This window comes from Salmo salar, chromosome ssa16 (genome assembly GCF_905237065.1).
Source record: "Salmo salar chromosome ssa16, Ssal_v3.1, whole genome shotgun sequence".
Classification (NCBI taxonomy): domain Eukaryota; kingdom Metazoa; phylum Chordata; class Actinopteri; order Salmoniformes; family Salmonidae; genus Salmo; species Salmo salar.
Window position 1 is genome coordinate 67,177,338 of NC_059457.1, and position 56,811 is coordinate 67,234,148.

At 46.1% G+C, this 56,811-nt stretch overlaps 2 protein-coding genes across 12 annotated transcripts; one reads left to right on the plus strand and one right to left on the minus strand.

The window, feature by feature from the left end:
• Nucleotides 1–387: 387 nt before the first annotated feature.
• Nucleotides 388–20,470, minus strand: LOC106574246 (alsin). Of its 8 annotated transcripts, XM_014149978.2 has the most exons (35): nt 20,186–20,470; nt 19,486–19,590; nt 19,091–19,239; nt 17,928–18,910; nt 17,302–17,653; nt 15,362–15,533; nt 15,030–15,126; nt 14,860–14,937; nt 13,673–13,870; nt 13,314–13,539; nt 12,929–13,118; nt 12,724–12,789; nt 11,255–11,417; nt 11,001–11,144; nt 10,610–10,738; nt 10,399–10,422; nt 9,286–9,356; nt 8,937–9,003; nt 8,553–8,743; nt 8,362–8,427; nt 8,172–8,270; nt 7,838–8,002; nt 7,555–7,666; nt 7,333–7,410; nt 7,067–7,200; nt 6,670–6,834; nt 6,421–6,544; nt 5,985–6,142; nt 5,758–5,874; nt 5,233–5,409; nt 4,928–4,973; nt 4,755–4,816; nt 4,487–4,636; nt 2,726–2,822; nt 388–2,539 (listed from the first exon to the last, which is right to left on the minus strand). In XM_014149978.2, exons 2-35 carry the CDS (start codon nt 19,503–19,505, stop codon nt 2,501–2,503), a joined length of 5,109 nt encoding a protein of 1,702 aa, XP_014005453.2. In that variant the 5' UTR covers nt 19,506–19,590; nt 20,186–20,470; the 3' UTR covers nt 388–2,500. The 8 variants fall into 8 exon arrangements, with proteins under 8 accessions (XP_014005453.2, XP_014005457.2, XP_014005455.2 ...); XM_014149982.2 differs by lacking the exon at nt 10,399–10,422 and having other exon boundaries at nt 11,013–11,144; nt 13,368–13,539; XM_014149980.2 differs by lacking the exon at nt 19,486–19,590 and having other exon boundaries at nt 13,368–13,539; nt 20,186–20,312.
• LOC106574248 (cyclin-dependent kinase 15) lies at nt 20,221–52,855 on the plus strand. Of its 4 annotated transcripts, none has more exons than XM_014149984.2 (14): nt 20,221–20,351; nt 25,579–25,769; nt 31,575–31,606; nt 35,528–35,668; nt 36,368–36,462; nt 38,372–38,451; nt 38,599–38,756; nt 38,908–39,031; nt 42,074–42,194; nt 43,596–43,689; nt 44,019–44,082; nt 48,344–48,392; nt 49,624–49,766; nt 51,939–52,855. In XM_014149984.2, the coding sequence occupies exons 2-14, from the start codon at nt 25,724–25,726 to the stop codon at nt 52,046–52,048; spliced, it is 1,257 nt and encodes a 418-aa protein (XP_014005459.2). In that variant the 5' UTR covers nt 20,221–20,351; nt 25,579–25,723; the 3' UTR covers nt 52,049–52,855. The 4 variants fall into 4 exon arrangements, with proteins under 4 accessions (XP_014005459.2, XP_014005460.2, XP_045553568.1 ...); XM_014149985.2 differs by lacking the exon at nt 20,221–20,351 and adding an exon at nt 20,358–20,534; XM_045697612.1 differs by lacking the exons at nt 20,221–20,351; nt 25,579–25,769; nt 31,575–31,606 and adding an exon at nt 31,849–33,271.
• Nucleotides 52,856–56,811: the final 3,956 nt, after the last annotated feature.

Genomic DNA, 56,811 nt, shown 5'->3' on the forward strand with positions numbered 1-56,811 from the left:
AAACATTCTATCTGATTGAATCTAAGACTGTCACACAGTCAACTCCTTACTGTGGACTTATCTACCAATGTTTCATCAAACATCAGAAACTGGTTGTTAATGGTGATTTATGAAGTCATTTATTAATCTAAGATTATCTTGCTGCACTGTAAAAAAGGTTTTGGCTTTAGAAAGTTATTTTGTATTGTCATTAATTCACCCTTTGCCTCTTTAGCTTTTTAGAAATGGGAGAAAGCTTAAAGGATTGTCAGCAGCACTACAAATATTTACAAAACAGTCACCTTTGGCCTCTAATCTGACTGTTACAATGAAAGTTTCTAACCCATTAAACCAAACTAACAGGGAACATAGGGTTTACTTTTTAAGGCAAACTTGGACAGCGGCAAATTTCATTTAAAGGGAACTTTGTCAGCTCGCTTTATTGCCATTTCGTTACATTAAGATGTACATTAGACAAAAATGTTGACATCATTCCCCTAAAAAAGACAAAACGTGACATACAGATAGCTCTGTCCAATTGAACACACCTTAACCTGGAAGTACAAGCAGTCACATCTTCCTTCATAGATCATAATGTATGTTATTCAAACACTTGAGATATTTCCTGTCATGCAGCACCTCATGTCATGTGTTTCAGATGTAAACAAATATACAGGTAAATAACCAGTCCTTGCCAAAGGAATTATGAGGGAAAATGGAAGTAAATCTTGGAATGACCATACAAATTACAAACAAGCTGAATAAAGACTTAACCAAATACCAGGTTACAATCAAATTATGTTTAAAATAGCAATTCTTATGTACTGCATGTCCCATCAAACACTCAATTAATAGTTGTAACAAACTATATTCCCCAGATTAATAACTCTGCCCAGATTTGAGATATAAAAAAAAGATTTTTAAAGAACATTGTGCCAATTTGCAACAGGGAAAATTGCTTTTGGTAGACTTCAATGTCACTGTATAACCATCACAATGCCACTACAACATGATCAGCCCCCAACTAGTTGAACAGAGACAGTTTCTTCAGGGTAGTGATTGCCTTGCAGGTAGTAACAAATACTGCATAATACTGTCATAAGTCTGTCTGCATGAAAGGAGCACACCAAACAAATACATTAACAATATTGCTTCCTGGTAATAGCTTCCATCTGATTTGAGGAACCCCAAACATGAATATTACATGAGCTATGTTGCAGGAAGAGATTTATAACAAAAAAGAAACCGTCTTCTACTGTGTGTTACCCATCAAAATGTCAACATTTCATGTAGGTGGCTGAGTGTTCATTAGAATTACAGCTCTGGTGTAGAATAAAGTGACCTGGAAAAAAAAAACATCTTGTAGCATTATAAATACCGTGCAAACAGAGTGGTTATAAATACAAATAACGCAGTAGGAATGGAAATGTTTTAAAAGGCTAGCAGATGAGGTGCACATTAGCTGGCTGTCATTTAACTGCATTACGTGAGAAACAGAGCGTCACCCAACTTCACATCTTCAAAAATCACCTGAATACAGAGCTGTATAGTTCAGATTTTTCCCCAGAATAATGAACACAACAATAACACCAAAACTGTACCGAGTGTGCATTTTACATTTCAACTACAAAACAACTTGAACTGGTGTTGCTCTGAGTGAGTGCTGGCTAGCGCTCCGTACACAGACGCCGATGGCACGGAGGTCAAATCCTTTTCGTGTTTTAAGTGGAATCAACGTGACGTATTGCGTTGGTCCATTAAATAACATGTGCTTTTGAGGGCTGAGGTCCGATGGAAGCAACAGGTGGCCATGTGGCGCGTACTTGTTGCCACCTCATACTGTACATACAGGATGGTGTCTCGTTATTAGACAGGCTCCAAGTTCAGGGTGAGTCTCACTTGGATTTAAACGTTTCAGTTCCTCTTCATAGACTTCCATTTCACTACCAGAGCTGGGCGACAAACGAGGCGGTTATCATCTCTGCCACTACTATAGGGTGAATAGGAAATAGCCAGTCATATTCACAACAGTCCACGATCAAGCTAAAACTCCACCGGCTCGGCGGAGATCACAGTAAGCCCCTACTCCAGACGGCTCAAGAAGCAGGTTCCTTCATTCAGGGGCTAAGGAGTCACAAAGCCTATGGACAGATGAACTGGCCAAACTGCCAAAACAGTTTTACAACACCTTGGGTTTACAGAGGTCAACCTGATCAATCAAGTAGGTGTATGAGCCTGATGACATGGTCACCAAAAGGCAGTGGTTAGAGCGGGGAGCTGTGTAGTGTGTGTGTGTGTTTACGTATGTGTGTGTAAGCGCATGCGTCAGTGTATGTGTGTATGTAAGGGGATCCTGCTACGGGGGAACAGTCAGCAGCCTGTCTGTCAGTCATCCTGACCCTCCTGTGACGACCCTGACACAGCATCACTCAAAACCTCTACAATCCTTGCCCTCTAATTGGCTGACTGCCACTTTACATAGAGCTGCTGCAGTATACAGTACAGAGATTGTTTGTGGTTCTTATGTGGTCTTCTCATGCTGGATCTGATAGTAACACGCCTGACAGACAGAGGGAAATAAAATGAATATATTATACAGATAGTTACAGATTCATTTATTCCCTATGAAGCAGTGTGTTTAAGCGTGCATCAGTCACAATATGTTATGAGTATCTAAATAAGTTGAGTTTGAGTGCATGCATTTGGATGGTATCTGCCATAGAATGTATGCTGTGTGTGTATATACCTTGAGTGTGGTGAACATGATGCCGTGTTCTCCGTGCTGTACACAGGGGTCCATCAGGTCCTCTATCAGACTCACCTCTGACCCCAGGTTCCTGATCCTGAAGAGAAACACAGCCTTGGTTAACCAGACACACACAACCAGTCAAAAGTCTGAACACCTACTCATTCAAGGGTTTTTCTTTATTTGTACTATTTTCTACATTGTAGAATAATAGTGAAGACATCAAAACTATGAAATAACACATATGGAATCATGTAGTAACCAACAAAGTGTTAAACAAATCAAAACATATTTTATATGAGATTCTTCAAAGTAGCCAACCTTTGCCTTGACAGCTTTGCACACTCTTGGCATTCTCTCAACCAGCTTCACCTAGAATGCTTTTCCAACAGTCTTGAAGGACTTCTCACATAAGCTAAGCACTTGTTGGCTGCTTTTCCTTCACTCTGCCCTCCAATTCATCCCAAACCATCTCAATTGGGTTGAGGTTGGGTGATTGTGGAGGCCAGGTCATCTGATGCAGCACTCCATCACTGTCCTTCTTGGTCAAATACCCCACACAGTCTGGAGCTGTGTTTTGGGTCATCGTCCTGTTGAAAAACAAATGATAATCCCACTAAGCCCCAACCAGATGGGATGGCTTATCGCTGCAGAATGCTGTGGTAGCCATGCTGCTTAAGTGTGCCTTGAATTCTAAATCATTCACAGACAATGTCACCTGCAAAGCACCCCGACACCTCCTCCTCCATGCTTCATGGTGGGAACCACATATGTGGAGATCATCCGTTCACCTACTCTGCGTCTCACAAAGACACGACGGTTGGAACCAAATCTCAAATTTGGACTCAGACCAAAGGACAGATTTCCACCGGTCTAATGTCCATTGCTTGTGTTTCTTGGCACAAGCAAGTGTCTTCTTATTGGTATCCTTTAGTAGTGGTTTCTTCTTCAGCAATTCGACCACGAAGGCCTGATTCACACAGTCTCCTCTGAAAAGTTGATATGTGTGTTACTTGAACTCTGTGAAGCATTTATTTGGGCTGAAATATCTGAGGCTGGTAACTCTAATGAACTTGTCCTCTGCAGCAGAAGTAACTCTGGGTCTTCCATTCCTGTGACGGTCCTCATGAGAGCCAATTTCCTCATAGCGTTTGATGGTTTTTGCAACTGCACTTGAAATGTTCGGGATTGACTGACCTTCATGTATTAAAATAATGATGGACTGTCGTTTCTATTTGCTTATTTGAGCTGTTCTTGCCATAATATGGACTTGGTATTGTACCAAATAGGGCTATCTTGTGTACACCAACCCTACCTTGTCACAGCACAACGGATTGGCTCAAACACACTAAGAAGAAAGGATATTCCACAAATGAACTTTTAACAAGGTACATCTGTTAACTGAAATGCATTCCAGGTGACTACCTCATGAAGCTGGTTGAGAGAATGCCAAGCGTGTACAAAACTGTCATCAAGGCGAAGGGTGGCTACTTTGAAGAATCTCAAATATATTTTGATTTGTTTAACACTTTTTTGGTTACTACATGATTCCATGTGTACTATTTCATAGTTTTGATGTCTTCACTATTATTCTACAATGTAGAAAATAGTAAAAATAAAGAAAAACCCTGGAATGAGTAGGTGTCCAAACTTTTGACTGGTACTGTAAATAGATTTGTAGTTCTGATTCTAATAGGATAAAAATCAGATTTCTGCGCATCTCTCAGGAACATAGAGACGTGTGTGTTCTCATCGGCTCACCGGGCACGCAGCACCACGTAGAGGAACACAGGAAACAGGTCGTCCATGGACCACAGGAAGTTATCCTCCAGAGATGACATCACTTCCTTTGTGATCTCCTCGAATGTCAGCTGGATCACCTGCAGCTTGTCGGATGGGGTGAACGTTGTGCTGAAAAAAATAAAATAAAATAAAAATAAATAATTAATACACATCAACCACAATATCATAAAAGTGCATGAGACTCATTCATTCATGACGATATAATACTGCTCTGGATAAAGCGTACCTGATCTGCTGTAAGGTCTCCGTTGCCGAGGCAAAACAGGCGTCTTTTGTACTGGACACAACCTAGAAAGAGGAGAGAGACTGTCAGTAAGGACAATCTAACATGTACTTGATGTAATGTTGTAGTTCACCCACAGGAGGGCAGTGTGATTCAGAATGTGCTTAGTGTCATACCTCGGTCTTCTCCCCCAACACTGGAACTGAAACCGGCCAAAACTTACTGAAATCAAAAAGAGATGAATTTTTCATGCTATAACTACAGTATTTTCCAGGTCAGGAGCGTCAAGTTACATGATCGGGAAAAAATAAATAAAAACTTGGGTCCTTTTCATTTAGCCTCGTAAGACTATCCTGACCTCGCAAGCTTACATTCTGTTTCGCTACACGGATTCAACAGAATGTACGATTGCGAGATCAGAAGGGTCGCAAGAGGCTACTATTCATTCCCAACCTCATTGGTCAGTCCGAGAGAGACTCACTGTTGCACGCCGAGGAAGGCGAGCAGGGCCACGTCTGGCTGTTTGTTGAGGCGGAGGACACACTCCCAGTACACGTCGTCCTCCCTCTCCTTCTCCAGGGCGTACAGGGTGAAGAGAGGGGGGTAGAGACGAGGCAGCAACACCGGCAGGAGCAGAGCGGAGCTACTCACCACACGCCTGGGGAAACCACACATTCAGGGGCTTAAATACTTCATTTTTCTTCTGGAAGGAAACAGTATTTAAAGAACAGTGACATATGCTCTTTTACATAAGACATACTGTAACGTAATCAACTATAGTTTTGTACATAATCCTCCATAGGTAGCTCCCATTGGACCCTCCACTGCAAAACAGATCCATGATATAGACGTGCTCTCAATCAAATAAACAGAACTACATAGAGATGACTTCTAGATAAATATGTAGGCTAAGACAATGGATTCAGTATACGACTGCTGCGTAGCCACACCACTGAAGACTCTCCACTGGCTCCAACCAGGGAGGGTGGATATGCTATGGTCGTACCCAGGTTTGGGGGATTCTAGCTGGGTGTCTGTGCAGTTGGAGTCCTTCTTATCCTGGGGGTCAGAGGATGGTTCAGGGATCGCTCCACCCTCCTCAGGCAGATCTGGAAACAGGAACCTGAACGACACAAAAACATCACACATACAGTACATGGCTTAAACAGGCTAGCCTAGGGTCAAACTGAATGGAAAAATAGTATCTAACCGTTTTAGGCAATATACACACACCTGACGAGCTGGAAGATGCGGGCCAGGTAGGACATGATCTCGTTGACAGCCTGCAGCAGGAGGCGGCGGTTGGCCCCCACCCCCACGTAGGTCATCCTGTAGACAGCCACCAGGGTCTCCATCAGCCTGCCCAGGGGGTGCAGGGGCGTGTCACACGCCTGGGGGGGGGGGGGCACAAAATGGAGGACTGTGAAGGTTAATGTGTGAGTTTCAGGATTTCATATTTTGTGGTGTTAAGTCAGAGGTTAGAACTAAAGAGTAAATCAGTTTGAACAAGGACACCTCAGGACCACAGTTCAGACATCTCTTCATGATTATTAGAAAAACAACTTAACTCATACTGAAGAATATTGCTTGTCAGACACGTTGGTGCGTGGGTCCATTGGCTGAGAGGGACTAGGAGGATTAGTAAGTCACCTGGGGGTCGTTGGCTCACCTTGATGAGGTAACGCCGGATACTGTCATACTTCTCCATGGTAACAGGACCAACATGCTGCTGAGGGATGAACTCCAGACTCTCCAGAGTTCTGTTTTGAGTCCGACTCAGGTTCATCTCCGGGCTGCAACACACATCAATATCACTTAGACTACTGTACTCTGTGTCTGTGTGTGTGTGTGTGTGTGAGAGAGAGAAATAGTGAGTGTGAGGTGGAAGTACTGTGTGTGTGGTCTCTGTTCTCTCTACCTGTCTCTGTGCTGTCTCCTGCTGGTGGTCAGGGCTACAGCGATGTTCTCCCAGGCTCGCTGGTTCTCTCCCTGGCCAGGTGCCTCACAGCCCAGCCTCATCCAACACTCCTCAAACACTACCCTCCACTTCTCCTCCGGACGCACTGCCAGGCGCCCCAGCTTACTGAAGACGCACATACAAGGAATTAATACACTATTTCTATGTTCACATACACTTTCACTGGGTTCATTTCAAAAACTTTTTTTCAAGGCATAGATGCAAAAACATGTCCTGCGGACAGACAGCCTTGCAATTTATTTGTACATATAATATATATATTTTTAAACACTCAAGATCAAAATCTTTGAATATGCTAATCCTCCACCATACTAAAACCAATAGCACAGAGACGTACACAGCGCGGCCCTTGTCCCCGTCTGAGTCGTAGAGGTTGGGCTTGAAGAAGGATCCGGTGACCTTCAGGCCGGAGCCCCACTCCCCGGTGAAGGAGCCCTCAAAGTAGTCCCCATTAGGCATGGTCAGCACACCCTGAGAGATAGGGACAGCAATGTGCTGTATTATACATGTGTCTGCATAAATGTATGTGGCTAAGCGAAAATGTCTACGAGTGCAAGCTGTGTGTGAGAGAGAGTGTTCAGGCGTCGCTCTTCTTTCACTGACCTTTCCGTTGAGAGTCCAGTCCTCCGAGAACTCTCCTTCATATGTGGTGTTGTCCTCAGACAGCAGGACCCCTGTGCCCTGAGACAGCGATAAAAAAATAAAAAAAAAAATAAAAATAAATAAATGGAGAGGTGATTATCTTCCTCTCCTCTAACACCTTGGCACTAACGTGCTAACGTTCAGCTAGCGTCAGGAGGAAGAACCCCACTGCCCAGGACTCACTTGCATCTTGTTGTTGTTGAAGGCTCCCTCGTAGTACAGGCCAAACTGGGTTACTATGACGCCCGTGCCCTGCCGCTGGTCATCCTGCCACATGCCCATGTACTTCTCTCCTCTGACGGAACAACACAGGTCACCACGTAACATCAGCACTTCAGATACACCAATACCCTTTCCACACTATCAATCCAACCCCAACCGTACTGAGCTAGCTGGATGCGTAACCAGGCCAGCTCGGTAGTTTAGTGCGGTAGTATGAAAATGGTGGGCTGGAGCGGTTCGCTACCTGGTGATGTCATCAAACACGCCGTAGCCCGTCTTCTTGTCGTGCACCCATTGGCCGATGAAGACGCTGGGGGAGGAGGAGTTCAGCGTGCCGCTGCGCAGCATCCCGTGACCGTGGCGCATGTTGTCCTGGAACGAGCCCTCGTACAACTCACCTGTAGCATACCTGCATAGACGACAGTCACATTGGTAGGATACACAGCGGAAACCCTACAGCCGATGTACACAGACATGCCTGCAAACTCCAGGTCACGCTTTTAAAATAAGGATGATTTTTAACCTTAAGGGACTTTGTTAAATAACGTTGAACTCCTCACAAAGCCAAACAGACTCACTTGTATGTTCCGATGCCGTGCATCTTCCCTTCTTTCCAGTGGCCTTGATAGTGGTCGTTCAGGTTCAACGTCTTGCTGGGCATAACGTAATCTCCAAAACTATGGCCCATAAACAAACAGCAGAACAATGACAAATGCCTTTATTTCTCACTATGATGATTGGCACATTGATCGATTTACACTGACTGACCCATCCTCCAGTCCGTTCTTGAACGTCCCCGTGTAAATTCTCCCATCAAGCCACTTCACCACACCCCTGGAAACAAGGACACATACACAACAAGTCAGCGCTTTCCTACAACCCCTCAATTGATTGTGACTGTACGGAAGTGGAACCAGAAGCACCAGGTCCTGATTCCCTCCTTCCCCAGCCAGACCCACCTCCCATTGGGCTTGCCGGCCAGCCAGCGGCCCTCGTAGGTGGCCTCCTTCAGACGGCTGTCCTTGTAGAAGGTGTAGGAGGCGGTCCGGGAGATGGGAGGCTCCGCCCTCTGCCCTGCCCCTGAGCCTGACTGCCCCGCCCCACTCATGGCCTGGTCCACCGCCTGGTTGATGGAGCGAAGCCACTTGGCCTGGAGAACACAGGTCAGTTAATAGCCATATTGAAGTGAATTTAATTGAACTGAATGGGTCGTTACACTACCTGTCACCACACGCTCCAAAAACAGAACCCAACTAGGCAGCTTTACAAGAACCTACAAAGACACAACCACTACATACTTGTAACCTGAACAGGTGAGTAGTGAAGCCTGGCTATTGGCCTACCTTCTCCATGGAAGAACAGGCCAACAGGGTGAACGTCTCCTCAGGTGAGACCACCTTCAGTCCATGCCTGGATGGAACACAGCACAGCTGAGGCAGCGTTTCACAAACTCGGTCCTGGGGACCCCAAGGGGTGCAGGTTTTGGTTTTTGCCCTATCACTACACAGCTGATTCAAATTATCAAAGCTTGATGATTAATTGAATCAGCTGTGTAGTGCTTGGGGGGGGGAAAATAAAAAAACGGGAATCCTTTGGGATCCCCAGGACCGAGTTTGGGAAACCCTGAGCTAAGGGGTCAATAACACACCAGTTAAACACTGATTGGGCAGATAGGGTGATTGACAGACTCACAGGCCAGTGTTCTCCTCCGGGATGGGCTCGACCCACAGTGTGGCCAATGGGAAGACGTGGTGGGTGGAGAACTGCAGGAGAGGGAGGGAAGAGAGAGAGAGACATCAGTATGCCGATACACTCAGCTACAGATAGAGTACACTGGTTCAACAGTCAGGGAAGTAGTCAGGGCACGGGCGCTAACACAGTCACATGACCTAGGAGATGCCAATATGCATGGCACACGGAGAGGCGAGGGCGACAGGGCACGAGGCAGGCCGACAGACACAGCACACAAGGTGGAACCGACGGGGACTAAAAACGCTCACTACGTCATCAAAACACAAGAAAACGTTCTCCTGGGATTAAACATAAATCAAAAAGGAACAGAAACTGTTTGAGAGAAGTGAACCTGAGACGGCTGATCCTCACGTGTTGTGTCACATGGTTTCAGAGTAATGATAACTAAGGCTCCAAATAGCAAAAACTAACAAAAAATGGGCCAGAAGGCATCTTAGATAGATAACCAAGACGCACACATTGGGAAGACCCAATAACGTCAGTCTTAACTTCAGATTTGTGTTTATATTGACGTCTGTAAGCAGAGTCAACGTGTTGCTAGGACTACAACCAGGTCATAAAAGTAGGCAATATACTACAGAGAGCCTTAGTTATTAAAAGGTATGAGTTCAGCTTTAAGAACACACAGTATCCTGGAGGCTAGCATCAGAGGGCAGGGGGCACTGGGCTCGGCTGAGGAGAAGCTGCTCACTGTAGAGTGGTGTACAGAACCCGCTACGAGGCTCCTAACGTTCAGGGGCAGCTGTATTAGTTAAAGCCTGAGGGAGAAGGCAGAGAAGGTAAATAACCACCATTGTTTACTGTGAGCTTCAAGAAATCAAGGCTTATTCCAGCCAGGTGTTAGTACACCATAGGTGCATGAAGAAGGTCAGAAAAACAGTCTGTCTGTGTGGGTGTTATTTCAAGCTGTGAAGCCGGTGTTTGTGGTTTAGGACAGGCAGAAGGTGCCTAAAGAGCTGCTACATCAAACCTATGTCCTAAGCCAAGCCCTGGCCACACGGGGACACTGCATTGACTAGGGGGTCAGTACACTGGCTGCTGCTGCATACTTACAAGGCTTTTATAGGGTACCACGCCCTGATAGGACAAAGACAAACACACAACTTGATAGGAGTCAGTCAACACACCAGATATATTCATATCAAATGCTCTGAGGGTGTTAAAAAACGAATAAAAAAATTAAAAAAGTGAATGAAAGAAAGAACGAAGGACATTGGCACCTTTGTAAGAGCCAGCTGTAAGAGCTGTGAGAAGCTGTGTTTACCTGAGCGTGGACGAGTGCATCATTGAAGAGGATGAACCAGTTGACAGAGAACCTTCCAGAGTTCTGTAGCGTCAGGGCCTTGTTACTGCTCTCACAGATCAGCCTCCGGCGGGGCTGACGCAGGGAATCCTAGTACAGGATCACCAGGTCAAATGGGATAAGAGGTTGGTAAAACTGGAGATTTTGGCCTGAATAAAAGCTCTTATACCCATTTCACACTATGGAGCCAAACCAAGCTGTACTGTGCTGGCTTGATTATAAATCCACCATAATTGCTGGAACCATGCTTGAAAGGACAATGTGAAAAGAAAATATCTGAGCGAGCACAGTATGTTGGCATTGGCTCAGTAGTGTGAATCTGGCACTGATTACTGTGGTCAAACCGACTGACCAGGCCACTGACCGTCATCTTGCCAGGGAAGCTCTTCCAGAAGTGGTACGTGTACTCTGCCTCCTTCCTCCTCCTCTTCAGATGAAGAGCCAGGGCCTCAAACTTAGAGCAGCCATCCTGCAGCTTCTGGTAGTCCACTGAGCTCTAGAGAGAGAGAGAGAGACACACAAGAAAGTGAGAGTATGTATGAAGGTGTGTGAGCGTGCGCGCGTGTGTGTGTGTGTGCACGCCCCGGTCCTCGTTCCTCCACGTACCACCTCGAAGCAGGTTCCCAGTTTGAGCAGCAGCCTGCCATACTCATGAAGGTGTCTCATGGGCAGGTAGAAGAGAGTCACCAACAGGTCACTCAGAGGAATGTTCTCCTCGCTGGACTCTGCCAGCCGCTGCAACAGCTCTGGACACTTCCCAAAGAATTCTCTGAGCAGAGGAACAGAAGATGGTGGAGGGGATGGAGGGAGGAGAGGATGGCGAACAGAGGAGAGATGGAAAAGGAAATAAGAGATTTCCTGTTTTAATTCACCGTTCACCTTACCAGTTAAAAGTATGAGATGGGTAATTCAGTCGCTCTTGGTTGAAGCCTTGATGAAGAAACACATTAGTTTATGATTAAGCAATATGGCACCTCGGGGGTTTGTGGTATATGGCCAATATACCACGGCTAAGGGCTGTTCTTATGCATGACGCAACACGGAGTCCCTGGATACAGCCCTTAGCCGTGGTATATTGGCCATATACCACAAACCCCCGAGGTGCCTTATTGCTATTATAAACTGGTTATCAATGTAATTACAACCGTATAAAAAAAATGTTTTGTCATATCCGTGGTATTGTCAGCAAATCAGCATTAAGGACTCAAACCACCCGTTTCATAATTAAAAACAATCCATAAGAATTAATCCTTTGACTTTTCCCTTTCCAATTAAAGCTGCATGAGCTTCCTGAGTCTCTTCTTGAGTCTCGAGGCATCAAACAGCTGTCCTCTGACACAGGCCTAGGTCAATGTTAAGGATAATGAGCACACAGGCCTAGGTCAATGTTAAGGATAATGAGCACACAGGCCTAGGTCAATGTTAAGGATAATGAGCACACACGCCTAGGTCAATGTTAAGGATAATGAGCTCACAGGCCTAGGTCAATGTTAAGGATAATGAGCTCACAGGCCTAGGTCAATGTTAAGGATAATGAGCTCACAGGCCTAGGTCAATGTTAAGGATAATGAGCACACAGGCCTAGGTCAATGTTAAGGATAATGAGCACACAGGCCTAGGTCAATGTTAAGGATAATGAGCTCACAGGCCTAGGTCAATGTTAAGGATAATGAGCTCACAGGCCTAGGTCAATGTTAAGGATAATGAGCTCACAGGCCTAGGTCAATGTTAAGGATAATGAGCACACAGGCCTAGGTCAATGTTAAGGATAATGAGCACACAGGCCTAGGTCAATGTTAAGGATAATGAGCTCACAGGCCTAGGTCAATGTTAAGGATAATGAGCTCACAGGCCTAGGTCAATGTTAAGGATAATGAGCTCACAGGCCTAGGTCAATGTTAAGGATAATGAACACACAGGCCTAGGTCAATGTTAAGGATAATGAGCTCACAGGCCTAGGTCAATGTTAAGGATAATGAACATATAGTATAACGGGCACGCAAATGGTAAGGATAATAAGCTAGGGCTGCTAGATGTCCTTGTGTGTGTGTGTGTGTGTGTGTGTGTATACTCACAGCGAGGGCTTGGCCAGAGCCTGGAAGCCCCCCATCACCAGGAAGTTACCCACAGAGCAGCAGTACCTGGCAGGGTGCGATGAGGAGGGGGAAGGAACGGAAAGAGAGGAGAGGTCATTATACACACAGAACTGCATGTAAACAACCTATTAAAAACCAGTGGGAGTGTCAGACATTGTGCGTTTGTGTACACAACTGTACATACTCATTGTACGTGTCCAGGAAGATGCTGGCATGCTCCAGCATAACCAGGTTTTTAAACTCCCGGCGGCGGCGCAGGTTGGCGGTGAGGGAGGCAGAGTGCTGGCCAGTCAGGTGACAGAGGCGGCTATAACACCTCGCCAGGCTCCGTAGCAGCACTGTGGACGCCGGGCCTAGAGCCGTACTCAACGACTCTGAGGGATAGACGGAGAACACGCCACACACACACACACACACACGTTAACAAAGACTATGTGAAAGAACACACACATCCAACAGAAACCAACCTAATACTTACTAACTTACTCTAGTCCAGCACACGGTTAACCAAAAGTTACAGGTCTGTACAGATAATAACAAAAAAAATCATCCTTCTCCCTCTCCCTAACCTCTGACCCACGGCCTCTGTCCAGCGGAGCTGTAGCAGCAGCGGTAGTTCTCACCCAGGTCCAACAGAGGGCGCAGTATGTGGTTCTTCACAGAGCTCAGCTTGCAGTAGAACTTCCTCTCGGCACTAGCCAGCTCGTGGAGGCTGGCGATGAAACCCATGACGTTGCGGTCGGCTAGCGCCACGCAGCTCTGGCCCCCCGCAAACACGCCGCTCACGTAGCCCAACTAAAACACGGATACACAAACACCACCGTCAGGCCAAACGTCAGTTGAAATCACGAAGCAGATGCAGACTACACTAAAAACGGAACACAGCAAGAGTTCACTACAGTGTATGTGTGTGTGACCCACTACTCACGTTCATGCAGAAGGGGAGCAGCACTGGTTGCTGGGTGTAGCTGTACCCCTCTGTCTGGTCCTGGGGTGCGTCCTGCACCCCCTCTCTGACCTGCTGTCCGCTATAGTAAAGGATGGGCTGGTAGCAGTCCCCATCGGCCAGGAGGAGGGTGTGCTGCGCCCCCGCACCCACGTCCCATACACGGATCCCCTCAGACAGCTACCGGGTCACACCAGGGACAAACAGAGCAGATCAGATCACTGTACATACAGCCTTTTGTGTTGCGCTAGGCTTCTACAACTCTGTGGCCTTGTGGTTAGAGTGTCCACCCCGAGATTGGAAGGTTGGGAGCTCGATCCCCGGCCGAGTCATACCAAAGACTGTAAAAATGGGACCTGACGCGTCTCTGTTTGCCAATCAGCATTAAGGAGATAGATTGGAGGGAAGGCCCTGCGATAGACTAGTGTCCTGTCCAGGGGGTGTATTTGTACATCAAGCTGCCTCATGCTACAGATAAAGGAGATATGAACAGCTGCATCTCGCACACGCCAAGGCTACTCACGCTTATACAAACAGTCCTGCACAAATGCAATAGCTATATATATGTCCTATGATTTGCAATCACTAAGCAGTGGAGGGTGCTTTCCATTGAGACTTAGCCCCACACCAGGGTGTCGCCTGTGTTTTATGTTAAGGTAGTCTTATTGTTTCCATCAGGAGACTTGTGGCGAGCAGAATCAACAACCTCCGCGTCATTCAAGACCGTTGCTTCGTGAGAAGGTGTTCAAGTTCACAGTTAGTTAAATTAAAATCTGAAAAGACCCCAGGGCCTTGCCTTGGCTCCAAGTCAGAGCAGGGCCGCTGGAGCCATGGCCCAGTGAGACGCGGGAGCCGGCGAGCGTAGATGGAAACAGAAAAGTCTCAGCCTTTCGGGGTAAAACACTGGGATAAATCCCCAGTGGAAATGTGGCGTTATTGTTCTATGACGGAGAGTGCTTTAATTGCTGTTGCAGAGTTTATTCACATGGGTATGTATATAGGTTAGCAGTGTTTCTCCTAAGATTGTTTTCAGCAGCGGTGGCAAAGGTAGCCAAAGAACACCCTTCACATGCATTGCCCAGCGGTGGGGCGTCGCTGCTGAATGAATAAAGGAAGTAAAGACTACTGTATGGGCACCATTTTCCTCAAATAAAGAAACACACTCTTACCTTGGCAAGGCGAGGGATAGTAGTAGGAGACGCCATGTGTCCCAGCTGGCCAGAGCTGTTACTACCCCAGGAGAAGACCTTGAACACACACAAACACACAAATGTTCACACAGTTGGGAGGAATCCCTCAGACTCAGATTATCATGAGGAGTGATAATGTAGTTCCTGACCTGGGACTGTGCAGTCAGGGCCAGGGAATGATGTGCCCCAGCTGCCACAAGCACCACCTCCTTACTGCTCAGACACTTGATGCACAGTGGCTGCAACCTGCAGGTCAGAAACACCTCTCAGTCAACAACCAGGGCCAAAGCATTTCAGAGTAGGAGTGCTGATCTAGGATCAGGTCCAACCTGTCCATGTAATCTTATTTATCTCAAAGGCCAAAGAGATCCTAGATCAGATTCAGCGCTCATACTCTGATGCTTTACTGGTCTACACAACCGTCAATCATCATGGTTCTCATCCCCCAGCCCTCAGTGATTGGTGTAGAGTGGACACTGACCTGGGGAGGTTGTCCCCGTGGCCTAGCTGGCCCTCCTCGCCCCGCCCCCAGCTCCACACCTCGGTCTGCAGGGAGGGGAGCAGCTCCCCCGCCTCTGGGAGCCCTCCCACAGGGGTGAGGGGCACCGCTCGCACCCGGGGCCGGCTGGTCCTCCGCAGCAACCTGGGGGACACTACAGACGGAGACAGACCGATATGTTTCTTAAAATGGTAAATTTTCTACGCTTCCTCTCAAACCATGTTCAGTTACGGCGGTCAACTGCAGCTAATGTTACGGATGAGGTCCTCTCTGTTCCACGGGTGAGTGTAAACAACTGTAAAGAAATGCTCAGGATGACTGGTTTAGTCATGGAGTGATCATCTACTCTGGAAATACAAAACATTTCTAAAATAACCCAGAAACGCAGCCCTCACAGCATCCTCCAGACGACGAGGCATTGAGACCCGCCGGAGCCACTACCACAGTAAGCGTATGGGAGGGAGTGTTAATGAGGACAGACAGACCGAGACGTCACTGGGGAGGCGTGGGTTGGTTGCTCCCACAGGGGGAGCCATCTGCCAGCCCACAGGGGGAGCCACCTGCCAGCCCACAGGGGGAGCCACCTGCCAGCCCACAGGGGGAGCCATCTGCCAGCCCACAGGGGGAGCCATCTGCCAGCCCACAGGGGGAGCCACCTGCCAGCCCACAGGGGGAGCCATCTGCCAGCCCACAGGGGGAGCCATCTGCCAGCCCACAGGGGGAGCCATCTGCCAGCCCACAGGGGGAGCCACCTGCCAGCCCACAGGGGGAGCCACCTGCCAGCCCACAGGGGGAGCCACCTGCCAGCCCACAGGGGGAGCCACCTGCCAGCCCACAGGGGGAGCCACCTGCCAGCCCACAGGGGGAGCCACCTGCCAGCCCACAGGGGGAGCCACCTGCCAGCCCACAGGGGGAGCCACCTGCCAGCCCACAGGGGGAGCCACCTGCCAGCCCACAGGGGGAGCCACCTGCCAGCCCACAGGGGGAGCCACCTGCCAGCCCACAGGGGGAGCCACCTGCCAGCCCACAGGGGGAGCCACCAAGAGAGGGGAGCGGTGAGCTGTCTGTCCCCTTCTTGGCTGCAGCAGGGAGCTAATAATAATAATAATAATCATTTGGTGGGTGTTTTCATTTGTCCCGTTTCACAGGACATGTACAAGCGTGTATTATACCCATGTGTCATATTCGTTTCTTGCATATCCCAAATCCCCATAAGACACCCTCGGAGAGCTAGGGACAAATCCTACTGTTCAGCTGTCACCCTACCAAAGTGACAATAGAAGATTACTCCGTTACTGCAGGCCCTACCACTGTGACTGTTTCTCAAGAGATTATCAGGCCATCTTGTCCTCTCCACCCCCCCTCCCCCTCACTCTCGCACACAAAGATACATCTTTTTCACACTGACTTCCTCAGTTCTCCTTCCCTCACGGACTCTCGCTCCCTTCTTCTCGGTCTTATTCTCTCACCCTCCCCTCTCCTTCCTTCCCTCCCTTCTGGTTAAGTCCTCACATTAATATGGCCTCACATTCCTCTATGGCTGACAGCTTTAATCTCAGAACAAAAACCACCGTTCACTGACTGTAACCCACATAACGTTACACACACACACACACACACACACACACACACACACACACACACACACACACACACACACACACACACACACACACACACACACACACACACACACACACACACACACACACACACACACACACACACACACACACACACACACACACGGTGAGCCTTCACAGCAATCCCAAACATACTGTATAGTACTGTAGTTCAGATGGACGATATGTTCGCAGGCTGGATGAGTGGGGACACACACGCATACTTACACATCAGAGTATAGGAGGAAGATAAGGATAAGAGGCGATGAGCAGAGGATAAGAGACGAACAGCGTATCTACCCTGAGAGAGGAGTCCAGGCAGAGAGAGACGTCGACTCAGGCCCTCGGCTTCCTCCTCACGGATGTCCCCGGTGCTGCAGCTCTTCTTCCCCTGCATGGACTCCTCCAGACGCACCCGCTCCTCCGCAGGGCCCCCTGGCACCCCACCGGGTACTCCTGCTACACCCCCAACCCCAGGGTAGTAGTAGTTAATCATCTTCTTCAGGGACAGAGCCTCGTAGGTGGAGACCACTCTCTCGCCCACGGCGGAGGCACAGGATGAGACCAGGCTGTTGAGGGCAGAGCTGGTGGTCACTGGCATGACCCCGGGGATGAGGTCAGAGGTCAGAAGGTCAAGGCTATCTGCTGGGGGCTGAAACAAACACAGGGTCCATTAGGCAACACACAAAAGAAAACTGACAGAAACAGGAAGACTTCCTGGACCTATAAGAAAAGCACATTTTAGTTTTCCTTAGCGAAAATGTTTTACCTTTGCGTGCCTTAATGAACACGACCCAGGAAACACAGCGTGACAGCTCATTGTCACTTTTCAAAGACCTCAAACTACAAGAAATTCTGTTTGTCACCCACCAAATGTGCAAAAATGGGTAGCTTTAGGCTTAAAGCAACAACTCATTATTACTAACCTGAAAACTTGCTCCTGCTATGGTCATCTTGGCAGTCTCATCAGCCAAAGAGGTGTCAGACAGTTTGAGATATTCTTTCACTGCCTGATCATCAGGGTTGGGGGAATTCCGAGACCCTGCACCTCCAACAGCTTGATCGGAGTCTGTCCCAGCAGCAGCGATGTCAGAGTCTGTGGTGGTTAAGACTTCCCCATTCTGTGCCACTGCCCTCCCACTCTCATAGTCTGTATGTTCTGTTATGGAGGGGTGGGGACCTGGCGCTGATGCCGAGGTATGAGAAGAGAGGAGGGGCTCTGAAGGGGAGCTCTGAAGCCCTAGTGGAGGGGACCTTCCAGGCCCCAGCCTGGCCTCTCCCTCAGCCAGCAACTCCACCCCTAGGGGGCAGTAATGACTATCTGAGATAATGACGTGGTCCTCCTTGTCCGTCATGGTGTAGAGCAGCTGGTGGCACTGGCCACACTTGTCTGGCAGGGTGCGCCGGGACTCCTGAGGGGGTAGGCAACGCACCAAGGCAAGGCTGTGGAAGGCCCCACAGGCCACCTGAAGGACATGTCTGCCCACCAGGTGCTCCACCTTTTGGGGCTTCCAAACGGGGAAGATGGTGGTGACCAGGCCCAGCTGGCAGCCGCTGCCCCAGGCCCACACCTCGTGCTGGGCAGAGAGAGCAAGGGAGTGCTGCTCCCCGCAGGCCAGCTCCAGGACACGGATGGTATGGGGGGGGCTGGTGTCGAGGTCCAGGACAGCCACTGGAGTAGGGTTGGGGACTACAGTGAGGCTGGACAGGCCACACTGGCCGAAGGAGTTCTCCCCCCACATGTGGACCCCGCCGTCCTCGGTAAGCGCCCCGCTATGGAAGCTGCCCGCTGCCACGGCGACCACGCGCTGGCCACTGAGAGCGCTCTCTAGGACAGGCTTCAGGGGGCCCGCCTCCGACACCTGGCTCTGTTTCCATGGGAACTCACCGAAGCTATACACCTGCCCGCCTAAATACATCACAACATTCCAGTCATTAGACAAAAGGATCTGTTAGAAATGATTGCCAGTAGTATGTGTACATCAGTAAACAAACCCAATGCAAAATATATGTATATTTTAATTATAGATCAAGCAGGCTAATCATAAATGTGTTGCAATTATATCAAAGGCTGTCCATTGACTCTCACCCTCCACCAGTAGAATCCCATGGCGTGTCCCCAGGGCAGCCTGCAGCACAGGCCTGGACAGGAGCACTCTCTCTGGGGTGACACTATAGGAGTAGCCCTTCCAGGTGTGGAGCGACCCTCGCTCCCCTGAACTGTCCTCCTTACCAGAGCTGGAGAATACATACAGAAGTAGACAGTCAGTCAGACACAAGTCATGTCTCAAGGATTCTGAACAACCACACTGACAAAGCATACATTGTTTTTGAATTACCAAGACAAAACATGCCCTGGAACAGAAGCTATAGTAGCTAGCTAGAGAAACAACAAGAGCTTTGGTGAGGGCATAGAATATTATGAGTTGTCATACGATGATCACATAACATTTATTGACAACACCCGACCTAGGGGCAACACACCTTTTTCTCTGGGACTCCATCACTGAGATTTATCCATGGCAATGCTGATGCATAGACTGGTGAAATTCAACTTGAAAAACTCCAAATCCGTTTCTAAATTCAGCCCTGTATCGAATACGGTAAACAACATTGGACACAAGACAACTTACAAAAATGACTACCTAATGGTAACACTGCCTAATTGAATTGCATGCAGACCCTACAGGTAGCTTCAAAATAACCAGCACGAGTGACAGTACGCGAGAGCTTGTGTTGTTGACAGGAGAGAGAGAGAGAGAGAGAGAGAGAGAGAGAGAGAGAGAGAGAGATTTTCTTTTCACGGTTTACATGGCTAGCTGTCAATCATGTTGGAGTGACGTAAACTAGCTAACACTGACCCCCCCTGTTTGAGTTGCCAGCTAACTAACGTTAGCTAGACACTGTTAGCTATTTATTTGATGAAATACCATTTTCAGTCCATTAGCTAATGCGTTAGCTTGAAATGACGCAACTAGCTTGGAGGATTACGTCATGCCATAATTACTAGATGCCTACCAAAGCCTCTGACAGTCTCATTACTGTATTGACTTTTTTATAGTCTCCGTATAACTAACGTTAAATAGCAACTCCGAGCTGACATGCATCCTTCCACTTGCTCCTTGTACTGTAGCTACTGACCATGTATTATGTACAATCTGAGATACAATTGTCTTTCACTTACCGGTCCCCTGACCATGTCCATTTCCATTTCCATTTCTTCATAAACCTGTGAAATGTACAGCGACTGAGTCATGCAAGGGATTAGCTGGGTAGCTAATTGCTATGCTTTTTATTTTCGCTTTGTCGTTGTGACCACAAGTTGAACGGAAGCCGAGATGCCACAAAGCGTGCGTATTTTCTTGCCTTTAAAAAAAATATATTACATCGATTCTGTCAAGTAGCTTAGCTTTGTTAGCTATCTATTTTGAAATACACCAGATATGGAATTCTGCTGTTTTACACTGTGATTTCCTATTTGATGAATGTGTGTCAATGTCAAGGTGAAAAACGGGTGCAGGTACAAGGTGCAGGTAGGTGATAAATCATTGTCGGGGAAGTTTTTTTTTCAATTTGTACATTTTGGAAAAATATAGCTGCGAGCAGCAATGATCGGGGTCCACAGGATGAGAAAGGACAATATCAGTTGGATAACAAAGCAAGCGCTCTATCATGTAGGAACTATCTTTCTTTATCTGCAATCAGTGAAAACATTATGATAAGTATTTTTAGCTTTAGAATATGTGCTAACTTGCATCTATAGGTACAGTGCAGCCATATTTGAATGACTCTAAATACAAAATCTGGAGTAACTCTGACATACAGTGGGAAGAAAAAGTATGTGAACCCTTTAGAATTACCTGGATTTCTGCATAAATTGGTCATAACATTTTAACTGATCTTCATCTAAGTTACAACAATAGACAAACACAGTCTGCTGTTGTTGTCCTGTTGCATCACCTAACCTTACATTCTCCTGCAAAATGTCTTGATAAACTTGGGAATTCATTTTTCCGTCGATGATAGCAAGCTGTCCAGGCCCTGAGGCAGCAAAGCAGCCCCAAACCATGATGCTCCCTCCACCATAGTTTACAGTTGGGATGAGGTTTTGATGTTGGTGTGCTGTGCCTTTTTTCTCCACACATAGTGTTGTGTGTTCCTTCCAAACAACTCAACTTTAGTTTCATCTGTCCACAGAATATTTTGCCAGTAGTGCTGCGGAACATCTCTGTGCTCTTTTGCGAACTTCAGACGTACAGCAATGTTTTTTGTGGACAGCAGTATTTGTATTTGTATTTATTATGGATCCCCGTTAGCTGCTGCAAAAGCAGCAGCTACTCTTCCTGGGGTCCAGCAAAATTAAGGCAGTTTCTAAAAAAATGTAACATTACAATATATTCACAGATTTCACAACACACTGTGTGCCCTCAGGCCCCTACTCCACCACTACCACATATCTACAGTACTAAATCCATGTGTATGTATAGTGCATATGTTATTGTGTGTGCCAATGTTTGTGTTGCTTCACAGTCCCCGCTGTTCCATAAGGTGTTTTTTTATCTGCTTTTTAATTAATTAATTAATTTTACTGCTTGTGTCAGTTTCTTGATGTGGAATAGAGTTCCATGTAGTCATGGCTCTATGTAGTACTGTGTGCCTCCCATAGTCTGTTCTGGACTTGGGGACTATGAAGAGACCTCTTGTGGGGTATGTCTAACAGTATTACTTCCGTCCCTCTCCTCGCCCCAACCTGGGCTTGAACCAGGGACCCTCTGCACACATCAACAACTGACACCCACGAAGCATCGTTACCTATCGCGCCACAAAAGCCACGGCCCTTGCAGAGCAAGGGGAACAACTACTTCAGGTCTCAGAGCGAGTGACATCACACGATTGAAACGCTATTAGCGCGCACCAACGCTAACTAACTAGCCATTTCACATCGGTTACATATGCATGGGTGTCCGAGCTGTGTGCCAGTAGTTTAGACAGAAAGCTCGGTGCATTCAACATTTCAATAACTCTCATAAATAAAAGTAGTGATGAAGTCAGTCTCTCCTCCACTTTCAGCCTGGAGAGATTGACATGCATATTATTCATATTAGCTCTCTGTGTACATCCAAGGGCCAGCCATGCTGCCCTGTTCTGAGCCAATTGCAATTTTCCTAAGTCCTTTTTTGTGGAACCTGACCACACGACTGTAGTCAAGGTGCGACAAAACTAGGGCCTGTAGGACCTGCCTTGTTGATAGTGTTGTTAAGAAGGCAGAGCATCGCTTTATTATAGACAGACTTCTCCCCATCTTAGCTACTACTGCATCAACATGTTTTGACCATGACAGTTTACAATATAGTGTTACTCCAAGAAGTTAGTTTAGTCATCTCAACTTCCTCAATTTCCACATTATTTATTATAAGATTTAGTTGAGGTTTAGGGTTTAGTTTGTGTTTTGTTCCAAATACAATGCTTTTAGTTTTAGAAATATTTAGGGCTAACTTATTCCTTCCCACCCACTCTGAAACTAACTGCAGCTCTTTGTTGAGTGTTGTAGTAATTTCAGTCACTGTAGTAGCTGACATGTATAGTGTTGAGTCATCCGCATACATAGAAACTCTGGCTTTACTCAAAGTCAGTGGCATGTCGTTAGTAAAAATTGAAAAATCAAGGGGCCTAAACAGCTACCCTGGGGAATTCCTGATTCTAACTGGATTATATTTGATAGGCCTCCATTAAAGAACCCCCTCTGTGTTGTTAGACAAGTAACTCTTTATCCACATTATAGCAGTCTAACAAGACAGCCCCCACAATCATTTTATCATCAATTTCTCTCAACCAATCATCAGTCATTTGTGTAAGTGCTGTGCTTGTTGAGTGTCCTTTCCTATGCGCATGCTGAAATTCTGTTGTCAGTTTGTTTACTGTAAAATATCATTGTATCTGGTCAAACACAATTTTTTCCAGAAGTTTACTAAGGGTTGGTAACAGGCTGATTGGTCGGCTATTTGAGCCAGTAAAGGAGGCTTTACTATTCTTGGGTAGCGGAATGACTTTACCTTCCCTCCAGGCCTGAGGGCACACGCTCTCTAATAGGCTTAAATTGAAGATGTGGCAAACAGGAGTGGCATATCGTCTGCTATTATCCTCAGTAATTTTCCATCTAGATTGTCAGACCCTGGTGGCTTGTCATTGCTGATAGAGAACAATAATTATTTTCACCTCTTCCACACTGACTTTACGGAATTCAAAAGTACAATTCTTGTCTTTCATAATTTGGTCCGATATACTTGGATGTGTAGTGTCAGCGTTTGTTGCTAGCATGTCATCCCTAAGTTTTCTTATCTTGCCAATGAAAAAGTAATTAAAGTACTTTGCAATATCAGTGGGCTTTGTGATGAATGAGCCATCTGATTCAATGAATGAAGGAGCCGAGTTTGCTTTTTTCCCCTAAATTTAAAAGCTTTTTACTATTATTCTTTATATAATTTATCTTTGTTTCATAGTGTAGTTATTTTTAATTTTTTATTTAGTTTAGTCACATGATTTCTTAATTTGCAGGACATACATTATCAATCATTTCACACATATTATCCAGATACTGACTGTTAGCACTTGGTGGCCTATAGCCACCAAGTGCTATAGGCCAGATGAACATGTAGCAATATTACTTCAACAGTATTTAACATTAGATCGTCTCTAAGCTTTACAGGAATGTGGTTCTGAGTATAGACCGCAACACCGCCTCCGTTGGCATTTCTGTCTTTTCGGAAGATTTTATAACCATGTATTGCTACCACTGTATCATCAAAGGTATAATCTAAGTGAGTTTCAGAGATAGTTAGAATCAGTGGCTTCTTCCATGGTGTCCTCCCATGAACACCATTCTTGTTTAGTGTTTTACGCATTGTAGACTCGTCAACAGAGATGTTAGCATCTTCCAGAGATTTCTGTAAGTCTTTAGCTGACACTCTAGGATTCTTCTTAACCCCATTGAGCATTCTGCACTGTGCTCTTGCAGTCATCTTTGCAGGACGGCCACTACTTGGGAGAGTAGCAACAGTGCTGAAATTTCTCAATTTATAGACAATTTGTCTTACCGTGGACTGACTTTTAGAGATACTTTTGTAACCCTTTCCAGCTTTATGCAAGGCAACAATTCTTAATCTTAGGTCTTCTGAGATCTCTTTTGTTTGAGGCATGGTTCACATCAGGCAATGATTCTTGTGAATAGCAAACTCAAATTTTGTGAGTGTTTTTTATGCATCAGGGCAGCTCTAACCAAAATCTCCAATCTCGTCTCATTGATTCGACTCAGGTAAGTTGACTCCTGACTCCAGTCATTAGCCTAGGGGTTCACATACTTTTTCCAACCTACACAGTGAATGTTTAAATGATTTATTCAATATAGACAAGAAAAATACAATATTTTGTGTGTTATTAAGCACACTGAGTTTGTCTATTGTTGTGACTTAGATGAAGAGCAGATCGAATTTTATGTCAAATTTATGCAGAAATCCTGGTAATTCCAATGGGTTCAAACTTTTTCTTGCCACTGTATGGTTCATGAGGAGAAGATGATTGCAGATCATTTTGAGCATTAGCGTTACATATGCAAAGAATGAGTTGTTAATAGTTTCCTTGTTTTTTCGAAGCATTATCATTACATAATCAAAACTTAACATGGTTCACCGTGGTAATGTCTGTGATGACCCTACAATGTTTCAAGTTGATAGACCATTGTGAAGTGGATTTACAAAGGATTTATTTTAAATGGACATGTACAATCTGATTTCCTGATTTATCAATAACTCAACCATCTCTTAACCAATCAAGCGTTTCTCAAACTAAGTTAAGCGATGTACCATGGGCCTACATACCAAACTTGATGTTCTTTGGACATATGGTTCATGAGAATATGTTTTTCAGGTTTTCCAAAATGTCCAAGATGGAGGAAAATCTATCCTAATGGACCTTACTGGTCCTTGAGGCAAATTTGTTCAGCATGAGGAAAGACGCCTACATTTCAAGTCTCGAGGTCAAACGAGTCAGCGAATATGAGGGTTTAAGTGAGACTACTGGCCAATCGGTGCCATTCTTTTTGACCAAGTTACTCACGGCCTCTCGTTTCTGTGTACCGAATTAGATGGGTTTTTTTTTTAAACCAATCTATGCTTGAGTTATTGGAATGAAGATGATCAAAAGTGTGGCTCACTTCTGCCCACAGCACACACACACACACATTAGTGACTCCCTGAACACAATGCTCAAGCTCCAACCTTTCAAAACACACCAGCAGCCCTGGCTTTCTCCTCCACTGACAGCTCATTGGGCAGTGCCTCCTATCTGACGCCGCTGATTGGCTATTGAATGTTGTCTCCCAGGCAGCAGAGGAACTGGCAGCAGGAGGAGACAGGGAGAAAGAAGGGAAAGAGAGAGTGGGAGGATACAGTGCAATATCGTGAGAGGGAGAGAGCAAAACAGAGAGAGTAATAGAGGAGGCAAGAGCACCTTCAGGCAAAAGGAGGAAGGAGGAAAAATAGGAAAATCTTGTCTGTGTTGCTAAAGCTGTTTATGTCCTAGGTTTCTGAAGACAAGGGGGGGCTGTGACTGAGATGAGAGCGCTGCTGTAGCTGGGTCCAGTTCTAAGGATGCCGGGGTGGAAGTGAGGTTCTATAGCGGTTCCACAGCAGTTCCACAGCACCACCAGGCAGGAACCAACGCTGGGATGCAGAACCTACGACAAGCAGCCACGGAGGCTTTCCATCGCCTGGGTGAGTATCAGTCAAACCTACCCTCCCTAGAAACAGTACCACACTGGCTCCAGTCGGGTTAGGGGATCGAGCAGTGCTTGCTCAAGCTTCCTCATACCCACAAACAGTATTTACAGAGTTCTCATTGGTAGCCTGCTATGCTTAATGTGTTCCATCTTTGTACTATGCCAGATTCCAGGATACACTGCATGGGGAATGTACTGTATGTTACCTAGGGAACACAATACCTAACTTGTTGGCATGACAACTATCCTTACACACTCTACAGGTAATGACAGGCAGCAGCTTGTTAACAGGGTCGGTGTTGTAGAGTGGTATGTTGCCGTGTTCCAGGGATGCGGGCACCCCTAGGGAATGGACTGTTCCAAGCGTCAGTAGCTTGGCACGGACTGGCAAGTTATACTGCTGATCTGCAGATGCAGCTAGGAAGCCCACAGCTTATTGAATAAAGCATACAAATGCTGATGAGCAAAGTGGCTGTTTTGCTCCCAAAGTAGGAGAGAAGACATGTGAGGGGTGATGTGAGCACAAGGGGAGAGAGGAGGAGAGGCAGCCCCAGCGGGAGCAGAGGGGTGTTTTGCTCACTAAGTGGGAGAGGAAAGGGGTGAGGAGAGAGGTGAAGGATGAGGTAAGAAGCAGAAGATGTGTTTTTCTCACTGAGTGGGAGAGAAGACGGGAGAGGAGTGAGATGGTAACCCACATCTCCCCCAGGGTGGGTGCAGGTTGTCAGGGGGAGGGAAGGTAGACAGCTAAGGCATCAAGGTGCAGGTGGTTCCAGTTCCTAGGGGGGAGGTTGGTTGTCAGGGGGGATGGGTACTGGGTAGTTATAGTGCTCTTATACAGTCAGGGTAGTTATAGTGCTGTTATACACTCAGGGTAGTTATAGTGCTGTTATACAGTCAGGGTAGTTATAGTGCTGTTATACACTCAGGGTAGTTATAGTGCTGTTATACAGTCAGGGTAGTTATAGTGCTGTTATACACTCAGGGTAGTTATAGTGCTGTTATACAGTCAGGGTAGTTATAGTGCTGTTATACAGTCAGGGTAGTTATAGTGCTGTTATACAGTCAGGGTAGTTATAGTGCTGTTATACAGTCAGGGTAGTTATAGTGCTGTTATACACTCAGGGTAGTTATAGTGCTGTTATACACTCAGGGTAGTTATAGTGCTGTTATACACTCAGGGTAGTTATAGTGCTGTTATACACTCAGGGTAGTTATAGTGCTGTTATACACTCAGGGTAGTTATAGTGCTGTTATACACTCAGGGTAGTTATAGTGCTGTTATACACTCAGGGTAGTTATAGTGCTGTTATACAGTCAGGGTAGTTATAGTGCTGTTATACACTCAGGGTAGTTATAGTGCTGTTATACAGTCAGGGTAGTTATAGTGCTGTTATACACTCAGGGTAGTTATAGTGCTGTTATACAGTCAGGGTAGTTATAGTGCTGTTATACAGTCAGGGTAGTTATAGTGCTGTTATACACTCAGGGTAGTTATAGTGCTGTTATACACTCAGGGTAGTTATAGTGCTGTTATACAGTCAGGGTAGTTATAGTGCTGTTATACAGTCAGGGTAGTTATAGTGCTGTTATACACTCAGGGTAGTTATAGTGCTGTTATACACTCAGGGTAGTTATAGTGCTGTTATACAGTCAGGGTAGTTATAGTGCTGTTATACAGTCAGGGTAGTTATAGTGCTGTTATACACTCAGGGTAGTTATAGTGCTGTTATACAGTCAGGGTAGTTATAGTGCTGTTATACACTCAGGGTAGTTATAGTGCTGTTATACACTCAGGGTAGTTATAGTGCTGTTATACACTCAGGGTAGTTATAGTGCTGTTATACACTCAGGGTAGTTATAGTGCTGTTATACACTCAGGGTAGTTATAGTGCTGTTATACACTCAGGGTAGTTATAGTGCTGTTATACAGTCAGGGTAGTTATAGTGCTGTTATACACTCAGGGTAGTTATAGTGCTGTTATACAGTCAGGGTAGTTATAGTGCTGTTATACACTCAGGGTAGTTATAGTGCTGTTATACACTCAGGGTAGTTATAGTGCTGTTATACACTCAGGGTAGTTATAGTGCTGTTATACACTCAGGGTAGTTATAGTGCTGTTATACACTCAGGGTAGTTATAGTGCTGTTATACACTCAGGGTAGTTATAGTGCTGTTATACAGTCAGGGTAGTTATAGTGCTGTTATACACTCAGGGTAGTTATAGTGCTGTTATACACTCAGGGTAGTTATAGTGCTGTTATACACTCAGGGTAGTTATAGTGCTGTTATACAGTCAGGGTAGTTATAGTGCTGTTATAGAGCTGGGGAAGCAGGATGCTGGTGTCTCTGTAGACAGAGATGAATAATGCATCACTCTCACAGCTGCAGTGTAAACAAAATAAAGTAAGTGCTCTGTAGTCCTTTAAAAGACTCAGGGCGAATCTGTTAGGGGTCACTGCCAATTCAAATGCAATGGCACGTCCACTAACCAGTTTCCGCCACATTGGTTGAGTGTTGTTCGAATCAGAACTGTGCTAAGTGATTTTGTTATCGTACACAGACAGGACAGCCGATGTTCCTCCTCTCTCTACTCCTGTCAGTTTGAACAAGGAAACTGTTGTTTTCTCTGATCTGAAGAGACTCGGATGAGCTTTGCACATTTCTGTCAGAGAGAGAGATCTCGTATCAGGATGATATACTGCTCAGCTGCTTGGCCTGGGAGCACAACTCACAGGATGTCCAAACGAGCGCCTATCTCTACGCTATTCAGAGACGCTGATAGTATGTCTGTACACTAGGCTGCGAAGTACACTGCTTCTACACATGATTGCATGTTTACTCATGTCTTGAATCAATACTTACTTGTGCCATTTTCCATGTATCCCACACAGCACAGTATGATAGTATGCCAGAGGTAAGATTATAGAGGACAGTGTCAAGACCAAAGCTCCAGTGTAGGTTAACCTATAGGACTGGCTAAGACTGGCTATGAGGGGGACACCACAGGGCATTCCAATTCCAATAGAGCTCAGAGGAAACAATATAAGAGTGTCAATGACACATCGACTCCCCCCCAAATATGCCTCAACCTCAATTCATTGAGGAGTGGGTACTTGAAGAATCCAATCTGTGTGTATGTGTGCTTTTTCAGCTTCGCTCTCTCTCTCTCTCTCTCTCTCTGACACATCTCATCCCCTCCTCAATACCTCCACTCCCCTCTGGGTGAGTTGGACAATAGACAAAGTTGCACTTTCTTTGACACCCCTCAAGGTGTACTTGTGTGGTGCCCATCTGTGTGGTGCCCATCTGTGTGATGTCTATCTGTGTGTGACTGTCTGATAGACCTGGCTGGAAGGCAACAGCGGCTCGGTCCGGTCAACATATGCCTGCCTGGCTCTGAGCCCCCCAGGCTGCTCCCAGTGGGTAGTGGATTAACAAGCTGCCTGGATGCTGCCTGCCTTCCTGTGACAAGTGTCCACCTCCAACAGCTACGGCCCACTCTGCTCTGCTCTGTTCTGCCTCAGGAATACTGATGAGGGCTATCTGTATGTACGGGGTCTGTATGAGGGCGAGATGGAGGGATAGGAATGGAGGGAGGAGGGTAGGTGGTGAATGGTGGGCTCGTCTCGGCGTGTGATGGAGCATGAGTGACTGTCTCTCTGTGCCTCCATCTCTCCTCCATATATAACCCTGACTGCATTGACGTGCTGTACCAAGGCAGAGCTAGTGGCTATAATATAATATCCTATAATATCCTAATATCCTAACCTACTTTTTCCCCTTTTTCTCCCCAATTGGTAGTTACAGTCTTGTCCCAACGCTGCAACTCTCGTTCGGACTCGGGTCAGGTGAAGGTCGAGAGCCACGCGTCCTCCGAAACACGACCCGCCAAGCCACACTGCTTCTTGACACACTGCTCGCTTAACCCGGAAGCCAGCCGCACCAAAGTGTCGGAGGAAATGCCAAACTGGCAACCGTCGTCAGCTTGCAGGCGCCCAGCCCGCCACAAGGAGTCGCTAGAGCGCGATGGGACAAGGACATCCCGGCCGGCCAAACCTTCCCCTTAACTGAACGACGCTGGGACAATTGTGTGCTGCCTCATGGATCTCCCGGTCACGGCCGGCTGTGACACAGCCCAGGATCGAACCCGGGTCTGTAGTGACTCCTCAAGAACTGCAATGCAGTACCTTAGACCGCTGCCCCACTCGGGAGGCTTCCGTTCTAGGGATTCTATTTCTATGGTAGCAACTTTACCTCACCTCAGTCCAATGCCCTTCAGTCAGAGTCATACCAGAACGTCCCTACCCCAGGATGTCTGCACATACTGCAGAGATCATGACCTCCATTTCCTGGTTGGCATTCCTAGTTTCTACCCAATCTAATTATAACTTGACTTTGTCCATGGCTGCACATGCTGAGCCAAGAGGACTTTTAGTTAGTTGGAAAAGGCAATGTGCCAGCTGTACTGTATTCTTCCAAGACAAATATATTTAGACTGGAACATGTTTGTATGGGTTTAATTATCCAATGTGTCAATTTATAGATGTGGCTTTTATATGAATAACATACATTTATACCCTCAATAATTTCCCATATGAAATTGATTATTGACAAACAATTATAGTTTTATATTGCAGTATCTTTTTCTGTTTAAATACTATATGTGTTGCTATACAGGGAATAAGGCTTTCTGTAAAGCCTATTGTTATTAAAGTCAAGCAGCCCTAAAGGTAATGTCTTGTCTGGATGGGTACAGCGATGCCTTCCCATTTAGAAGATAAGGAGCATGTTCCTGCAAACTTTGACTGTCACATATGAGAAAGAGCTACTGACCCAGACTCCTCTCCAAGTTCCCTCTCTGTGTCTCTCTTTCTTTCTGTCTCTCTCCCCATCTGTCTGTGTCTCTGTCTCTCTCTGTGTCTCTCTGTGTCTCTGTCTCTCTCTGTCTCTCCCCAAGTCTCTCTGTGTCTCTGTCTCTCTCTGTGTCTCTCTCCAAGTCTCTCTGTGTATCTGCCTTTCTCTGTCTCTCTGTATCTCTCTCCAAGTCTTTCTGTGTATCTGTCTCTCCGAGTCTCTCTCCAAGTCTCTCTGTGTCTCTCTCTCTCTCTCTCTCCAAGTCTCTGTGTCTCTGTGTCTCTGTCTCTCTCTGTCTCTCTGTGTCTCTGTCTCTCTGTGTCTCTGTCTCTCTGTGTCTCTGTCTCTCTGTGTCTCTGTCTCTCTGTGTCGCTGTCTCTCTGTGTCTCTGTCTCTCTGTGTCTCTGTCTCTCTCTGTCTCTCTGTCTCTCTCTCCAAGTCTCTCTGTGTCTCTGTCTGTCCGTGTCTCTCTTCTGTCTCACACTCCCCAACTTATATTATCATCATCACTCACATGTCACACGCACACATTTTCATCTCTTCCTCCTGTCACTCATCCTCTTCCTCTCCCTCCTCCTCCTCTCCTTCCTTCCCTGTTCCACTCCTCTCTCATTTAACATCCCTGCTCCACTTTTCACATTCCATTAGAATCTCCCAGCTACACAATTTTTACCACAGTGGACTTAACGTTAAATTATATCTTCAGCTGAATTCAGCATTATAAAGCAACGATAGCAGCAGTAGACATTGTAGCATCCTTGTAACACAGGACCTTAAAGTTTATGGTTTGGTCCAAATGTTGTTTCCAAGTGTTCTATCCAAGTTTTCTAACCAAGTGTTCCAACCATGTGTTCTATCCAAGGGTTCTATCATAGTGTTCTAACCAGTGTTCTATCCAAGTGTTCTTAACAAGTGTTCACTCTTTCTGTCTTTTGTTCCTGGCAGGTCTGAAGCAAAGACAGCTGGGATATGAGGAGGTAAGATACCCTATGTTATTGTCTGTGACTGAAACACTTACGAAATACTATTTTTAAGGGTGAGATTCGACTATGTATCACAAGAGTTTTAGACAGTTAGATGTACTTTGTTGTTCCCTCTCTCTGTTTCTCTCTGGCGTCCTCCGTCCCTCCTGGGGAGAGAGAAGATGAACAGAATAGTCAACACTGCCCCCTGCTGAGAAGAGTGGGTGGAGGAGATGGAGCATGAGAGAGAGGGAGGGAGGGAGGGAGGCAGGCAGGCTGTAGACACATAGACACACTCCACCACCACCACCACTCAGCGTTGCTCCCGCTCCCGTTGAAGTTGGAGAGGCATTTCATTTCAAGGGCCATTAAGTCCTGTCTCCTCCCCATAGCGGAAAGAGCACCGTGAGATTCGACATTCTACGTCTCTGAAAAGAAAGCGAGACAAAAATAGCCTTGCCTCCCCTCTGAGCTCTACATCCTAGCCTGCCCTGCCCTCGACTATTAAAACTGTAATTACACTCTTTATGGAGCTAATTCCCATTTGCTGCTGCCCTACGTGGACCACTCAGCACTCACAAAAAGCATCATTATGTGGTGGTACTAACTGCCCCGTGTCCTCCAAAACCAGCACAGAAATGTTATGTATGCAGTTAAGAAAATGTTTGACGGGATGGAAACCTGTTTTAGGAAAACGGGGAAAGTGAACCACAAACAGTAAAAGCTGTTAGTGGGTCAGATTGGCAGGTTATGGCAGCTCTGTGGGAGTCTGTTTTCCCCCGCTGGTATCTCCTCTCACACGCAATCCTCCTCAGTCCTCACACCTCGCCCTCATACAGGCTGGATTGGATCTGTAGCTAGCTGGTGTTAGGCCTCAAACTGTGTTTTCGGCACGCCAAGACTTTCTGGAGGGGTGGAGGAGCAATGAGGGATGGAGGTTGAGGGATAATGGAGGAATTCTATCAATCACTCACTGTATTGTATTCAGAATGCCCCATGCAAATATTTGGGATTCCATTGAAATAAATACCAGAGAAGAAGACTCCAGTGGTGTGTAGAGGAAATGAGACAGAACTCCTTCCCCCCTCCACCAACACCCTAAATGGAACAGAAATAGAATGTTAATTCATATAAAACACTCAAATTAGATTTCCCTCCATGAGTTCCTCTCTGTCCCCTTCCCTTTGCATCTCTCTTCACACACGCACACCGAGACACACTTGTCGTCTCTTCTTCAGCTTGTGCTGACTTGAATGTACACTCTTGCTTCAAATTAGGTCGAGTTACATGGTGTTTCCGTTTATCTGCTACTGGGATAGGGTCATGGGACTGTACCCCTGGAGCCAGACTCATGCTTGTCATATGAGCTTCAGGGCCAACCCACCGCACCGAAAACAGGAAAGAAAGAGAGACCGAGAGAAGGGAAGGATAGGGAGGAGAGAGAAAGTGCCTAGGAAGTGAGAGAGGAGGGAGAGGAAGATGGAGGATTTGAGATGGAGAGTCAGGGCCACAGCTACTCGGTGAGCCCGGAGTTGCTGCTGGTGCTGTGTTATGGTCGAAAAAGATGGAGAAAGAGGGGAGGAGGAGAAGGAGGAGGGGAGAAGGAGAAGGAGGAGGAGGGAATGGAGGAGCCCCCATCTCCCAAGAGCAGGAGTGTTCGCGTCCTTACCGTCTGCTGAGGTAGCAGTGGGCATGTGTGTGTGTGTCGGTCTGATTCTGCAGGCTTGGTTAGGGTGATGGCTGGTGCCACTGTGTTATTACTGTCGGTGTCCTTGGATTATCACACTAACACTGAGTGTCACATGATGTCAATGTTGTCGTGACTTTAAGGATATGTCCTGTGCACACATCAATTAGGTTCAATGGTATGCCCCCGACGGGGAATTCTCTCTAGGGGAAAACACTCCTAAATCGGCATTGACAGTAACCTTTTCTCTCGGGGTAGCCAGGGATTCTTTCAGCTAGCTTGTGAGTTTTTGTTTTTATGCCAAAGTTGTAAACAAAGCTGGTGGGTAATGTATTCTAGCTGACTAGCTACAAGATGGCCAGTTACAATAATAGATGTCATCACAACAGCGGGCTGCCTGTCTCTCTTGGCCCTTTCTTTGCCCACGCCTGTCCACAACATTCAGGGAATCCTCAACACACGTTCTGCCGTGTCTAACGAATGTATTTTTGGAAAAAGGTGCCGTCGACAAGAACAGAGGAAATCAATTCCATTGAGTAGCGTAGGACCCTGGCGGTGGTGAGGTGATGGATGATGTTCCCATGGGACATCACAGGCCTCTGTATCAGCACAGCTCACATTGAAACGTCCTGTACTCTACTGTGACTTTTACACTGAGTATACCAAAAATTAGGAATTTGTGTTTTTTTTGTTTGTCCAACCACCTCTTGAGGATTGACCACAAGTTCTCAATGGGATTAAGGTCTGGGGAGTTTCCTGGCCATTGACCCAAAATATCGATGTTTTGTTCCCCCAGCCACTTAGTTATCACTTTTGCCTTATGGCAAGGTGCTCCATCATGCTGGAAAAGGCATTGTTTGTCACCAAACTGTTCCTGGATGGTTGGGAGAAGTTGCTCTCGGAGGATGTGTTGGTACCATTCTTTATTCATGGCTGTCGTCTTTGGCAAAATTGTGAGTGAGCCCACTCCCTTGGCTGAGAAGCAACACCACACATGAATGGTCTCAGGATGCTTTACTGTTGGCGCTCACCTTGTCTTCTGCGGACAAGCTTTTTTCCGGATGCCCCAAACAATCGGAAAGGGGATTCATCAGAGAAAATGACTTTACCCCAGTCCTCAGCAGTCCAATCCCTGTACCTTTTGCAGAATATCAGTCTGTCCCTGATGTTTTTCCTGGAAAGAAGTGGCTTCTTTGCTGCCCTTCTTGACATCAGGCCATCCTCCAAAAGTCTTCACCTCACTGTGTGTGCAGATGCACTCACACCTGCCTGCTGCCATTCCTGAGCAAGCTCTGTACTGGTGGTGCCCCGATCCCGCAGCTGAATCAACTTTAGGAGACGGTCCTGGCGCTTGCTGGACTTTCATGGGCGCCCTGAAGCCTTCTTCACAACAATTGAACCGCTCTCCTTGAAGTTCTTGATGATCCAATAAATGGTTGATTTAGGTGCAATCTTACTGGCAGCAATATCCTTGCCTGTGAAGCCCTTTTTGTGGAAAGCAATGATGACGGCACGTGTTTCCTTGCAGGTAACCATGGTTGAAAGAGGAAGAACAATGAATCCAAGCAACACCCTCCTTTTGAAGCTTCCAGTCTGTTATTCGAACTCAGTCAGCATGACAGAGTGATCTCCAGCCTTGTCCTCGTCAACACTCACACCTGTGTTAACGAGAGAATCACTGACATGATGTCAGCTGGTCCTTTTGTTGCAGGGCTGAAATGCAGTGGAAATGTTTTTGGGGGATTCTGTTCATTTGCATGGCAAAGAGGGACTTTGCAATTAATTGCAATTCATCTGATCACTCTTCATAACATTCTGGAGTATATGCAAATTGCCATCATACAAACTGAGGTAGCAGACTTTGTGAAAATTAATATTTGTGTCATTCTCAAAACTTTTGGCCACGACTGTACACTGACATCAACAAGGGATCATCGCTTTCACCTGGATTTACCTGGTCAGCATATGTCATGGAAAGAGCAGGTGATCTTAATGTTTTGTATACTCAGCGTTCTCTGTGTCTTTCATGTTGTTAGCCACAGTTAGTGGGGAGGCTGAGAAACTTTTCAACCCATAACAGTCTCCTCATATTGCCTCTTGTGTCTGTCTTTCTGTGTCTATCTGTCTCTGTCTGTCTCTCTTTCTTTTCTCTCTCTCGCGCTCTCTCTCTTTCGTCTGCCATGTGTTTATTTGCATCCACCACTCTCTCTCTCCTGTCTCTCTCTATTCTCTCTCCTTCACCTGGCCAGTTGGATGAGGCAGACCCGTCCTACTCCAAGCCCCAGCCTCACTGGTTCCACACGCTGCAGATCCGCCAGCTGACGGCCCAGAGAGGACGCAGCAACAGTGACCCTATGGGAGGAAAGAGTTTCGATCAGGACTTCCAATGGGTGAGCACTGGGAAGTTTAGCCTGATCCCAGATCTGTTATCAAATCAAATGTTATTGGTCACATACAAATGGTTAGCAGATGTTATTGCAGGTGTAGCGAAATGCTTGTGCTTCTAGTTCCGACAATGCAGTAATATCTAACAAGTAATCTAACAAGTACACAACAACTACCTAATACACACAAATCTAAGTAAAGGGATGGAATAAGAATATGTACATATAAATATATGGATGAGCCATGACCGAGCGGCATAGGCAAGATGCAATAGATGGTATAAAATACAGTATATACCTGTGGGGTGAGTAATGCAAGATATGTAACATCATTATTAAAGTGTCATTAATAAAGTGACTAGTGATCCATTTGTTAGAGTGGCCAATGATTTCAAGTCAGGCAGCAGCCTCTCTGTGTTAGTGATGGCTGTTTAACAGTCTGATGGCCTTGAGATAGAAGCAATTTTTCAGTCACTCGGTCCCAGCTTTGATGCACCTGTATGATTACTATGGTGTGTGACAATGCCTTTAGGATTTGGCAAGATAGTACAAACAGATCTGGGATCAGGCTCGGTGAGGTAGGTGGCACCTGGTTATATCTGTAATGTACCTGCAGTTACCTCACTCTGTCAATATGAAGATGTACTGCAAATGTTTGAGGTTGGCACCTTACCCCACCTAACACACTCGTGTCCGTCCTCACAGAAAACAGGCCTACAGTTTGGCACAGCTAACTCCTACCTGAACCTGGAGAAGATAGGAGAGGGGACATACGCTACAGTCTACAAGGGAATCAGCCGGTCAGTATCAATCAATCAATCAATCAGTTGTCATCAAGTGCTTATACAGTAACACGACCTTGACCCCAAAGAGCAAGCGGAATCTGAAGTCAGTACAGGTGCTATAAGCTATAAGACATTAGCACAACTCAACAGTGATGAACAGCTCAGTAATTACGTCACCCACCCTGACAACGTCCAATAGGTCAGTGTAGTCATTCATATATGACACATCTTTTATATTACCCCAACAAACTAAACCGCTATGTCAGCTGGTATTGATTTGACTGGCCCTATTTGTCCCCTGTGCTGTTTGTTTGACGAAGGACAAGGTTTTTTGTGAATGTCTGTTGGACGGTTCTACACTAACGAGCACAGAGCGTATAAAGCCTTTCACAGTGGTTTCACTTTATACGGTCAAACAGCACACAGTGGAGGCTGACAGAGGTCACGTCACAGATAGAACAGATGTTTCACCGGATGTTTAAATGTGAAGCATCCGCTTGGCGTTTCCAGTCACAACCAAATATGGTATTGAGAGGAAGCCCAGTGGCCGGCAGTGGGAGATGGAACGAGATGGATTTTGGCTGACAATTAAACATTTGATCTCAATACTACAGTTTATGGTTCCCAAAAGTATAATCTGTTACAAATAGAGTGGACTAAGTTTTGTAGACTTTACCCTTGTTTAGAAGGCAAATGTAGTTATTTAGTTATTGCACACGCACACTTCACAGAGTAGGCTTTCCCTAACGGAAATATGCAAATGTGTGCTAGAACGTGACAATAGGATCTCGCCAGCTTGTGCTTGGCTCTGCCTACCTCCTTGCTCTGCCCACTATGACTCATTTGTTTCCATTTGAAACGACAGGCTGTGGTCTGTCTTGCTTTAGTTATACAAATCTTTGGTGACGTTATGCTAGTGTTCAGGGCAGAGAGCTTTATTAACTCATCCAGTCAGACTCCAGAAGACCAGGCAGAGAGCTTTATTAACTCATCTAGTCAGACTCCAGAAGACCAGGCAGAGAGCTTTATTAACTCATCCAGTCAGACTCCAGAAGACCAGGCAGAGAGCTTTATTAACTCATCCAGTCAGACTCCAGAAGACCAGGCAGAGAGCTTTATTAACTCATCCAGTCAGACTCCAGAAGACCAGGCAGAGAGCTTTATTAACTCATCCAGTCAGACTCCAGAAGACCAGGCAGAGAGCTTTATTAACTCATCCAGTCAGACTCCAGAAGACCAGGCAGAGAGCTTTATTAACTCATCCAGTCAGACTCCAGAAGACCAGGCAGAGAGCTTTATTAACTCATCCAGTCAGACTCCAGAAGACCAGGCAGAGAGCTTTATTAACTCATCCAGTCAGACTCCAGAAGACCAGGCAGAGAGCTTTATTAACTCATCCAGTCAGACTCCAGAAGACCAGGCAGAGAGCTTTATTAACTCATCCAGTCAGACTCCAGAAGACCAGGCAGAGAGCTTTATTAACTCATCTAGTCAGACTCCAGAAGACCAGGCAGAGAGCTTTATTAACTCATCCAGTCAGACTCCAGAAGACCAGGCAGAGAGCTTTATTAACTCATCCAGTCAGACTCCAGAAGACCAGGCAGAGAGCTTTATTAACTCATCCAGTCAGACTCCAGAAGACCAGGCAGAGAGCTGCCAAAAGCCACAGCTGCACTAAGATAGGAGTTTTTCGGTCAGGTAGGAGATGTGATTTGATTGGTTGGCAGCAATGCAGAAATGGAGGGTGAGGTTCGATTGTGTTTTTCTTGACATTTAATGAGGTCATGAATTGTATCTCTCTGTTATAAATTATAATAGATTACTGTATTTGCCTGTATTACTGTATTTGTCTATATCCTCTCTCACCATAACTGAGCCATGGGATGTTAACTCTCTCTGTTACTCTCCTCTACTCTGCCCTCAGGATAAACGGGCACCTGGTGGCCTTGAAGGTGATCCGTATGAAGACTGAAGAAGGCGTACCATTCACTGCCATCCGAGAGGGTGAGAGCTTTTCCAGTAGGCCCATGCTGAACATGAGAAACAGTCATGTTAGCTTTAGCATGTTTAGAAGAATCGCATGTGCTTATCAAATTCCATTTCCACTGTGAACAAAGTGAATTATTATTAGCTCTGTGCCTGTCTGTCCAGCGTCCCTCCTGAAAGGCCTGAAACACGCCAACATTGTCCTGCTCCATGACATCATCCACACCCAAGAGGCACTCACATTTGTCTTTGAGTACGTACAAACAGACTTGGCTGAGTATATGAAGCAGCACCCGGGGGGCCTGCATTCCTACAATGTCAGGGTAAGTTCAATATTTCGATAAACAGAACCTCAACAAATACCATATCTTTTCCCACTCACCCTAAAACCTGTCCTCTGCTCTTTCAATTGTTTTAATTGTTCACCATTGACCATACTCTTCCTGCATGTCTGTCTGTCTGTGTGTCCATCAGATCTTCATGTTCCAGCTGCTGCGGGGTCTGTCCTACATCCACGGTCGGAGGATCCTGCACCGGGACCTCAAACCCCAGAACCTGCTCATCAGCTACCTGGGGGAGCTCAAACTGTCCGACTTCGGTAAACCAAACCCTAGCTTCATGTCCACATTCTGGTTCAAGCCTAACCTCAACCCTAACCCTAATCCTAGTTTCATGTCCACACCCCGACTCAACACTAACCCTCAACCACAACCCTAACCCTAGCTTCATGTCCACATCCCAGTTCTACCCTAACCCTAGCCTCAACCACAACCCTAACCCTAGCTTCATATCCACATCCCGGTTCAAACCTAACCCTAGCTTCATGTCCACATCCCGGTTCTACCCTAACCCTAGCCTCAACCACAACCCTAACCCTAGCTTCATATCCACATCCCGGTTCAAACCTAACCCTAGCCTCAACCACAACCCTAACCCTAGCTTCATATCCACATCCCGGTTCAAACCTAACCCTAGCCTCAACCACAACCCTAACCCTAGCTTCATATCCACATCCCGGTTCAAACCTAACCCTAGCCTCAACCACAACCCTAACCCTAGCTTCATATCCACATCCCGGTTCAAACCTAACCCTAGCCTCAACCACAACCCTAACCCTAGCTTCATATCCACATCCCGGTTCAAACCTAACCCTAGCCTCAACCACAACCCTAACCCTAGCTTACAAACCTAACCTAGCTTCATATCCACATCCCGGTTCAAACCTAACCCTAGCCTCAACCACAACCCTAACCCTAGCTTCATATCCACATCCCGGTTCAAACCTAAGCCTAGCCTCAACCACAACCCTAACCCTAGCTTCATATCCACATCCCGGTTCAAACCTCACCCTAGCCTCAACCACAACCCTAACCCTAGCTTCATATCCACATCCCGGTTCAAACCTAACCCTAGCTTCATATCTACATCCCGGTTCAAACCTAACCCTAGCCAACCCCTCCACAGCCTCTTAAGTTCTGGCTTGTCCATTGTCTATCCTCTGTAGAAGCCTATGGTATAACTCTCTCTTTATAATGTGTTATTTGGTCATGTATACAGGTGGTAATTATAACTTCATCTTACAGCTTCTATCTCAAGGCCATCAGACTGCTAAACAGCAATCACTAACTCAGAGAGGCTGCTGCCTACATTGAGACCCAATCACTGGCCACTTTAATAAATGGATCACTAGTCACTTTATATAATGCCACTCTAAATAATGCCACTTTAATAATGTTTACATATCTTACATTACCCATATCATATGTACAGTTGAAGTCAGAAGTTTACATACACTTAGGTTGGAGTCATTAAAACTCGTTTTTCAACCACTCCACAAATTTCTTGTTAACAAACTATACTTTGTGTATGACACAAGTCATTTTTCCAACAATTGTTTACAGACAGATTATTTCACTTATAATTCACTGTATCACAATTCCAGTGGGGCAGAAGTTTACATACACTAAGTTGACTGTGCCTTTAAACAGCTTGGAAAATTCCAGACAATGATGTCATGGCTTTAGAAGCTTTTGATAGGCTAATTGACATAATTTGAGTCAATTGGAGGTGTACCTGAGGATGTATTTCAAGGCCTACCTTCAAACTCAGTGTCTCTTTGCTTGACATCATGGGAAAATCAAAAGAAATCAGCCAAGACCTCAGAAAAAAAATTGGAGACCTCCACAAGTCTGGTTCATCCATGGGAGCAATTTCCAAACGCCTGAAGGTACCACGTTCATCTGTACAAACAATAGTATGCAAGTATAAACACCATGAGACCACGCAGCCGTCATACCGCTCAGGAAGGAGTTCTGTCTCCTAGAGATGTACTTTGGTGTGAAAAGTGCAAATCAATCCCAGAACAACAGCAAAGGACCATATGAAGATGCTGGCGGAAACAGGTATCTATATCCACAGTAAACGACACCTAAATCGACATAACCTGAAAGGCCGCTCAGCAAGGAAGAAGCCACTGCTCCAAAACCGCCATAAAAAAGCCAGACTACAGTTTGCAACTGCACATGGGGACAAAGATCGTACTTTTTGGAGAAATGTCCTCTGGTCTGATAAAACAAAAATAGAACTGTTTGGCCATAATGACCATCGTTATGTTTGGAGGAAAAAGGGGGATGCTTGCAAGCCGAAGAACACCATCCCAACCATGAAGCATGGGGGTGGCAGCAACATGTTGTGGGGCTGCTTTGCTGCAGGAGGGACTGGTGCACTTCACAAACTAGATGCCATCATGAGGAAAGAAAATTCTGTGGATATATTGAAGCAACATCTCAAGATGGGTTTTCCAAATGGACAATGACCCCAAGCACACTTCCAAAGTTGTGGCAAAATGGCTTAAGGACAACAAAGTCAAGGTATTGGAGTGGCCATCACAAAGCCCTGACCTCAATCCAATAGAAAATTTGTGGGCAGAACTGAAAAAGCGTGTGCGAGCAAGGAGGCCTACAAACCTGACTCAGTTACACCAGCTCTGTAAGGAGGAATGGGCCAAAATTCACCCAACTTATTGTGGGAAGCTTGTGGAAGGCTACCCGAAACGTTTGACCCAAGTTAAACAATTTAAAGGCATTGCTACCAAATACTAATTGAGCGTATGTAAACTTCTGACCCACTGGGAATGTGATAAAATAAATAAAAACTGAAATAAATCATTCTCTCTCCTATTATTCTGACATTTCACATTCTTAAAATAAAGTGGTGATCCTAACTGACCTAAGACAGGGAATTTTTACTAAGATTAAATGTCAGGAATTGTGAAAAACTGAATTTAAATGTATTTGGCTAAGGTGTATACAAACATCCGACTTCAACTGTATATACTGTGTTTTATACCATCTACAGCACCTTGGCTATGCCGCTCAGCCATCACTCATCCATATACTTACATGTACATATTCTCATTCACCCCTTTAGATTTGTGTGTATTAGGTAGTTGTTGGGGAATTGTTAGATTACTTGTTAGATATTACTGCACTGTCGGAACTAGAAGCACAAGCATTTCGCTACACTCACATTAACATCTGCTAACCATGTGTATGTGACAAATAAAATTTGATGTGATATGTGTGTTATATGTGGTATTGTATTCATGTTATAACTATATGGTTCCGTCTGTATCCACTAGGGCTGGCCCGGTCCAAGTCCATCCCGTGCCAGACCTATTCGTCTGAGGTGGTGACTCTGTGGTACCGACCTCCTGATGTCCTCCTGGGTTCCACTGATTACTCCACTGCTCTGGACATCTGGTGAGTGGACTGGACATATTTGGACATACAATATCCCATATCTGGACAGGGTCTGAACATCCTCCATAACCAACCACCCTGTAGGCAAGGTTGCAATAACGTCATTTCAATCAGCTTTTTTCCACTGGACAGCCAGATCTGAACCCATCAAATCAAATGTATTTATAAAGCCCTTCTTACATCAGCTGATATCTCAAAGTGCTGTACAGAAACCCAGCCTAAAACCCCAAACAGCAAGCAATGCAGGTGCAGAAGCACGGTGGCTAGGAAAAACTCCCTAGAAAAGCCAGAACATAGGAAGAAACCTAGAGAGGAACCAGGCTATGAGGGGTGTCCAGTCCTCTTCTGGCTGTGCCAGCATTGAACCAGAATAACACCAGAATACCACTGGACCGTGCCCATACTGTTCTAGAGACTGCATAACTACTTAGACCACTGCGTCATGGTGCTTTCAAGACAACTGGGAACTCTGGGGAAAAACCTAGGTCAAATCATGATGTCATTTTTCCTAGTCTGAGCTGTTTTTTTCCCCAGAGTTCCCAGTTGTCTTGAACGCACTGAAGTCGGAGATTTCCTAGTTCCCAGTTGTCTTGAACGCACTGAAGTCGGAGATTTCCTAGTTCCCAGTTGTCTTGAACGCACTGAAGTCGGAGATTTCCTAGTTCCCAGTTGTCTTGAACGCACTGAAGTCGGAGATTTCCTAGTTCTCAGTTGTTTTGAACGTGGCATCAGTGGTGGTTTAAGAGTAGCTGCCATTAGTGTTGCCATTAGTACTCTCCTACAGAGTGAGTTACCGCAGGTTGGCTCAGAGAATGTTGCGTGTTCAGAAGAGTTTAACCTCTTGGCCTTTGTCTAACGATGTTTTGGTGCCATACTGAGAAACAAATGTTTTAGTTGCTCTCCTAAGAGAAATATTATTTCCCCCCAGAGTTAAAATAATTTTGTACTAATGAATAGCATAAGCGTTGGTATAAACCATCCTGTGCATTAATGTTAATGATATCTGGGCAGGTTTCTATTTGACCTTTCCAAATAGAAGAGATTGGAACCACATGTTGTTTAAGGACTTGGAGTACAAAGAGAAATGTACCAAAAGGGGTAGTAATTTAACAGCAATAATCAAATGGGTTGGCCATAACCTAGGTATTTGCTTTCGTGTTATATATTTCGGAAGGTTTTAATATTTTATCCAAGGATACGTTTTTGAATTCATCCCCTTTTTCTATGCTATGTTTTGCCCTCTATAAATAGACTGCTTAGGATACAAAACCTACCTTTTAGTTTTTACCAAATTAGTTCACTTATTGTGCCGATTATGAAGTACTGAAGAAAGATGTCCCGTCCATCTCTCTCTTTTCACGGATTATTAAATGACTCCCCCAAACCTGTGTTGTCTTCCAGGGGAGCTGGATGCATCTTCATTGAGATGCTCCAGGGGACGCCAGCCTTTCCAGGGGTGGCAGACGTCTTTGAGCAGCTGCAGAAAATATGGGCTGTGAGTAGGATCCCCCTTTCTTTTCAATGGCATCATCCTCTCTACACTGAATAAAAAGGTGCGATCTAGAAGCTTTAACGGGTTCTTTGGCTGTTCCCTTTGGAGAACCCTTTTTGGTTCCAGGTAGAACCTTTCTACACCGGGTTCTTCATTGAACCCGAAAAGGTTCTACCTGGAACCCAAAGAGTGCTACCTGGAACCAAAAAGTGTTTTCCTATGGGGACAGACGAAGAACCTTTGGAAGCCTTTTTTCTAAGAGTGTAGATCCATAAAAACTAGTAGAGATGGCGGTTGATGGCTCACTCTGGACCCTTTCTGTCTGTCTCCAGGTCGTCGGGGTCCCGACTGAGGAGACGTGGCCAGGAGTGAACGAGCTGCCCAACTTCAGACCAGGTCAGAACTTCTTCATCCCTTTCATCCTCCTCCTCCCTCATGACCATTACAATAATCCAATCTTATGTGCTGCTTGAGAAAATACAGTCATTCCCATTGGGTCAGAGAAAGGTCAGGGAGGGATTAGTTTGGGATTAGTTTGGGTAATCTACACACTTAATAAAGCTCGACATAAACCACAGCAGACTAGACTCATGGTTTGCTGTGTGGCTCATCCCTAACCACTAGGGGGCAGCAGAAGTCAACGAGATACATTTTCATTGGGGTTGTATGGGACTGTGGGCCTGTTGGTCTATAGTACTACTTTTGCTTTCCAGACTCGTGGCATTTAAGACGGCTGTGGGAAGAGAGTACTTTAGCTCTTTCTAATGCACTGTGGTTTAAGAGAGTTGAGATGCATGGCGTGTGGCTGACAAACACATCTGCGAGAGGAGTCAGTGCGAAGGCTATGTGTGGGAGTTAACTCTTTGGTCTGAGAGAGAATGATGTCAAGAACGAGAAAGACCTTCAAATGGACCTTCAGACTGTGTGGTTTTGGACAGAGCTCTACTCCTCTGACTCGCCTATGCTGATCTCTCACTTTCACCTTGTAAACCATGTTCAATGACACCATACCCAGATGTGTGTACTTGTCAGTCTTTTATACTCTTCCATCCAACCCTGAGATTTAAACCTCATGCTGAGTTGAACCTGAGTCAGCTTGTCTTCCCACTCTTCCAGTAATGGGCTATACAGAGGGAGTTCGAGGGTGACATGTTTCACAGCTGACTGTGTGTGTGTGTGTGTGTGTGTGTGTGTGTGTGTGTGTGTGTTTAACTATACTATACTATACTATACAAGAATAGTAAACAAACAAACATTTCACCAACATTAGTCCCCACAAGTTAAAATGCTATTCCTAGGGGGTTTAGGGTTAAGGTTAGAATTAGTGTTAGGGTTAGGAGCTAGGGTTAGGGTTAAGGTTACGTTTTGGGGTTAAGATTAGGTTTTGGATTGAAGGTTAGGGTTAGGGGTTAGGGGAAATAGCATTTTGGAGGACTGAATTGTGTCCCCCCACAAGGTTAGTTATACAAGACTGTGTGTGTGTGTGTGTGTGTGTGTGTGTGTGTGTGTGTGTGTGTGTGTGTGTGTGTGTGTGTGTGTGTGTGTGTGTGTGTGTGTGTGTGTGTGTGTGTGTGTGTGTGTGTGTGTGTGTGTGTGTGTGTGTGTGTGTGTGTTGCGCTGCGCTGCAGAAAATATGGGTTACTCTCTGTCTCTGTTAATTCCTCCCCTACAAGACCCATAGGAATTCAAAACCTCAGACTGTTAAAGTCTTAAAGTTCCTCAGCAAACATTAATAAACAAACATAAGATTCATAAATGCTGAATAAATGCATAGATGAATCTCCAAACTACACAGTGGGTCCTGTCTGCGCTGCCCCATGCAGTTCAATAAGGGCTCTGACATTGGTTGGGGGTGATGAGATGCTGAGAGAAGATGGGCTAGTAGAAAGGTCTGGAAGTCAAAAAGAGAGAACGTTTTGTTTAAAATATGTGTGAAGCAAACAGAGCAGTGAGGTTGGGAGATGAAAAGACAGACAAGACAGGCAGATGCTTGTACACACTAGAGTATGTGAGCGGAGTGGAGCTGGATTGGAGCGAGGAGCAGAGCGTGCCCAATTTGACTGGAGCATAGAGTAAGATTTTTAAAGGCTGGAGCGTCGGTCTTCTCGCCCGCTCTAATTTTGCTCCAATAGCACTCACTTCATGAGCTCAAGGCATGCCCGTCCCAGCATGCATTTGTAGTCTGCGTGTGTGCTGCTATAGTCCCTTGCTTTAGCTACTGTCATGGAGTTCCCTAAATATGTTCATAAAGAAACTGATAGTCCCCACATCAAGGTGACTTACAAAGAGGAGGACCAAGAGCAAGAGAGGAAGTGCGATGATTTAGTGTCCACAACTAAAGAATCCTTGTGGAATCTGAAAAGACACGTATCCCAAAAGCATGCAACGTGCACCCGCTGAAAGAAAGGAAATAGGTGGGTAGATAACTAAGTGTCTCATTGTAGCAAAGTATTTATAAACTTCAACGTTTTGTTCATTTTCGTTCTATTATCTATACAATGGGCCATAATTAATTTTGGCCCAATGGGCCTGGCATATTCCCACGTTCAAGGAGCTTCATTTTGTTATTTTGCCTAAAAAAAACCTTTAGGCCGACCTATAGAAATGAAACACAACTCAGCATCTCTGCCCAACCTGGGAAGGGCCAAAAGGGTGTTTAGCATCCCCAGTGGTTCTGCAAGTGTGTGTGTGTGTGTGTGTGTGTGTGTGTGTGTGTGTGTGTGTGTGTGTGTGTGTGTGTGTGTGTGTGTGTGTGTGTGTGTGTGTGTGTGTGTGTCACCATCGCATGAGCCTGAAGTCAGACTGGCCAGACTCATGTTTCTAAAAATGAATTCTAAAAATACTTTCATTTTTTTGTTTAATTTGTATTTCATTCTAAGTAAGTCACAGCCTATATGCACAATTTATAGATTATAATGGTTTAATACAATGAAATGTTGTTTAAATGCTGAGCCCTTTATGTCCCTACTAGCCTATAGTGTCGCACTCACAAATGCTTCACAATGTATTTCTTTGTAGGCTATAGCTTTGAAATAATATAGCCTAAGTAATTAATTTCCGTTCCTTCTTACATTTACATTTTAGTCATTTAGCAGACGCTCTTATCCAGACTTACAGTAGTGAACATTTCATACATTTATTTTTATTTATTTTTTTCTTCTTTTTACTCCGTACTGGTCCCCCGTGGGAATCGAACCCACAACCCTGGCGTTGCAAACACCATGCTCTACCAACTGAGCCACACGGGACCTACGCTTCCTGTCTGTCTCCTGACCTATTTAGAGTGTTTATATGCTGTTTAATATGACATTCTTACATTCACCTTTTCATGTTTCAATACTTAAAAACCAATTGGTCGGTCCAGGTAGCCACAAAAATAGATGGGTGTTGGTTAAATTGGGATTTGAATGTATGGAGCGAATTTGGCGTGGCAGTTTATTTTCCCCTGTGAACCCGGAGCGGGTTTTAGCTGAGCAGTATGAAAGCTCATGGAGCGCTGGAACAGTGTGCAAGCACCAACTCCAGCGATGAGCGGGATTTTCAACCACTCAACTCCGCTCACATGCTCTGGTATCACACACACACACACACACACACACACACACACACACACACACACACACACACACACAGGTAGGAGGGTGAGCCAGACAGATTTGTCTGCCTGTCTGTGTGGGAGGGGGGGGCAATCTGGGCATGAAGAATGGCTGGACTTAGAACCTCTGTGTCTGACAGCTATAGACTCCGACATATTGTACCAATCCGCTGTGTTTGGGGTGGAGAATGAGCTGACATAGGGGAAAAACAGCAGTGTGGGGGTGGGGGGAAGGTGTGTGAGAGCGAGTGAGCGAGTGCAGGCGTGTGCACATGTACGTTACTGTGGTGTTTTAGGACACCCATGTTGGTTGTCCTTGTGTGGGCATGACCCTAGGTATCTTCCCCCCCTCGCCCCCTCTCTCCCTCCTGGCTAGCTCCCTACCTGGCCCCCTGACTGCTGCTGGCACCACTGGGCCTCTCCAGATGTGGGAGCTGAATGGACCAATAGATAAAGGCCTGGGCAGCTTTCAGCAGGGCAGAGCGGGTGGCCAGCACAGAACAGGGAGAGGCCAAGAAGGGAAGAGGGAAAATATTGGGAAAATATTCCTTCAGTGACCTGACTGGCCAGGGGGAAGTGATAGCTAGCCTATACTATAGAGAATGCTTGTCTAAAAATGAATGTTTGTTTATGCTCCGTTGCACCATGCAGGAGAGACTGAGCGCATACATTTCTTTAAAAAAAATGTGTTTTTATTTCAAACAGTTTATTCTCCACGGTTCGCTATTAATTCATCATGGAGCATCGGGGCTGTCCAAGGCACCGGCTATCCAACCATTAAAACACTCTCATTAAAACTCTACGCCAGGGCTCAGAAACCACAAATTGCGATCAGCGGTGCCAAAGCATGTTTCACTTAGTCTCGCCGCCAGGATGCCCTAGCTGTAGCATTAATCATCAAAGAGAACAGGTCTACTTTACCGTAAGTTTACACAGATATATATTTTGTGTGTCCTGTGGGCTGACCCACCTCACTGTTCCGTCTTCCATGCCTTTGCAGCCATAGTTGCAGGCCAAACATTTCCTAACTAACCTGCTTGTGCTGTTCTCCTCTCCCTACAGAATGGTTTCAACCATGTGAGCCCCAGCAATTCAGGAATGTTTGGAAAAGGTACGGTGGAATCAGTTTGCTCAGTATTCTGTCAGTACTATAGAGTTTGTGAATGTGTTTAATATGTCTTGCAGATCTGTTTGACTTGTGCACGTTTGTCAAATGTATCTCAGCAACCTGCAAATGTGAACATTTGATAGAAATATTATTCCGCTCCAGCATATAAGTTACTGTGGAGGTAGAGGTTGGATACATGTGTACATAGTGTAGGGTATGGAACAGCTCCGTTTTGGACGGCCGTGTGTGTTTGCCCATTCCATTGCCTCCGGCTGGGGGGGGGCAGTTAGCCCTGTGGTAACAGGAGATTCTTTGTCTGTCCAGACGTGTCTCCTCCCCTCCTCCCACCTTCCTCCCCCTTCCTACCATCATGGTGACATCTGACCCAACACAGCTCTGCTCCTGTACCAGGGGGGGCCAGACACACACACACACACACACACACACACACACACACACACACACACACACACAGTCGGGTTATGGGAGAGAGAGGATGTCTGGAGTAGTCTCTGACTCGCTGTCATAACAAATATGAGACCCACTCAACAGTCTGTAGCACACTAATGCAGTCTTGTCTGAAAAAAAAAATCACTCTGAAATAGGAAAACACATTACTAGGAATATGGATCTAATGGATTTAAATGAGAGACAGTGAGGAAGGGAGAGAAAGAGAGAGAACGGGAGATAAGAAAGAGAGAGTCCTCATGGTCATCAAAGTCGAGAGAGAGAGAGAGAGAGAGAGAGAGAGAGAGAGAGAGACACACTCAGGGGAGTTATGGTGTGATTTTTAATGCAGGTCTTTTCAAGACGGATGAATGGGAGTCGGTCTCTCCCCCACCCATCTCCCCCTCTCTCTCGTTCTAGCCATGGATTTAATTAACTAGACCCCCTGTTGGGACCAAACACTCTTTTCTCCAAATACAAGGACACTGTCAGAAAAACACACACAGAAATAGCAGATAATTACATTGTGAAATAAAAGTTGCTTCGGTAGGACAGCGAGGAGGCACACAAAGCGCGGGGGGGGGGGGGTACAGAGCTATGCACGCCAGTAGGGAAAATTGACTTGAATTAATGCAAATGACTGAGAAGTGTGGCTGGGTTGTTGTTATATGTCTAATGGCTATGGATGTAAAATCATTTACATAAAGTCCATGTATCTATTGAGGGTGTGTGTGTGTGTGTGTGTGTGTGTGTGTATCTCTTATAGTCCCCTCTGCTTCCCCCTCAGACTGTCCCAGTTGCCCTATAAGACAGAGGACCTGGCCCAGCAGATTCTGATCTCCATCCCACGAGACCGCATCTTGGCCCAGGATGCACTGCAACACCCCTATTTCAACACGCTACCGCCCCCCATCATGCAGCTACGAGACAGTGAGTGTGTGTATGTGTGTGTCACTACACCTCAATGAAACACATAACATATCAATCTATCTATGCAATAAGAATATGCGTGTTTTGTCACAGCAATGACAGTCAAGCGATGCATAATGTGGTGTGTGTTTGTCTCTGTGTGTGTGTGTGTGTGTGTACACATGTGGGAGACTAAGCATGTGTTTGTATGTGTGCGTGCGTATTCATGCGCATATATTTCCCTCCTCTGACTTTCCCCTCCTCCCCCCATCAGTATTCTCTGTTTCTCCCTGCCGGTGAGAGAGATTGGCACTCCGTTGCACTAAACTCCAGTGCAGTTTGTCACTTAAACAGTCTACCCGTCCGACGCATGATTAAAGACACGAGTTTCCTACTGTGAGCACAGATGGCTCCTTTGAAGAGATCAGACTGTCTCCACAGCTCTCGGGTGGCTAAGTAGATATACATCAGGAAAATGCATGTATAAGTAAGCAAAGTTGCATTTGAAGTCTCTCTCCACCTGTCTGTCTATCGCGCTGACAGTCTGTCTGGTGCGGTTTGAACGTAGATGTGTTTTTCCAGGCCGTAGAAATAATATTCAGTGAACAGAAGAAGAGTACAGGGAGTACTAGGATAGATATTAGTGAAATGTAGGAATGTATTGGATAGGAATAAAGCCTCGTGGGATACAGTGTCTGATATGGTCAAGCAGTAGGTTTCCAGCTGAATGTGTCCTACACACACACACACACACACACACACACACACACACACACACACACACACAGTCTTGCGCAACTAATCTTGTGGGGGCATACAATTCAGTCCCATTCAAAATCCTATTTTCCTTAACCCCTAACGCGTACCCTTACCCTAACCTTAACCCGAAAACCTAACCTTAACCCTAAACCTAACCCTAGCTCCTAACCCAAAACCTAATTCTAACCTTAACCCTAACCCTAGCTCCTAACCCAAAACCTAATTCTAACCTTAACCCTAAACCCCCTAGAAATAGCATTTGACCTCCCACCAACAACATTTCCCCAGTTGATCAAATGTCTGTTTGTTTACTGTCCCCACAAGTATAGTTAAACACACACACAGACACACACACACACACACACACACACACACACACACACACACACACACACACACACACACACACACTCTTTCGATAATGAGCCATCATTACTGCTCGTACTCTGCATGGCATCCAAGACAGAGAGAAGAGACCGTAGGGGAGAGACATCAATGAACAGAGCGGAGAAGGAGAATAGGGAGTGAGAGAGAGCAACTGAGAGAGAGAGAGAGAGAGAGAGAGAGAGAGAGAGAGAGAGAGAGAGAGAGAGAGAGAGAGAGAGAGAGAGAGAGAGAGAGAGAGAGAGAGAGAGAGAGAGAGAGAGAGAGAGAGAGAGAGAGAGAGAGAGAGAGAGAGAGAGAGAGAGAGAGAGAGAGAGAGAGAGAGAGAGAGAGAGAGAGAGAGAGAGAGAGAGAGAGAGAGAGAGAGAGAGAGAGAGAGCAACTAAGAAGCGAAAGAGTGTGGAGAGAGAAGGTTCTCTCCAGGATGAACAAACTTATTTTAATGATGCCAAGGTCTCGGCAGGGCAGAAGGGAGAAGGCCTAGAAACAGACCAGTAGTAATGAGTAGCCCTTTTACTTTCACACAATGTATCACAATATAACTGGAACAGTGGCGAGCAGCATCAATCCTGAGAAGAGAAGTCATTGTAGTTGTTAGGGATGGGGCTCTAGCTGGACTGTGGACGACCACACCCAACACCAGGTGCCTATGAGAGGTCCCTTGATCGCGTCCCAGCTAGTAGCCAGTAAGTCTGGAAGGAGGGCGTGGTGCCGTTTTAGGCTCTAAGCTGTCTGAGCTGCTGTGATCGGTATCTGTCAGACTAACTGCCCTATAAGGCTTCTCCGGGAGTTAGTGTGGGAGATGTTTATCTTTTTGTTATTGTTGGTGAGCTGGCTGAGGAACTTTTTCACCTGACTTTATAATGATGTGAAGCCGTAAGTGTTGCCTGACTCTCTCGCTCTCTTTCTCTCTCCTACTCTCTCTCTCTTTCTCTCTCTCTCTCTCTCTCTCTCTCGCTCTCTCTCTCCCTCTGTATCTGTCTCTCTCTCTACCCCCCACCCTCTCTCTACCCCCCCCCCCCCCTCTTTCTACCTCCCCCCCTCTCTCAGCTGTATCAGTCTTCAAGGTCCCCGGAGTGAGGCTGGAGACAGAGGTGAAGGATATCTTCAGTCTAAGGATCAGACCGTCCCAGCTGGTGCCCTTGGCTAAGTGCTGGTGATAATGGACCTCTAACCCCCTGGGCTTGGCCCCTAACCCCAGGCCCCTAGCCCTGCCTGCAGGCTAGACCACCATCTGATCAAGATGGAGAGGCATGAGGCTTCACACACACAACACTTACCTAGACCCCCAGCGTCCTCCACCAACCTCTGCTCTTGACTCCACCCAGCATTCCTCAGTCAGAGTTCCCATGTTGTAAGAAGACAGGAGAGTATATACTCTCTATCTGAGACCCGATGTCTGTTGTTGGTGGCAACGGAAAGCTACGCAACGTCTAAGAGAACTGTCAGGAAGCTCAGAACTCCTTAACATCTTCCTCCTTACCACCTCCTCCTGCTTCCTCCCTCCTCCTTCTCCTTCTCAGAGCGTCTCCCTGGACTCACTATGCTCTCTTTGCCTCCTCCTAAATATTCACTGAGGTTCAATGATGACGATGGGTTTGTTTTTCAGGTGAGTGTTTTATTTTGTACTGCCAAAACATGCATATATTATATACCTCTTATGTTAATCAGGTCCTTGTGGACCATGATTGTTCTTTTGCACAGCATGCAGGTGGGTATCCCTGCAACAGAATGACTGTGACGGTTGTGTGTACGCTGTTGCGTTGTGTGTACACTGTAATTCATGTTGTATTGTAACCATAAAACTTCCTCCTTAACACCCCATATAGCGTATTTTTCGGCAATCTTGTGATGTCCACTCTTCAATTGTCCTACACTTGGGTGCAGCTTGCCTTTAAAATGTGTATGTGTTTTTCGTGAGAATGCGTGAAGGAGTGTGTGAGTCAATAAATGTTGCAGTAGTGATATTGTGTGTTTATTTTCTGATATATACATATAGAACTGCCTGCAGGTCTACATATCGTATTTTGTTTGTTGTCTTCTCTAACAAGCTACACTATATATACAAAAGTATGTGGACACCCCTTCAAATGAATGGATTCGGCTATTTCAGGTGTATAAAATCGAGCACAAAGCCATGCAATCTCCAAAGACAACATTGGCATCAGAATGGCCTTACTGAAGAGCTCAATGACTTTCAACGTGGCACCGTCATAGGATGCAAACTTTCCAACAAGTTAGTTAGTCAAATTTCCACCCTGCTAGAGCTGCCCCGGTCAACTGTAAGTGTTGTTATTGGGAAGTGGAAACGTCTAGGAGCAACAACGGTTCAGCCACGCAGTGGTAGGCCACACAAGCTCACAGAACGGGACCGCCGAGTGCTGAAGCACGTAGCACGTAAAAATCTTCTGTCCTCAGTTGCAACACTCACTACCGAGTTCCAAACTGCCTCTGGAAGCAACGTCAGCACAATAACTGTTCGTCGGGAGCTTCATGAAATGGGTTTCCATGGCCGAGCTGCCACACACAAGCCTAAAATCACCTGCGCAATGCCACGCGCCAGTTGATGGGGTGTAAAGCTCGCCACAATTGGACTCTGGAGCAGTGGGAACGTGTTCTCTGGAGTGATGAGTCACGCACGCTTCACCATCTGGCAGTCCGATGGACTAATCTGTGTTTGGCAGATGCCATGAGAATGCTATCTGCCGCAATGCATAGTGGCAACTGTAAAGTTTGGTGGAGGAGGAATAATGGTCTGGGGCTGTTTTTCATGGTTCGGGCTAGGCCCCTTAGTTCCAGTGAAGGGAAATCTTAACGCTACAGCATACAATTACATTCTAGGTGATTCTGTGCTTCCAACTTTGTGGCAACAGTTTGGAGAAAGGCCTTTCCTGTTTCAGCATGACAATTTAAAAAAAATATATTTTACCTTTATTTAACTAGGCAAGCCAGTTAAGAACAAAGTCTTATTTTCAATGACAGCCTAGGAACAGTGGGTTAACTGCCTTGTTCAGGGGCAGAACGACAGATTTTTACCTTTGTCAGCTCAGGGATTCGATCTTGCAACCTTTCGGTTACTTCAGGTGTATAAAATTGAGCACAAAGCTCAAAGTCCCTGTGCTCAAAGTGAGGTCCATACAGAAATGGTTTGTTGAGATCGGTGTGGAAGAACTTGACTGGCCTGCACAGAGTCCTGACCTCAACACCATCGAACACCTTTGGGATGAATTGGAACGCCGACTGCAAGCCAGCCCTAATCGCCCAACATCAGTGACCGACCTCACTAATGCTTGCGACTGAATGGATGCAAGTCCCTGCAGCAATGTTCCAACATCTAGTGGAAAGCCTTCCCAGTAGAGTGGATTTTGTAATGAGATGTTTGACGAGCAGGAGTTCACATACTTTTGGTCATGTAGTGTATATTGTTGTAAATGGCTTTTGTCCTTCCTGTCATCCTCCCCTTTTCTCTCATGAACTTAGAAAGACTTTTGTAGCATGGCAACCGTGTTGTTTTGTGAAGTTACTACATTCCTAGGAGGCTCCTCCAGTCGTACAGACTCCATCCATTATCATCCCACTGACCATCTCTCCTCTAAGACTGCAAGTCTGGACCTCCTGAAGTCTGGCTGCTGCAGGGCCTCAGCTGGTGTGTAATCTACCACTACCCCATGTTTTAACTCTAGTATACCGTAAAACAAACTCAAGACACAGGACTGGGCTGGCGCAAGACGTAATGTGTGTGTGTGTGCATCTTTGTGTGTGTGAGAGAGATAGAGGGGGGAGAGAAAGGTGTGTGCGTGCGTGCGTCGTGCATTCGCGTGCGTCGTGTGTCGGTGTGCACATCTGTGTGTGTGTGTGTGAGACATGGAGAGAGGGCAGAAAGAAAGGTGTGCGTTGGGTGCTAAATGTTGCGTAACCGTGTAAAATAAGACATGTCCAGGTGATGAACAACTCTGACTTCCTCTTCTGTCATAATCCCATTTCACAACACTATCCCCACTGGCTGGCTCTCATGTACAGTATTAGGTTTCGGACTTAATGAATAGACACCAGGTCACCCCAGAGGAAGAGATGGAGAGGAAATTGAGTAGAAATATGGGGCAGTGTTATGTTTACTTACAGAGTCTCTGTGAGAAGCAAGAGAGATCCAGTCTCACATGTACTGCGTTAACTCCCTAGTCTGAGGGTTAAGGAGTAGGGTCCCCTTAGGGCCTAGATGCTGATCTTGGGTCAGTTTTGCATTTTCCCCCACTAATGGTTATGGTTAAGATTGGGGGAGGATTGGGGGGAGCTAATCCTACATCTGTACTTAAGGGAACTTCACCCCCGAGCAAGGGTTTACCCTAAATGAAGTTGTTCCCTCCCATCATCCGAGGGCACGGTATCTGTTGGCCACTAGGGGGCACTGCAAGCTATGCATGTCGTCCCCTTGAGACCGCACTGGTACACAGGTGGTTGTTATGCTGACAGTTTTATCGAGAAGTACACACACACACACACACACACACACACACACACACACACACACACACACACACACACACACACACACACACACACACACACACACAGATGGAGAGGGTACATTGTGTTTATTTGAGCAGAAACTTATCCCAATGGAAGTGTTGCTTTGCCAGTTCACAGGGAGGTGTGACAAGCACAGGGGACTGAGGTGCCAAACCCCCGGCTCGGGCACATGACACCTAGCTAGCTTGTCATCACTCTGTGCCGTGGAGCCTATAGTATTTCTGAGCCAGCTCTCGATCAGTTTACAGCCAACAAAGACAAAATGGTCCTATAACTACAACAAAGACCGAGAATCGAACAGCCAACCGTGACGGTGAGGTAAGCTGTTCTCCAGAATGGGGGGGGGGGGTTGTATGTGTTACCGTGTAACACAAACGTCGTCTAACAAACTAATGTGATTTACTATGCTTAGTGAGCCACCACTAACTGACATGTCCCTAACTGATGATTGGCAGCTGCTTCCTACATTCAACAGCCCCTAATCCACCTCACACCCTCAGCCTCCTTTTGAAGGCCAGACAATGTAATGGGATGTTCCATGCCCAAACACCATCTTCCCCCCTGACAAACATCCTATGAGTATTCCTAGGTGTCCAACCCTTCAACTTCCCTGCTCAAACACCTTCACATTTGGCCCGTTTAAGTCGCCCGCTGGCTGAGGTGTCACTAGGCATTGGGGGACCTCCACACTCACACAGCACTAGACCGGATCCAACCAGTCAGGCTAAAGCAATGCGAACCCGGAGAACCATAGAGGAAGGGCCTGGGATGGTGAACTTGAACCCTGGCTTCCTCACTCAGTAACAGTTGCTTGCTTAGCACATGTGACTTCCAGGCGTGTGTGTGAATGGTCCTGTGGGCAGCGGTGAGAGGGACCATATGCTCTGGGTCTGGGAGCGGAGGTCTGGTCCCAAAGCGTGGTCAACCGGCTCAGCCCCTCACAGCGTGGTCAAGCCCTCACAGCATCCACACTGACCCCCTCTCCACAGGGACAGACTCCCCCCAGAACCACGACCTTTCCCTCCGCGCCACCTTGCCAGCTATCAACAACTGGGCTATAGATAAATGGTCTCTCACTGGCTTATGCCCCCCCCCCCACTCAATGGCTGTCTTGTCTATTTTCTCATTTGCTCTATTGCTTCGTCTTTACACCCACCTCTCTTCCATTATCTAAACTCTTTCTCAATCCAATGAAAATGATGATTGCTATGACAATATTTGGATGAATTATTGTATTTTGTGTATTTATCATGCATCAGTTGTAACTGAGTAGTTTAGCTTGTGTTACACAAGCTGATCATCAATTTTTTTCCCCCAGAAGGAGACATGCCTATCTTCCATCCCTGCCAGATGTCCATAAAATCTCACACAGTGTTACACAACTAGAGGGAGAAGG

Bases quoted from the DNA above. Each gene is read 5' to 3' on its own strand.
- LOC106574246 (XM_014149976.2), bottom strand. From the start codon at position 20,226: ATGAAGAAATGGAAATGGAAATGGACATGGTCAGGGGACCG. The intron at 5,875-5,984 runs GTGTGTGTATAT...TGTGTCGTTCAG, and splicing joins CGCATCTTCCAGCTCGTCAG to GTTCCTGTTTCCAGATCTGC. The intron at 5,410-5,757 runs GTACGACCATAG...TGGTTTCCCCAG, and splicing joins CTAGAATCCCCCAAACCTGG to GCGTGTGGTGAGTAGCTCCG.
- LOC106574248 (XM_045697612.1), top strand. From the start codon at position 33,143: ATGGTCGAAAAAGATGGAGAAAGAGGGGAGGAGGAGAAGGAGGAGGGG. The intron at 35,669-36,367 runs GTGAGCACTGGG...CCGTCCTCACAG, and splicing joins TCGATCAGGACTTCCAATGG to AAAACAGGCCTACAGTTTGG. The intron at 43,690-44,018 runs GTGAGTAGGATC...GTCTGTCTCCAG, and splicing joins AGCTGCAGAAAATATGGGCT to GTCGTCGGGGTCCCGACTGA.